We start from the raw sequence: 72,089 nt of genomic DNA on the forward strand, positions 1-72,089 counted from the left end.
TTAATTGAAACAGGCTTATTACATTGTAGTAATACATTTATTTGGCTTTTGAATCTTGCATTCCATGGCTATGTACCCGCCTACCATGTCTATCCCATTAGGGCTATAAAAAGTCCATCTTGCAAACTAGCTATTGATTGGTCATTAGTTACAAAAACTAATGTCTATCTGAGGGTGCCAGTTGAATCTTGAATGTATTTATCAACCATGGATTATCTGTTCATTAAAGTGACTGAGGGTTCAGCAGGAACCCCACATGAAGAGCTTGACCGTTCTCAATCTCGTTACCGTATGTTAATGTGTAAATAGACTTTTGGTAGAACTGGATTCTATGATTCTCGCATATAATCAGGGACGGTAATTAGAAAGAGGGGTCGCTGTATACCTCATTAATGGGAGAGTCCCAATCTCTTTCCCCTCAATATATCTGCAGAGAGCGAGAGAGGGAAAGAGACAACCAAGGGGATTTGTTCTTATTAAAATGATTTCAGAGCAGCAATTAACCACACCGGTGACACTAAAACCAACCCTAACCAATCAAATGGCCAATATTCCAGGCCACTACACAAAGGGGAGTAATTAAGTTGGCCAGCAAATAATTATTGAGTGTTTTAGGTAATTATGGTCATAGCCTCCAGAATCATTAAAGGCCCAATCTGTATAATTTTCAACCATTTACATTTAAGGTAAATGTGCATATAATTAAAAGCCAAGTTTACATCGAGATTGAGTGTATTTGCCATTATAACTCTGTTTCATCTGTGTTTAATGAAACAAGACATTACTACAAATCTTAGAGAACATCCATTCATTTTCTGTACTGCTTATCTTCATTACGGTTACTGGTGAGATGGAGCAGATCCCAGCTAATTCGAGCAAGGCAGGTTACCCCATGGACTGTTTGCCAGGCAATCGCATGGCACATATTGTCGCTGTCAGGTGGAAAGCCAGTACAGTAAACCCTCCTCCATCGCTGGGGTTCGGTTATAGACCCCCTCACGATAAATATTCCCTACCCAGGTTTTTATAGCATTTACAGCACTTCAAACTTTTACGAAGGAAGGTAGACACCTGTGTTTACGCTGAAATTGTTAAAATCAAACAAATTTGTCTCGTAAAGGGGAACCACGTCACTTGTGACATGAAAATATTTAGCTTTGAGTAACCCCTTTTTTTTGGTGTTTTTTTTTTTAAATGAGCAGTTGTAATGCTTTGGTTCAGAAGGAACTGTGTATCACAAAACACTATGCAGTGTTTGGTAACTCATGCATGCAATATTTGCGTGAAGCATATTTTATTTTATTTTTTTTGTATTTCCTGAAAAGTCGTGATTCTGGAGACGCGAGAATTCTGCTTGAGAGCGACAATAACCATTCACATTCACACCTCAGGAAAATTTTGAGTCTTCAATGACCCTAACATACATGTTTTTGGAATTTGGGAGGAAGAGAAAACCCATGCAAGCAAACTTGCAAAGGTTGAAGTCTTGAATCGAAGCCCCAACATCAGAACTATGAGGTCGACATGCAAATCACTCCTCCACCATGCTGAGAATATTCCAGAATCTAAATCAACCATGCTACAACACGAATATTTAATCAGGTAAAATTGAGGTATTGGAGTGTAATCACTTTATAGTTGAGGTACTATATATACACAATGAAGCTTGTTTTTAGCACATCAAAATATGCAGCATTTTAAAAACGAGAACTAATTAATGTGCTCCTACTCAGAAAAAAACGATACATGATTGATTATTTCTGCAACGTACTTAATTTATGTAAAATTGCCATGGGGAAGCCGAGCAGATTTGCAGACTGGCACTTAGACTTGGGTGGCGGAGCCTTCCTGATGTTGGATAATCACCGCTGTCTGTGAGTTCTTGTGCTCATTATCATTATCACTCACATAATGTACTTCTGAAGGCCAATCATTCGGCATCGTGTTGTTTAAAGACGTGTGCGCATTTGACGTTTAGTTAAATGATTTTTTTTCTTTTGGTATACAGTATATGTTTGGCATGGTTTGTTTGAGGAAGAGTTAATTTCATCATATGCATCCTGTTATGCAACAATCAAACACCGAGATTATGGTTCATGAAGAGGTCTTGTTCCTGTTGCGAATGAACTATGGTTTGATTCCCGTCATCTGAAATGTGAATACTACACGGGCCAAAGACACCGAACCGACTCAATTCCTAAAATAACGGCAAAAAAAACATAGGTGAATCAATTAAACCTTTTAAGTTTGGTACAGTCATCTGAAGTTGATTCTAATTGTTCTCCATCTGTTTTTGCCTGATCCTTTTAAAATTACAATTAAAAGCTCTTTTGACATATTTCAATAATACACTCCAAACACAGATAAAACATGCATACGTCAGAGAGCATTATCATTTTAGAAGCGTGAGTGGTCACAAATAGCATCCATTCCAATTGTAACTTTTATTGGGAAACTTTTGGTCTGATTTTAAAGGATCATTGGATCAGGTTAGTATAAATGGAATGATTTGCAAGCAGTGCAGGTTCAGTTCTCACTCAGTATTATGGTCTTTCTCTACATGCGCCCTTTGATTGACTGGTGACCAATCCAGGGTGTATTTTTTCCCCCCTGCTGAAGTCTAGAAGTCTGGTTTAGAAAATGAAAGGATGAACTGTATCTGCTTATACATGTTCCAGTTATATTTAAGATGAACATGCATTTTCTTGTCAACTTTAATATTATTTGAATGCACACATTCCACTGACATAAGCTGAATGATAGGAACCAATATTTTGTGACATTTTTCCTTTCTGCTTGACTACGGTCTCGTCAATTAAAAAAAAAACAATTGTATGGTATAGTTCCTCATATTGTACTCATTGTCATTGATGGGTCACGTGTAATATTTGCCATACTATTACAAAGTTGTGGAAATTTGTTTTTGTTAGTGGAAAAATATATATTATATAAGATAACAAGCGACAGCTTTATAGCACAGGATCAAACATTTATTTTCTTACTTGCCACAAAATGCAATCGGAACTGGGGGATAAACACCTCTATTCCATTATTATCTCTTGCTATATCTCTACCATCTCCCCTGTTGAAACTTTTACATCCAGCCTGTTTGTCTTTGCGTTCATGTCTTCCGTGGAACTGTCATCTATGTATTCAGATGGTAGCCAAATGCTCTCTCATAGCTGCAGTGTCTGAAATTGATGTAATGTGTCAAATTGCAGCCACTCCCGTCCACCCCATCACACTCGCTCTGTATTCAATATCCCTTTCATTCTTTTTCGAGGAGGTGAGCAATTTTAAACTCTGCAAAGTGATTTGATTCTGCAGGTGCAGTTATTAAATTTGTTTGCAAATCTCAACCTATTTCCCCACCCACCATCCATCCCCCCATCACAACCTCTTCCTTCCCAGCCCTTCTCCCCTCCTTGCTTTTTAGCCCTCTGCTACAGTCTTGAATGTTATCAAAATTCAAGCTGGCAAATAGAGAGACAAAATGAGAGGGAGTATAAACCCAAGGAGAGAAAGAGAGAGAACATTAGATTATTTCTTTGAAAAATAGCCCACTGAAATATTCTAAGACACGGGGACCTCTTCAATAATACTTTTTATTACAGCATTTTTTTCCCCCCGGGTCCTTCATCTTAGACTGAGCGACAGTGGATGGGAGACAGAGAGCAGAGGGAGGAGGTGACTTGTGGAGGTAAGGCCTGATAACACAAATGAAGATGGCTGGTTGAGTCCAGCGCATCGCTTACATCTAATAGGTTCACTGCAAAATAAATATTTATACTGCTGATGGAGTCAAAATCAGGGAAGTGTAGGTTTCCAGCAAGAACATTAACAGTCTGTCACATGCGCCACACACACTGTCGTAGGACTGAATACAGATTTGTCTGTGCGTTGGTTGAACGGGGACCCAGTGCCATAACTACCTCGAAGTGCACTATTGTGATTGTGTCTGTGCTGGTGTGCATGTTTGTTTTTTTTGTTTTTTTTTTAAAGAAAAGCTGATTGATTGTTAACAGACATTGCATTAAATGATAATAATGAAGCATATAAAGAGTTTGCGCAAGTGGGAGTGTGGGAACAGAGGGTGGGAGCAACTATGATCCTATAAAGCCTTTGACGCCCTTGAAGTATAAGAAAAGAAGCCATGAGAAGAAAAAGTGTACCTGGAATATCAAATTATTGCATAAAGTGTCAGCGTATTACAATATGTTCTGCTGGCTTACTTTGTTTTATGTAGGACTAACTTAGTATACTTAGTAATTCTTAGTAAACTTAGTTATACTTAGTAATTCTTCCAAGGAGTTTTTTACTATTAACATTTTGTCTGCTTATGAACAAGATTTTATTATTATTATTATTATTATTATTATCATTATTAAACCTGTCCTGTTCCGCTGCATGGCCATGCAGGATGGTGGATCTGTATGCCTTTATTGCTGGAAAAGTTTTACTGTCCAACGGGGGAGTTTTAAATACTTGTTCTGCTTATTTGCAAATGTTTTAATTACAACCCCAATTCCAATGAAGTTGGGACGTTGTGTTAAACATAAATAAAAACAGAATACAATGATTTGCAAATCATGTTCAACCTATATTTAATTGAATACACTACAAAGACAAGCTATTTAATGTATAAACTGATAAACTTTATTGTTTTTAGCAAATAATCATAAACTTAGAATTTTATGGCTGCAACACGTTCCCAAGAACCTGGGACAGGTGGCAAAAAAGACTAAGAAAGTTGAGGAATGCTCATCAAACACCAGTTTGGAACATCCCACAGGTGAACAATCTCATTTTGAACAGGTGGTCGCCGGGTATAAAAGGAGCTTCCATGAATTGCTCAGTCATTCATAAGGAAAGATGGGGCAAGGTTAAACTCTTTGTGAACAAGTGTGTGAGAAAATAGTTGAACAGTGTAAGGACAATCTTCCTCAACGTACAATTGCAAGGAATTTAGGGATTTCATCATCTATGGTCCATGATATCATCAAAATGTTCAGAGAATCTTGAGAAATCTCTGCATGTAAGCGGCAAGGCCGAAAACCATCATTGAATGCCCGTGACCTTCGATCCCTCAGGCGGCTCTGCATCAAAAACTGACATCACTGTGTAAAGGATATCACCAAATGGGCTCAGGAACACTTCAGAAAACCAATGTCAGTAAATACAGATCGGCGCTACATCCATAAGCGCAACTTGAAACTCTACTATGCATAGCACAAGCCATTCATCAACAACACCCAGAAACTTCTCTGGGCCCGAGCTCATCTAAGATGGACTGATGCAAAGTGGAAAAGTGTTCTTTGGTCCGACGAGTCCACATTTCAAATTGTTTTTGGAAATTGTGGACGTCGTGCCCACCGGGCCAAAGAGGAAAAGAACCATCCAGACTGTTATGGACGCAAAGTTCAAAAGCCAGCATCTGTGATGGTATGGGGCTGTGTTTGTGCCAATGGCATGGGTAACTTACACATCTGTGATGGCACCATTAATGCTGAAAGGTACATACAGGTTTTGGAGAGACATATGCTGCCATCCAAGCAACGTCTATTTCATTGACGCCCCTGCTTATTTCAGCAAGACAATGCCAAACCACATTCTGCACGTGTTACAACAGCGTGGCTTTGTAGTAAAAGAGTGCGGGTACTAGACTGGCCTGCCTGCAGTCCAGACCTGTCTCCCATTGAAAATGTGTGCCGCATTATGAAACGTAAAGTATGACAACGGAGACCCCGGGCTGTTGAACAGCTGAAGCTGTACATCAAGCAAGAATGGCAAAGAATTCCACCAACAAAGCTTCAACAATTAGTGTCCTCAGTTCATTTATTAAATGTTGTTAAAAGAAAAGGTGATCTAACACAATAGTAAACATGACCCTGTCCCAGCTTTTTTTGGAACATGCTTCAGCCATAAAATTCTAAGTTAATGATTATTTGCTAAAAACAATAAAGTTTATCAGTTCGAACATTAAATATCTTGTCTTTGTAGTGTATTCAATTAAATGTAAGTTAAACATTATTGGCAAATCATTGTATTCTGTTTTATTTATGTTTAACACAACGTCCCAACTTCATTGGAATTGGGGTTGTATTCTGATGTTTATTGAAATTGCAGCTGGACAGAAAAGCGTTGTAGGGGACAGACAGGGCTAGAGTGAGCAAGGGGAACAGTGGTGCGAACCCCAGCAGAACAATAATGAGACTGTCTTCATATTTGAGCACAAGGAACACGTAACATTACAAAAGTCAAATTGTGTTCTTATTTTTGGATGGAGGGGGCGCGGGACACACACACCGGTGAGGACCTGCAACAACTAATGAATAGGACAAGATGAGAGAGGACAGAAAAGGGAAGTACAGGAATGGATGTAGGAAATGAGCAAGGCAATGCTACTGACCAGTGGATTCTCTTTTAATGTCTATAAACACCTGTAAGAACATGTGAGTTGATATGTTAGGACAGCCTGTGTTGTTATTAGTGGTCCCAGCACAAGCAATTAAAGCCTATAGCGTGTCTATCGAACCTATTAGTGATAGAACACCATATATATCACATGCATGTTAGCCAACTGGTGTACGGAGTTGCTGAGCCGGCACATTGAGGAAGGGTGGGCATGCCCCCGTCCAGCAGGGGACCCAACCACGGGGACGCCACCGACCCCCCCAACACCCAGGGAGGTCCCCAGCCCAACCGAAGCGCCCCGATCAGTCCCAAAGGGAAGGGCACGGGCACCGGACCACTGCCCCCGACACCCAATCCCTCCCACCCAGCGCACCCCACCGCCGCCATGGACCCCAATATCCCCGGAGAGCATGGGGACCCCAGCCACCAACAGGGCCCAATGCAGGAGCAAGCCGCCACCCGGTCTTAGCCAAGCAAAAGCGAGCCCACGTTAAGCTCCCGTCATGAGCAAGGCGAGGGTGCCAAGAAAGGGGAGAGGAAGGTGGGGCCCAAAGGCATTTGAAGTGCTCATTCCATGTTTTTTTTGTTGTGTGAAAATTTCACAAAGATGGTGGCCCCTTGTCACATAGCTATTAATATTGACATGGTCGACAACATACTTTGAAAACACAAAACATTTTTGGGGAATTAAGCGGACAACATTATTTGTAGTTCTGGCAACAGTTGTTTTTTTCATGTTAAAACAATGTGTTTTGTTTTTGTTTTTGCTTAGCTTAGCTTGTAGCCATGAATAATTTACTGGAGCTCATTTCTTCAAGATTAAGAGTTTCATTGTTGAAAAGAAAATTATTTTGTCCATCCAGTTCTAGTTCCTTAGTCACTGTAACGTTAACTGACATAATGCTTAATTTTGATTGAGGTTTTGGGGCTTCAATACAGAGAGATGCATAATATTTTCAATAAGGTAACCAGAATACTGTATTAGAAATGCCTAACTAAAAGAATCAAATAGGGGGGTCTGGTTTGGTGCTGCTACAAAAAAGGACAAACTCCGACTGCAACGGACAATCAAAACTGCTAAAAGGATTGTCGGTACCCCCCTACCCACCCTTGAGGACTTGCACGCTGCCAGAACTAAGACAAGAGCATGCAAAATCCTCCGCATCCCGGTCACCAGCTCTTCCAGCTCCTTCCCTCAGGTAGGCGCTACCGATCAATGCAAACTAGAACTAGCAGACATTGCAACAGCTTCTTCCCTCTTGCAATCAACTTCTTAAACACCTAACCTACAATTCCATTACAACATGCTGGCAATTTTTTGACTTGAGTTCGTTGTCACATTTCTGTGGGGCAAATTATATATTACTTGTGCACTCACTGTAGTTGTCTCGCCATGCTGCACTATTTGCATATCTGTTGTTGACCAATACTGGCCACTCATGCCAGAGAAGCATCTGCTCCATTTGCACACTGATTGAGGAGTATCTGCAACATTTGCACAACCAACATTGTCTCAGATTATCGCACTACTCGTCACTTTAAACCGCATACACGCCCTTTACACAATGGTCATTGGACCGGACTATTGCAATATTAGTCATTCGAACTGCTCTAAGTGCTAGAGGACTCTGCATCTTTTTGCACAATTGTCAAAAAAAAAATGTACCAGCATTACCAGATAACTAGCAACCCTTTACTGCTCAGTGACTGTTTTTTTTTTTTTTTTTTTTGTCAATGTCTTTATGTCTCAAAAGTGTTCTCTGTCAATTGACTGTCTGTTGTCATACTAGAGCGGCTCCAACTACCGGGGACAAATTCCTTGTGTTTTTTTGGACATACTTGGCAAATAAAGATGATTCTGATTCTGATTCTGATAGATAATCTTTAAGCATATGTAGCATCATTTATATTTGATGAAAATTTACCGTACATAATTTATCTGGAGGTGACTGCACACGAACTGATGTGATACTTCGCTCCAGCAGAACAGCATAAAGCAATTTTCTGTTCTTGGTATTTTGTTTGTAAACAAATAAAAATAAAGTTGAAAGGAAGCCTCATCCACAGGTAAGTCAGGCACCAGTCCTGCTGACATACCAACTGGGATAAGAATGAAATTGACAAATATGGGGGCGGAGGAGGAGGTGAGATATATGAAAGAGGTCTGCTAAACCACTTTTCTCACCTCAAATCAAAAGCGGAGTGGTTTTTCTATCTTGCTGTTAGAGGTAAGATATTACCCGGCTTTGCACTTTGACAGGTTAATGCACTTGGCAATGAACACACGCACACAAACACAGAATAAAACAGGTGTGTAAAAAGCCAAACAAATACACACCAGCAGCACAACAACACATTAAACACTCATGCGAAAGAAGAAAACATATAAAATAAGGTTTTAAGAGTTAAAGAAAACATATAAAATAAGATTTTAAGAGTTAAAAGGTCACATTAGAGACAGTGTGTAATTTTTCAAGTATTGTACAAACTATTGGATAGAACGTGATCTTGGAAAGGGGTTGGTTTCACAAAGCAGCTTGAGAGCTGCACAGTATGAGAACCTCACTGCATGTGCAGTTTAATGCTAAATTACACCCTTACAAACTTGACCCTCCCCCCAGTTTTAAAATGATCTAGCTGACAAATAAAATGACAGACGGACAAAGAGAAAGCCCAACACTTGGCAGAGGCAATATAACAATTGTTCCTACCCTCTCATACCTTTGAACATTCCCTAAATTAGCATTAACAGGAGTGCCGGGTGGCATGTCAGAGATATACTGTATATTGGACTTGCATGATGCAGGTTTCATGTGCTCAAAATAATCGCAAGGAAGACAATCTCTGCAATTTCATGACAACACTTTCTCGGAACTGCTGACTTTTGAGAAACAGTAGCAATAGAATAGACCAGGGGTACGCAAATGCAAATCTTGGGGGGCCACAAATATTTTTTTCCTTCAATGAATTCAATTGAAGTTGGACTCAATGAATTCAATTGAAGTCGGACAGGCCACGTCCGATAACACTGTGCAGCATATATGGGTTAAATAAAAATTTTATTAATTTAGGAGAAAAGAATACTTCTGGTTTAGCGTAATTTTAAATTTAATTGTTAAAATCAAACTAATCTGTCCCGAAAGGGGCACCACGTCACTTTTTATCTGTATAAAATTTAGGGAAAGTGACGAGAAACCTTTTTATCACTCTCATAATCTGAAGGTTGCTACACTTTATGAAATTTTGAGTTCTATATGACAGAGGTTTACTTAAACTCAGAACACCCACAAAATTCAACCAAGAGTGGAATTTTATTGTATATTTAATGACATCTACAAGGGATCTAGGGGGAAACACACAATGGGGTCTAACTAAAGAAAGAAAATAACACTAATAATGATAAAAATAAGGAAAATAGGCACACGAAAAGGGAAATAGAAGATCGTGTGTTGGACTAAAGTTGGAAACGTGAGCATTTACTGCGTCCAGTGCGGACGAGAGAGAGCGAGAGGACAAAGTTGAGATTTTGTCTAAACTAGTAATTCCCCTGAAATTATTTGTCACTAATATTGTACAGTCTTGCAAACGCTTGCCGTGTCTACTCATGACCGTACAGGAGCTGGCCTCTGGGGGTGGTCTCTCTCTGGACGCGTCTCAGGAAGCACGGAGGCAGACTTGGTTGAAGAATCGAAAAAAAATTTGAAAAATAAAATAAAACAAAAGAGCCGGGAGAAGAAAAAATGTTGTTCGTCACGCCTTGTTGGGAGAGTACGACCGTCTGTCTTCCTGCCTTTTTTTGTGGCTCGCTGGCAATTTCAGAGCGATCACGCTCGGCTGGAAGCGTACCTGGTACCTTAGTAGCTGCTGCTCTGATCGCCTAGCAGTGGCCCATGGATAGGCTGGGAAACCAAGTCTGTTCTCATCAGCAAAAACACGAGAGTCAGGGTTAAGTACCCCAGAGGCGTGTCGAAGAGGGATGGAGACGACCACACTCATCAGCTTGAATCTTGTCTACAAATTTGATAAAATGGGTTTAAAATCATATATTAATATAAAATAACCTAAACTTGGTACTCTCTTTACTCAGAGGTCAAGCCTATCGGACTGACTGTTTATACTTGAGTTTTGCCAAATCAACTGTTTATGGTTCAAATCACATGAACTTGGAGTCAAGACAAACAACCCTCAAAATCTCGCAATTGCACTTGTAAACTTGACACACTGATACAGACATCAAAGCATACATTTGGAAAATTTCTGCAGAGTTCGTGAAATATCAAAACAGACATTTATCCTTTGTTAAACATCAAATGAGAGTCCCCCGGGTCGACTTTGCAGTTCCTCTCAACGCCAGCGAGTGTCGCCTTGTCCCAGCAATTGTTCCTATTCACAGACAGGTGGTCCGGTGGAAACATCTGTGTGCCTTTGATACTTGGGAGTTTAGACTTCGAGGGTAGATGTTAGTTAGTTTAGGGTCCAAGAGGCGTCTTGTTGGGGGAGTCTCACAGCAGGTCGGCTTCGAAGGATGCAGTTTATCCAGGTGGGGGGAAGGTTCTGGGTCAGAGTCACTACAACTGTAATATTCAAAACAAAATGTTTTGTTTTTTTTACTCAAACCAACAACAACAAACGATGGATTGTGGACTGACACTTTGTGCATGTGTGTTTTCTTAAGAAAGTAAAGAATAAGCAAATCCAGATTGATACGTGAACCTAAACATAGGATAAATCCATCCATCCATCCATTTTCTGTATCACTTATCCTCACAAGGGTCGCAGGCGTGCTAGAGCCTATCCCAGCTATCTTTGGGCGAGAGGCGGCGTACACCCAGAACTGGTCGCCAACCAAACGCAGGGCACATATATGCAAACAACCATTCACACTCACATTCACACCCATGGGCAATTTAGAGTCTTCAATCAACCTACCATGCATGTTTGGGATTTGGGAGGAAACCGGAGTGCCCGGAGAAAACCCATGCAGACACGAGGAGACGACACACACATTTTCGTCCACACAGACGAGGCCGGGATTTGAAATCCTCAGAACTGTGAGGCAGATGTGCTAACCAGTCGTCCACCGTGCCGCTCACAGGATAAATAATAACAATAATCAAATGGTACACTTACAAATTATATCTAAGATGAACAGTTAAATTAGAAAAATTTCACAGTTATTATGGAACCTCCTCTATTGCCCTTATTCTGAAAAGACAAAGCTATGGGCTGAAATATGTGCCAGGAGGAACTGAATTTGAATCATTTATATTAGAATTTGAATGGCTAAACTTGAATAATTGCATAAAAAAAATTACATTTGAAAAACATCATTTTAATTTGTATTGCTTAATTTGAAACATTGCATTTAAAAACTGAATCTGAATAGTATAATTTGAAATTTCATTTATTAGTTTGGAACTGAAGTCCAATAAACTCTCAAGAAAGTCAAATCTTCTAACCAGCTACAGTATTTTTTGAGTGGCCCAGTCAAAGTCCGGACTTGAATCCGATTGAAATGCTGTGGCATGACCTTACAAAGGCTGTTTGTGCTCGAAAACCTTCCAGTATTGCTGAATTTAAACAATTCTTCAAGGAAAACCGTGCCAAAATATCTCCCAGAGATGTGAAAGACTCATTGTCATTTAAAGAAAATGCTTGATTTCAGTTGTTGCTGCTCAGGGTGGCCGAACCAGTTATTAGGTCCAGGGGGCAATTACTTTTTCATGCATCCAGGGCAAGGTAACTTTGAATATTTTTTTTTCCCTTAATAAATAAAATCACTATTTCAAAACTGAATTTTATGCTTACTTGGGTCATCTATGTCTGATATTTACATTTTCTTGATGATGTTAAACATTAATGTGGGTAAACTGAAGAAAGGAAAAACAAAATTTGAGAAGAGGCCAAATACTTTATCAGTTGTCGCCGACGTGCCATATTTAATGTCATCTTTGTCAACTGTGAGTCTCTGAAGCCCTTTGAGACTCCTTTGTGATTAAGGGCTATACAAATAAGCTTGACTTCTAGTTTTAAAAAGTATGTATATATATATATATTTTTTTTTTAAAACAAGCAGTCAAGAAACATGAGCAGGAAAAAGAAAAGAGGGCCAAGTTGACATGTGAATGTTAGAATGAAAGAAGACAAAGTGGAACGAGGGTTAAAAATAGGAGGGCAGCCGCCAAGCTGGAAAGTGATAAGGAGTTGCTAGGCAGTGCGGTCAGGTGTGGCTCAAAGGTAAAATTGGTCGTACACATTTGATCGACCAGAGATGAGAGACTGACGTACGTTTGAGTAGTAGATTGTCTTTCCCTTCCCTTGTTTTTAGAAGTGAGCTGAGGTGCCCTCCGCCTTCTATATATGCCAAATTGAATCGATACGTAATTAACACTTGCGCTCTGTTCTGGCAAGTTTTATTTCCTCCTTTCTCTGCTGCTGTGAGTCTTTGTTTGCCTTGAAAACAGCAATAGGAGCCAATACAATTGGGATGCACAACAATTCAAATACACAACAGGACTGACAGAAGTCTGTGAAACAGGATTTGGCACACGCTCACACTTTACTTCTGCACTCACTTGTCCTCATGGGGTTTGTGAACTTGATCAGCTGGCCTATCAATCCCCACATTCCTGGAAAAAAAAGTTCAATTTGAATGCTTACATTAGTCACCCATCTCTCCAGTCTTCCCTGTGACACACACACGCACAAACATGCACTCATTCCTGGCAGACAGTGTGACATTTGCCACCTGTTGATGTAAGTGTTGTCTTTCAAAGGACAAAGGCACTACTGGAATGCAGATAAAGTGCATGATTGAGGAAAGAAGGTCTGGTACAGAGGTATGTAAAGAGGAGAAAGAAGTGATAGAAAGAAAGGCAACAGAACACCGACAGAATGAGATAGACGACAAAATAATAAACACAGGAGGGGAGACAACAAGCCTCAGGCTTTGTCGGGGATTGATGTGTACGTGAGAGGCTTAGGCGCAGAGCCCTATCATCAATCCTTTTGGCTAATCAGAGTATGGCTGAATTATTGATAATGAACCTCATCAATAATTGCATGGTGCTTTTTGGGCAACGGACCATTGCGAGGGAGGAAATGGAAGATTGTGTTTCTCACAAGCATCCCAATTTCATCACACACTTGTTTATGAATTCAAATAGAGGGAGCATGTTTATAACAAAACAGGACAAAAAGAAGCAGAGAATATAAATATTCATGATTTGTGTGTAATGTCATTACCTGGAAGGACATCTCACGTTATTACTAGGTTAAAGACCTTTTGTGTCCCAGCGAGAAGTTATCACCATGAGAGGAATGGTCAAAAGCCTTTTATGCCTAATTGTTGGTACTTTTTAAATAGTTGTTTGCTAAATTGTTTAATACCACTAGAAATCCGAATTGTCAAAGAATTACAAAGGTAATTTTTCATTGGTTTAAAGACAAATATTTAACAAAATAATGATGTTGCAAAAATAAAATACTTTCATCGAAAGACAAGATAAACGTCAGTTGTCCCTTGCCATATCGTGGTTCACTTTTCAGGGTCTCACCCTGTATCAGAGGTTTTTTAAATTGCACAAATAAACATGTAACATGCACATTCATACACTAGCTGCACAACTACAACTGACGTCCAGGTACTCAACATGCAGATTGGCCAACGGGTTAGTCAGTTTATAGCCAGCCAACTCTACACCCTCATTCACTCCCACGTCACTCAACATGCCAGGCATGCAACATGCCTTTTAAAGCAACACGCATTCAAAGTCACAGATACTGCAATGTATAACATGAGGATGGCGACACCAAATGGACAATAATAATACCTGGACCTCACATGCATATACAGGTATTGTATTGGTATTATGCAAAATAAATTTTCATGCGATTACTCAAATAATCTATGGGTTTATCGGTAGAATAATCTGTAGCCTCAACCCTAATTGAAAGTGTTTATAAGAGTATGGAGGAGGTTAATAAGAGTGTGGTGTGGGTTTGGCAGCTATACTACCACTGAAAAGTGGAATTTGGATAGATCCTCGAAACATATAAAGGTTGCGTCAAATGTTCTTTCCAATGGAATGAAATTAAATGGCAGTGTCAATAAATAATTCAACATTTTATAATGAGAATAATAGTTTCACCGAGAAAAAGTGTCATTTTTCTGAGTCTACTTTCTTCAGTTAAGCCCCACACTGCTGTACCTCATTTTGTATTAATCTTCCCACTTCTTTTCCTGGTTCTAGAATTGTTTGACTCTCCATTTTAAGTGCTCCCTATTAGAAAAATGGCCAGCCCCGCAGGGTGGAATCTAACAAGGACTCATGAATTTAACCACATTTCTTCAGCCTTGGGCTCCATTTTACTGGCATTCTATTTGTGCAAAGGGCCATCTTAAAAGTAGCCTTCGTTCTGTATAAAATACCACCGTACTGAATGGTCTATGTGCCGTGTATGTGCCATTTGCAGTCGGTGCACTTTTAGATCTCAAGGACTCCTACTTTTTTCCCAACGCAAAACTTTACAAAACTCAGAATAAAAAAAAAAATATGGCAGCGCACAAGAGGGAAGAGAGAAAACATCTAACTTTTCAGTGATCTCATGAGCACAATAGCTAGCAAACACTTCTGTAATGGCAATGCAGTCGTCAGCGGATGCTTTTTTCTTCTACTTAATGAAAACACAGCTGATACATTGAGACTTGTTAAGATAAGGAATCATTACTAGAGATGGTAGGTTGCTGAATCTCCTGGGTTATAGGAATCTACATACTGATATAAGAAATCGGGAGTTTGAGATCTCTATTAACTCAGATCCTATGAGTCCTCTGGCTGGCTGCTACAAATTGCACAAGTCAGTTTGGACTGGAAGCACTCCAGGCTCAGAGGATTTGGTTGACTGACTTCACCAGTGACAAACGTCTTGAAGGTGAGTAGAGTGTCAGATCGAGTGATGAGGCTGAAACTTGAAACTGATTACATTTCTGTGGAGGTATGAAAGCATCTAGGAGAGTTTTTGACGAGGCTGTTCAACATAATACTAGCGGGTGAGAAGATGCCTGAGGAATGGAGGAAAAGTGTGCCGGTGCCCATTTTTAAGAACAAGGGTGATGTGCAGAGCTGTAGGAACTATAGAGGAATAAAGTTTATGAGTCACACAATGAAGTTATGTGAAAGAGTAGTGGAGGCTAGACTCAGGACAGAAGTGAGTATTTGTGAACAATAGTATGGTTTCATGCCAAGAAAGAGTACCACAGATGCATTATTTGCCTTGAGGCTGTTGGTGGAGAAGTACAGATAAGGTCTGAAGGAGCTACATTGTGTCTTTGTGGATTGAGAGAATGCCTATGACAGAGTACCCAGAGAGGAACTGTGGTACTGTATACGGAAGTCTGGAGTGGCAGAGAAGTATGTCAGAATAGTACATTTATGAGCGCAGGAGAACAGTGGTGAGGTATGCTGTAGGTGTGACAGACGAATTTAAGGTGGAGGTGGGACTGCATCATGGATCAGCCCTGAGCCCTTTCGTGTTTGCTGTGGTGATGGATGGACAGACAGATGAGGATAGACTGGAATCCGCGTGGACCATGATGCTCATTGATGCTCAGATGACATTGTGATTTGCAGTGAAAGCAGGGAGCAGGTGGATGAACAGTTAGAAAGGTGGAGCCATGCACTGGAAAGGAATGAAGATTAGCCGAAGTAAGACAGAATATATGTGCATGAATGAGATGGGTGGAGGGGGAAGAGTGAGGCTTCAAGGAAAAAAGATAGCGAGGATGGAGGACATTTAATACTTGGGGTCAACAGTTCAGAGCAATGGTGAGTGTGGTAAGAAAGTGAAGAAACGAGTCTGTGGATTTATCTTACCCAACATTATAAAAAATAGACACAAACGGAATGAAGACGCTGGTTTCTTTTTCTCATGAGGAGGGCGTATGGGAGATTGTTCAGATCACAGCCTCTCAACACGCTCTAAACAATCCCCCCCCCCCCCCTCGCTCCTGTATTTATTTGAAATAGGAGGGATTTACAAATCATAATGTTCTAAGCAATAAGACACAACACAAAATATTTGATAATAAGAGGGTTTTTCCCAGACATAGTATTCTAAGTAATAAGACACAACACATAATATTGAACCAACACCTGTCACGACCCGACCACATCCGATCACGTCCTTGGTCCAGGCGCCCTTCCATCGGATGATGCTGAGTCTTCTTTTTGAAGGCGAGACATCTAAAATTGTCCATTATACTAATGCAAGCTAAGCAAATAAATGATAACTTCTACAATTTATCTAACATTTCCCTCCTGTTTATCATGTATTTGCACAAATTCTCATATCATTTTACAGTCACTTCATTTCGATTTTTAACTGTAGAATCATTTTTATGAAACAAATACATTTACACTCAGAGTAAACTTGTCATATATGAATGTTGTAGTTTAAACATCGTAATCATCTGTATCAGGAAACAAATCAGTTAAAGCAAAATCATCATTATCATCATAATCATCATTATCATCATACAGTAATGGATACATCAGCTCCATACGATTTCTCCATGGGGGTTATGGCTGTGGTGATTAATTTACTGATTAATGCCCGAATGCATGGGATACAACAACATCCACATAATGTCAGAATGGCTGCAAAAACAGCAATTGATATCAATATTGGTGAAATTAGGGTTTTATATTTACCAAAAACGTCCATCCAGCTGTCCCACAAAGAGGTGTCCACCCCAGAGTGGTTCTTGATCTTGTGATTGAGGGTCCGTAGACCATCGATGGCTCTGGTCAAGCTGCCATCCGAAGCAGTATTGTTTGGAATGTATGTACATTGTTCTCCAAACATACCGCAAACACTTCCCTCTCTTGCGAGGAGCATGTCGACAGCTATGCGGTTCTGGAACGTCATTAAAGAGGTAGCCTTGAGCTGCTCATGCACAGCTTCCAACCCACTCTGAGTCCAATTTCCTAATCTCTGTACATTGAAGTGGATGTAGTTAATCCTATCAACATTTTTATTAATCGTACACCACCAGCATATGAAAGACTCAAATCCTCCTGCAACTTGGTCAGCCAATTTGTATTGATTCGGCACCCCACGAGGAACACCTATGGCGTCGATGTATGTTGGATTATTTTGCCCCTGCCAGGACAAATCCCTTTTTTGTATATGTTCTAGATTGGACAAAAACATTGGTGCCCTTTCCATTAAATCTTGAACAGGCATAGGGTATACTGACACATGCAATATCAAAGTGATAATAGCGCATAATCTAGATATATCTTTAGGTAATCTATCAAACAGTCTATCATCTCAGCACCACCACCAGATGTCGCTCCGTGACACTGGCACAAAATTTGGTCCGACTTTTAAGATTACTTTACACTGTGTGTCGTTCAGTGGTCCTAATTTTTTCCCTTTATTAATCATGTTTATACAAGTGAAATTATTTGGTGCTACTAAAGTAGAAAACATCGGTTTGTGTTTATCTGCTTCTGTTACGGGATATATAGGATCCCATGATTTACACCTCTTAGTTGGTACAGTAGCGTTCATGAATGGAATAATACAATCTTGTGATAATTGTGCCGGAACTATGCGCAACAAAGGCCTGGGACCCATGCAAACTACACAATCTTTTCTCGTTACATTTGCTGCTTGTTCCATCAATAGTAACCAATTGTTATTTTGTCCTGAAACTCCTGTGACAACAAGGAACCAATCATCAGTAGTTATGTTGTTAACCATTAAAATTTGTCCACCTTTATTTGAAGTTTTTAATGGCATTTTTGGTTTAACATGGTTCCTATAACACAATGCTACTTGGAAGTGGGGATCTTTTCCGCCAGTATATGCCCACAAGCTCACTATCAAACACATTGGGTGATTTGATTCGTATTTCAATATTAAACTATGGACCGTTTTGCTTAGGTTAAATTTCTTTCTATGTTCTTTTGCTGTTCTTTTTGACCAACTGGACCAATCATAACCTGTTTCACTAATAAGGTGTTCCCATTCAAAGCCTATAGTTGCATACCAGTCATATCTAAATCCCCAATTCTGCCCATTCTCTTGAGCATCATTGGTGAGAGCCACATATGGAATTATGATTAAAGCAGCTTGATTTTGGGGGGCACAAAATATTAAACCTTTTTGCCGCGTTTGGAGGCCATGCCCACAATTTTGATCATCAGCTGTACTCCTTTTGACACGAGTTAATGATTCAAAATTTTTTATTATTGGGTTTGTCATATTGGTCCAGTTGGTAGGTGATTTTCTATCAAAAAAAATGGGTTGTATCATTTAGGGTGGGACGTCCCATGTACCACAAAAACAAAACCAACATCATAGTAGCCAAAGTTGCTACGTAACAACTTAGCGAATCTCATAACCAACGTGGGTGTGCCTTTCTGCTGAGTTCTCACTAAAAGGGTTGGTGTCTTTTTTCTTCACTGACCAGCAAGCGTTTTCAGAATCTACACATCTGCTCCCGCTCCGTTATCAGACTTTTGCTCACCTTCCCAATTTGAGTACTCAGCTGAAATGACTCTTTTACAGTGTGTTAAATGAACCCACGTGTTTCTTTCTGCTATTTTTTTTTTAGGGCTGTAAAGTGTCAATCTATCTGTGCCACCATCCCTCCGGTTGAGACATGTGACACAGCATTGCTCAATATAGCAGCCCATTTTGAATAGGTTTTTTTTTCCTTTTTTTTTTTTTTTTTTGTTTTTTCCTCTGTGCTAATGTAAATTTCATTTTGTAGTTTTGCACTTTGTTTTTCACAATAATTACGGTCTTGTTGTGGAATACTCATATTGGCTATCAGTATAGATTGTACCATCTTTATTTATCATTAGTTTGCATGCCTCGGTTAATGCTACTAATTCAGCAGCTTGTTCAGCCAATTCCTGTCAATCATGCTGCGTGCCTTCATCAAGTAAGGGTATTAGTGTGGCTGGATTTAAGGTTGTGCATCGCTCAACAGTCAAATGTGGTTGTGACAGCAAGATGGCCCTGCAAGATAAATGTCTTGCAGGTGGTAAAAACGCCATATTGGTTTGCAATAGGAGAGCAGACACTGTATGTGGGATCTTAAGGGTAAATGGATGAAATAACACAATTGTGGAACTGCTCTGTATTGCCGTCAAGGCTGCCACAACTGCTCTGACACAATGTGGTAATGCACACGTTACGTTGTCCAATTTAGTTGAAAAATAAGCTATTGGTCTTAGCTTATCACCGTATTGTTGTGTAAGTACGGAGGTCATGCAATAGCTTCTACAATCTACCATTTGAATGAATGTTTTATCATTAAATTTGGAAGGCCTAGCGCAGTAGTCAACACCAAATGTTGTTTAATGTCACAGAAGGCCTTTTCTGCCTCTGTACTCCATTAAACAGGTGATATCATTTTAAGGTTGTCTTCATACATTCATTTTGACAATGGTGAAACAATTTCTGCATAGTTTGTCCTGTAAGTTGAAATCCACCTCCTCATTCTCTTTGATGTTTACACAAGAGGATTTGTTGAGTTGGGAAGCAGGCTGGCTTAGTCATGCGGTAGTTTGTCCGTATTCTCTTTTATTTTTTATTTTTTTATTTTTTAGGGCAGTCACGTGCAATGTGGCCTTTGTTTCCACAGCACCAACAGATGGTATTATCATAATAATTTCGATTTCTACCATATCTTACTCTCCCACGGTCTCTGCCGCGTCCTCTAAAATGATCTCTCTCTCTGCCTTGATAGTATATTTCTGCTTCTTCGTCGAGGAAGACATCTATCTTCTGTTTTTGTTTTTTGTCTAACACTCTTTCTGCGTGGAGGGCATGATTAACATATTCCTCCAGAGGGCCAGTTGCTAGGTTTATCCAATGTTTATCTACCCATCTGTTAATGTGTTCTTTCGAATTCGCATGTAAAGCATTTTTTAACTGTTGTTGATAAGGTGTGATGCCGGCTACGGCCTTTTTCACATCCTCATTAGTCCAGGTCCTATAGACCAAAATAGTTTATTTCTGGTCCTCTTGTATATTTGGATTTGCCACCTCAATCATTAAATATAAATCCATGTCTCCCTCGTCTAAGGTTATATTTGTTATTTTGGGAATGGGAGAAAATGTTTCTACCATAGTTTTAGACCAATTCATTTGTACCCCTCCTGATCGTAAAATTCGTTGTGTTTGTGCCTCTTGAGTTGGAGGAAGTTCATGAGGTGGCAAAACCGGGTACAAGGGTGCTGATGCTTTTGTTTCCTCATTTTTTTTACAACTTTCTTCAATTATCTTTTTCTCGCTAATTCTTATTATTGGTCCTGTCTCGTCATCCTCCTGTCTTTGAAACAACATATTTTTATATCTACCTTCCTGCTCTTTTTGTTCATTTGTTAAGTGTTTCTTATTCTAATGCAGCCCTATGGGGGGCACAAGTCAGTGCAAACTGTAGGCCGGTCCCAAGCCCGGATAAATGCAGAGGGTTGCGTCAGGAAGGGCATCCGGCTTAAAACCTTGCCAAACAAATATGAGCGTTCATCCAAAGAATTCCATACCGGATCGGTCGTGGCCCGGGTTAACAACGTCCGCCACCGGCGCCGTCAACCTGCAGGGCGCTGTTGGAAATTCAGCTACTGTGGGTCGAAGTCGAAGTCGAAGTCAAAGAAGAAGAAGAAGAAGAGGTGGAAAGCGGGTTCTTCGGCAGAAAGAGAAGAGGAAAATACAGAGCCTAGAACTGAATGTGGGGACTTTGAATGTTGGGACTATGACAGGAAAATCTCGGGAGTTGGTTGACATGATGATTAGGAGAAAGGTTGATATATTGTGTGTCCAGGAGACCAGGTGGAAAGGCAGTAAGGCTAGAAGTTTAGGGGGAGGGTTTAAATTATTTTACCATGGTGTAGATGGGAAGAGAAATGGAGTCGGGGTTATTTTAAAAGAAGAGTTGGCTAAGAATGTCTTGGAGGTGAAAAGAGTATCAGATCGAGTGATGAGGCTGAAATTTGAAATTGAGGGTGTTATGTGTAATGTGATTAGTGGCTATGCCCCACAGGTAGGATGTGACCTAGAGGTGAAAGAGAAATTCTGGAAGGAGCTAGATGATGTAGTTCTGAGCATCCCAGACAGAGAGAGAGTGGTAATTGGTGCAGATTGTAATGGACATGTTGGTGAAGGTAATAAGGGTGATGAAGAAGTGATGGGTAAGTACGGTATCCAGGAAAGGAACTTGGAGGGACAGATGGTGGTAGACTTTGCAACAAGGATGCAAATGGCTGTAGTGAACACTTTTTTCCAGAAGAGGCACGAACATAGGGTGACCTACAAGAGTGGAGGTAGAAGCACACAGGTAGATTACATCTTGTGCAGACGATGTAATCTGAAGGAGGTTACCAACTGTAAGGTAGTGGTAGGGGAGAGTGTGGCTAGACAGCATAGGATGGTGGTGTGTAAGATGACTCTGGTGGTGGGGAGGAAAATTAGGAAGACAAAGGCAGAGAAGAGAACCATGTGGTGGAAGCTGAGACAGGACGAGTGTTGTGCAGCTTTTCGGGAAGAGGTAATACAGGCTCTCGGTGGACGGGAAGAGCTTCCAGAAGACTGGACCACTGCAGCCAAGGTGATCAGAGAAGCAGGCAGGAGAGTACTTGGTGTATCTTCTGGCAGGAAAGGAGAGAAGGAGACTTGGTGGTGGAACCTCACAGTACAGGAAATCATACAAGGAAAACGGTTAGCTAAGAAGAAGTGGGACACTGAGAGGACCGAGGAGAGGCGAAAGGAATACATTGAGATGTGACACAGGGCAAAGGTAGAGGTGGCAAAGGCAAAACAAGAGGCATATGATGACATGTATGGCAGGTTGGACACTAAAGAAGGAGAAAAGGATCTATACAGGCTGGCCAGACAGAGGGATAGAGATGGGAAGGATGTGCAGCAGGTTAGGGTGATTAAGGATAGAGATGGAAATATGTTGACTGGTGCCAGCAGTGTGCTAGGTAGATGGAAAGAATACTTCGAGGAGTTGATGAATGAGGAAAATGATAGAGAAGGGAGAGTAGAAGAGGCAAGTGTGGTGGACCAGGAAGTGGCAATGATTAGTAAGGGTGAAGTTAGAAAGGCATTAAAGAGAATGAAAAATGGAAAGGCAGTTGGTCCTGATGACATTCCTGTGGAGGTATGGAAGCATCTAGGAGAGGTGGCTGTGGAGTTTTTGACCAGCTTGTTCAATAGAATTCTAGTGCGTGAGAAGATGCCTGAGGAATGGAGGAAAAGTGTACTGGTGCCCATTTTTAAGAACAAAGGTGATGTGCAAAGCTGTGGCAACTATAGAGGAATAAAGTTGATGAGCCACACAATGAAGTTATGGGAAAGAGTAGTGGAGGCTAGACTCAGGACAGAAGTGAGTATTTGCGAGCAACAGTATGGTTTCATGCCTAGAAAGAGTACCACAGATGCATTATTTGCCTTGAGGATGTTGATGGAAAAGCACAGAGAAGGTCAGAAGGAGCTACATTGTGTCTTTGTAGATCTAGAGAAAGCCTATGACAGAGTACCCAGAGAGGAACTGTGGTACTGCATGCGGAAGTCTGGAGTGGCAGAGAAGTATGTTAGAATAATACAGGACATGTACGAGGGCAGCAGAACAGCGGTGAGGTGTGCTGTCGGTGTGACAGAAGAATTTAAGGTGGACGTGGGACTGCATCAGGGATCAGCCCTGAGCCCCTTCCTTTTTGCAGTGGTGATGGATAGGCTGACAGATGAGGTTAGACTGGAATCCCCGTGGACCATGATGTTTGCAGATGACATTGTGATCTGCAGTGAAAGCAGGGAGCAGCTGGAGGAACAGTTAGAAAGATGGAGGCATGCACTGGAAAGAAGAGGAATGAAGATTAGCCGAAGTAAAACAGAATATATGTGCATGAATGAGAGGGGTGGTGGGGGAAGAATGAGGCTACAGGGAGAAGAGATGGCAAGGGTAGAGGACTTTAAATACTTGGGGTCAACCGTCCAGAGCAATGGTGAGTGTGGTCAGGAAGTGAAGAAACGGGTCCAAGCAGGTTGGAACGGGTGGAGGAAGGTGTCAGGTGTGTTATGTGACAGAAGAGTCTCTGCTAGGATGAAGGGCAAAGTTTATAAAACAGTGGTGAGGCCAGCCATGATGTATGGATTAGAGACAGTGGCACTGAAGAGAAAACAGGAAGCAGAGCTGGAGGTGGCAGAAATGAAGATGTTGAGGTTCGCTCTCGGAGTGACCAGGTTGGATAAAATTAGAAATGAGCTCATCAGAGGGACAGCCAAGGTTCGATGTTTTGGAGACAAAGTTAGAGAGAGCAGACTTCAATGGTTTGGACACGTCCAGAGGAGAGAGAGTGAGTATATTGGTAGAAGGATGATGAGGATGGAGCTGCCAGGCAAGAGAGCTAGAGGAAGACCAAAGAGAAGGTTGATGGATGTCGTGAGGGAAGACATGATGGCAGTTGGTGTTCGAGAGGAGGATGCAGGAGATAGGCTCTCATGGAAAAGGATGACGCGCTGTGGCGACCCCTAACGGGACAAGCCGAAAGGAAAAGAAGAAGAAGTTAAGTGTTTCTTATTCTCCCTTCCTTTTTCTCTTTTAGACGCCATGTTTAACCAGAAGAGTAAGTCGTCAAATCCATCTTTTTGTATTTGTGATATATCATTTTTGTGTCGACACTTTATTTCCTTTTGAAGTTGAACTATTTTTTGCGAATTTAGCTGGCCAGCAAAACCGTATTTGGTTATCCACGTGTTTAAATGTTCTATTTTGGAATGGTTTTGTAGTTGAACATATTTCCAATCTTTACACGTTAGGTCTATTTTTTGATCCGGTTTACTGTTATTTATTCCCATTTTTGTGAATTTTGGAAGTCAGTTTATTTGCACCTAGAGTGACCTAAATACTGACTTTATTAAAAAATGACAGGGTGACAATAAATGTCTGAGTTCTGGTAATTCTCAAGCTTCTACCCCAATTGGGGCGGAGAATTCTTGCCTTTGCTTCCAAAACCAGTTGTCACACACAATCCAGTCTTATACATTCATACTTTTACACATACACACAATATTAATAACGTTTTTATAAACACACGAAAACACAGAAACACAGAAACACAGAAATACGGAATTTAAGTACGTACAGGACCCCGCCGTCCTCACGGAATTTGTCGGACTCCGCCGTCCATCTTGACCACTTGCCAGTGACTAGTATTACACAAGGTTTATTCTGCCGCAGACTTCTTCGTCGCGCAATTCACTCACTCTTTAATCCTTTTTTCCCAACATTTTTTTAAAAATTTAACTCACCACTCGTCTTCAATCCTGTGGATTGTCGTCAACCTTCAGATCCCAGTTGAGGAGAACGAAGACCAGTCCCGGAAAGGGTCTTACTTGCCGTGGCCATGGTCTCTTAACTGGAAGTCGGCTCCACAACTGGAATCCTCGGGTGTGTTGACATCCGGCTCGAAGGACCAATTTAATGTTGGATTTATCTTACCCAACATTATAAAAAATAGACACAAACGGAATGAAGACGCTGGTTTCTTTTTCTCATGAGGAGGGCGTATGGGAGATTGTTCAGATCACAGCCTCTCAACACGCTCTAAACAATCCCCCCCCCTCGCTCCTGTATTTATTTGAAATAGGAGGGATTTACAAATCATAATGTTCTAAGCAATAAGACACAACACAAAATATTTGATAATAAGAGGGTTTTTCCCAGACATGGTATTCTAAGTAATAAGACACAACACATAATATTGAACCAACACCTGTCACGACCCGACCACATCCGATCACGTCCTTGGTCCAGGCGCCCTTCCATCGGATGATGCTGAGTCTTCTTTTTGAAGGCGAGACATCTAAAATTGTCCATTATACTAATGCAAGCTAAGCAAATAAATGATAACTTCTACAATTTATCTAACAGAGTCCAAGCAGGTTGCAACGGGTGGAGGAAGGTGTTAGTTGTGTTATGTGACAGAAGAGTCAATGTTAAGATGAAGGACAAAGTTTATAAGACAGTGGTATATACATCCATCCATTTTCTGTACTGCTTATCCTCACTAGGGTCGCGGGCGTGCTGGAGCCTATCCCAGCTATCATCGGGCGAGAGGCGGAGTACACCCTGAACTGGTCGCCAGCCAATCGCAGGGCACATAGAAACAAAGAACCATTCTCACTCACATTCACACTTACGGGCAATCGAGAGTCTTCAATTAACCTACCATGCATGTTTTTGGGATGTGAGAGGAAACCGCAGTGCCCGGAGAAAACCCATGCAGGCACAGGGACAACATGCAAACTCCACACAGGCAGGACTAGGATTTGAACCTTGGTCCTCAGAACTGTGATTTATACAGTGGGTACGGAAGGAATTCAGACTCCCTTTTTCACTCTTTGTTATATTGCAGCCATTTGCTAAAAATTATTTTAATTAAAATTTTTTCCTCATTAATGTACACCCGGCGGCACGGTGACCGACTGGTTAGAGCGTCAGCCTCACAGTTCTGAGGACCCGGGTTCAATCCTCGGCCCCGCCTGTGTGGAGTTCTACCCGTGCCTGCGTGGGTTTTCTCCGGGCACTCCGGTTTCCTCCCACATCCCAAAAACATGCATTAATTGGAAACTCTAAATTGCCCGTAGGCATGACTGTGAGTGCGAATGGTTGTTTGTTTCTATGTGCCCTGCGATTGGCTGGCAACCAGTTTAGGGTGTACCCCGCCTCCTGCCCGATGACAGCTTGGATAGGCTCCAGCACGCCCGCAACCCTAGTGAGGAGAAGCGGCTCAGAAAATGGATGGATAGATAATGTACATACAGCACCCCATATTGCCAGAAAAAAATTGAATTGTTGAAATGTTTGCAGATTTATTAAAAAAGAAAAACTGAAATATCACACAGCCATACGTATTCAGACCCTTTGCTCAGTATTTAGTAGAAGCACCCTTTTGAGCTAATACAGCCATGAGTCTTTTTGGGAACGGGAAGTTTTTCACACCTGGATTTGGGATTCCTTTGCTATTCCTCCTTGCAGAACCTTTCCAGTTCTGTCAGGTCGATGGTGAATGTTGGTGGACAGCCATTTTCAGGTCTCTCCAGAGATGCTCAGTTGGGTTTAAGTCAGGGCTCTGGCTGGGTCATTCAAAAACAGTCACAGAGTTGTTCTGAAGCCACTCCTTGGTTATTTTAGCTGTGTACTTAGGACCATTGTCTTGTTGAAAGGTAAACCTTCGGCCCAGTCTGTGATCCTGAGCACTCTGAAGAAGTTATTCGTCCAGGATATCCCTGTACTTGGCCTCATTCATCTTTCCTTCGATTGCAACCAGTCAACCTTTCCCTGCAGCTGAAAAACACCCCCACATTATGATGCTGCCACCACCATGCTTCATTGTTGGGACTGTATTGGACAAGTGATGAGCAATGCATGGATTTCTCCACACATACCGCTTAGAATTATGGCCAAAAAGTTCCATCTTTGTCTCATCCGACCAGAGAATTTTATTTCTCACCATCTTGGAGTCCTTCAGGTGTTTTTTAGAAAACTCCATGCGGGCTTTCATGTGTCTTGCACTGAGGAGAGGCTTCTGTCGGGCCACTCTGCCATAAAGTCCCGACTGGTGGAGGGCTGCAGTGATGGTTGACTTTGTGGAGCTCAGCCACAGTGATCTTTGGGTTCTTCATTACCTCTCTCATCAAGGCTCTTCTCCCCCGATTGCTCAGTTTGGCCGGACGGCCAGCTCGAGGAAGGTTTCTGATCGTCCCAAACGTCTTCCATTTCAGGATTATGGAGACCACTGTGCTCTTAGGAACCTTAAGTGCAGCAGAAAAATTTTTGTAACCTTGGCCAGATCTGTGCCTTGCCACAATTCTGTCTCCGAGCTCTTCAGGCAGTTCCTTTGACCTCATGATTCTCATTTGCTCTGACATGCACTGCGAGCTGTAAGGTCTTATATAGACAGGTGTGTGGCTTTCCTAATCAAGTCCAATCAGTATAATCAAACACAGCTGGACTCCAATTAAGTTATAGAACCATCTCAAGGATGATCAGAAGAAATGGACAGCACGCAAGTTAAATATATGAGTGTCACAGCAAAGGGTCTGAATACTTATGGCTGTGTAATATTTCACTTTTTCTTTTATAATAAATCTCTAAAAGTTTTTTTTTCTGTCAATATGGGGTGCTGTATGTACATTAATGTGGAAAAAAATAACTTCTATGATTTTAGCAAATGGTTGCAATATAACAAAGAGTGAAAAATTTTATGGGGTCTGAATACTTTCCGTACCCACTGTATATCACAGTGGAAAAAAGTCTGCAGTTGATTGACAGTTGTAGTATTTTACTTTTAGTATTTACTTTTCCTGTCTGAGTTTTTGACTTCAGTTTAATTTTATGATCTCCAGCCAAATCCTCCATATCCTGGTCTTCTCTATGTTTCTTGTGTGATGTGTGTGCGTGCATGCGTGCGTGTGTGTTTTTTTATGTGTGTGTGTGTGTGTGTGTGTGTGTCCAGATACAAATGGAAAATAATCCAAATTAATCAGTGTCATTACAGAGTCTTAAATCTGCAGAGTTGCTAATTCCAGTGGTTTTATCACACTGTACACGTTTGACAAAGATTTATTAAAGAAAGAAAGCCTTGTATCCCCTCTATATGTTGGGAATATTAGAAGTTTTGCTTAACAACGTTTGTTTCATAGCCTATAACAGTGTACAATCAGCATGGTCATGATGCATAATTATTTAAAAGATTATGCTGTTATTGTGTGTATTGCTGCAATCCATGATAAATTACCCCAATCTCAATGTCCCTTCTGGAAGACTGACTTTGAGTTTGTTGGTTCAGGAGAAGTGGCACTAATACATATAAATCATACAAAACTTTTTTTTTGTTTTGTTTTGTTGTAACAACAGTTCTTCAATAAATATCACACAGCTCGTAAGCCCGTTTATTACCCATCATTTTAATTTGCCTGCCCACGTGCCCTTGCCATTGGCCAAGTAGTTCGGATTGCCGCCTCCTACAGTCAGAATCCAGGGGCAATTCACAGACCAGCAGCTCCATCCAAACATCCATTTTCTTTACCGCTTATCCTCACTAGGGTCGCGGGCTGATGGAGCCTATCCCATCTATCTTCGGGCGGGAGGCGAGGTACACCCAGAACCGGTCGCCAGCTAATTGCAGGGCACATAGAAACAAACAACCATGCATGTTTTTGGGAGGAAACCTGAGTGCCCGGAGAAAACCCTTGCAGGCACGGGGAGAACATGCAAACTCCATACAGGCAGGCAACTGTGAGGCAAATGTGCTAGACCAGCGGATAAATATTGGGGGGAAAAAAAGACTACAGTGGGTACGGAAAGTTTTCAGACCCCCTTAAAATTTTCACTCTTTGTTATATTGCAGCCATTTGTTAAAATCATTTAAGTTCATTTTTCCACATTAATGTACACACAGCACCCCATATTGACAGAAAAAAAACATAATTGTTGAAATTTTTGCTGATTTATTAAAAAAGAAAAACTGAAATATCACACAGCCATAAGTATTCAGACCTTTTGCTGTGACACTATATTTAATCGGGTGTTGTCCAGTTCTTCTGATCATCGTTGAAATGGTTCTACACCTTCATTGGAGTCCAGCTGTGTTTGATTATACTTATTGTACTTGATTAGGAAAGCCACACACCTGTCTGTATAAGACCTTACAGCTCACAGGGCATGTCAGAGCAAATGAGAATCATGAGGTCAAAGGAACTGCCTGAAGAGCTCAGAGACAGAATTGTGGCAAGGCACAGATCTGGCCAAGGTTACAAAAACATTTCTGCTGCACTTAAGGTTCCTAAGAGCACAGTGGCCTCCTTAATTCTGAAATGGAAGACGTTTGGGACGATCAGAACCCTTCCTAGGGCCAAACTGAGCAATTGGGGGAGAAGAGCCTTGGTGAGAGAGGCAAAGAAGAACCCAAAAATCACTGTGGTTGACCTCCAGAGATGCAGTGGTTGACCTCCAGAGATGCAGTCGGGAGATGGCCAAAAGTTCTAGAAAGTCAACCATCACTGCAGCCCTCCATCAGTCGGGGCTTTATGGCAGAGTGGCCCGACAGAAGCCTCTCCTCAGTGCAAGACACAGGAATGCCCGCACGGAGTTTGCTTGAAGGACTCCAAGATGGTGAGAAATAAGATTCTCTGGTCTGATGAGACCAAGATAGAACTTGTTGGCCTTAATTCTAAGTGGCATGTGTGGAGAAAACCAGGCACTGCTCATCACATGTCCAACACAGTCCCAACAGTGAAACATGGTGGTGGCAGCCTCATGCCGTGGGTGTGTTTTTCAGCTGTGGGGACAGGGAGACTGGTTGCAAACAATAAAAAAAGATGAATGTGGCCAAGTACAGGGATATCCTGGACGAAAACCTTCTGCAGAGTGCTCAGAACCTCAGACTGGGCCGAAGGTTCACCTTCAAAAAAGACAATGACCGTAAGCACACAGCTAAAATAACCAAGGAGTGGCTTCAGAACAACTCCTTGACTGTTTTAGAATGAGAGCCCTGACTTAAACCCAATTGAGCATCTCTGGAAAGACCTGAAAATGGCTGCCCAACAACTTTCACCATCCAACCTGACAGAACTGGAAAGGATCTGCAAGGAGGAATAGCAGAGGAATCCCAAATCCAGGTGTGAAAAACTTGTTGCATCATTCCCAAAAACACTCGTGGCTGTATTAGCTCAAAAAGGTGCTTCTACTAAATACTGAGCAAAGGGTCTGAATACTTATGGATGTGTGATATTTCAGTTTTTCGTTTTTAATAAATCTGCAAAAATTTCAACAATTCTGTTTTTTTCTGTCAATATGGGGTGCTGTGTGTACATTAATGTGGAAAAAAAGAACTTAGATGATTTTAGCAAATGGCTGCAATATAAAAAAAGATTTAAAAATGTAAGGGGATCTGAATACTTTCCGTACCCACTGTATGTTGATAGCGATGGCTCATTCACCCTCAACTGATCACTGCCATTGCACTCCTCGATCTGGAGTCGTCGTAAGACAGCCAAGGTGCATTCTCCATAGTGGAAGGCTGCATTCCTCCGCTGGTGCTGGAATTCAACGCCCCACCATGCTTCTATCGCTTGTATTAAAGAGGATAAAATGCACATGTCCAACTTGAATGAGTCAGTGGGCAAATGTTTTGTGCCACAAACCGGAAGTTCGTCAGAAAATTAAAGAACAGACAAATAAAGCTATTTTACTTATGATTGACTGTATACTATTTATCTTACAATAAATATAAATATATTTGGAAATATTACATGACAATATTTATTTTTCATGATTACATTTTTGTCTTATTCAAAGTGACACAACTGACCCTGTGGGGCGACACCCTAGCGCCTTCTATTGACCACCCCCCACTGTTGACAGGCCAGGCTGCTCATTCTACGTTTCTTACAAATGGGGCATAATTTAAAACGGATTAGAGGGAAACAAGCTGGCATGGTGGACGACTGGTTAGCACATCTGCCTCACAGTTCTGGGGACCGGAGTTCAAATCCCGGCCCCGCGTGTGTGGAGTTTGCATGTTCTCTCCATGCCTGTGTGGGTTTTCTCGGGGAACTCCGGTTTCCTCCCACATCCCAAAAACATGCATGGTAGGTTGATTAACGACTCTAAACTGCCCATATGTGTGAATGTGTGTGCGAATGTTTGTTTGTCACTATGTGCCCTGCGATTGGCTGGCGACCGGTTCAGGGTGTACCCCGCCTCCCGCCCGAAGATAGCTGGGATAGGCTCCAGCTGCCCGCGACCCTAGTTTGGATAAGCGGTAAAGAAAAGGGATGGATGGATAGAGGGAAACTACACAATGGAATAACATTTATTGAAGAAGCAACGTTTATTGAAGAAGCATCGTTACAAGAGCGAAATAACACAAAATATAATTTCCAAACATTTTCTTTTGTTTGCGCAATCATTTTTCTTGAGGTTTGGAATAATACACACGCATCCTATAAGTGGGTTTGCATTAAGCATTATCCACCTCACACAGATGTGTTTACACAACATACTCATAATAGAATGTTTGAAGCAAATTCCAAGCATAGTAATACAGAGCGTAATGTGTAGAAAATTAGTAAAACTATGCAGGATTTAGGCGCCGTGCACCTTGTGTCCATAGTCAGCAATCTGAAGGTCATCATGACATCATAATGCCTTCAATATTTGGGAAAGGTGGTTGCAGCATGGAGATCTCGTGCTCATTAAGTAATGGCGTGATGAGGCTACTTTCATCTGTGTTGGTAAAAATGTACAACTCTTGAAAATGCTTTGTGTTTATGTCAAGGCTTTGAAATTATTCCTTAAGTGGCTTGGAACTAAACCTAGCAAGCATTTATTGTAATTTACTCTCATAACCATGACACTTTGTACAAATACCCAGTCATCTACTGTATAAAGTGCCTGGGAATGATACTTGGGTCAGGGTAAAAGCATCTTAAAAGAAAAAAAAACAAAAAACTTTGTCTTATTGATTTTTAATTGTTTAAAAGTCTAAAAGTATCTGACAGTTTATTTACTCACCACTAAGTCTCCGAAGTAATTTTCTGGTATTAAATGAACTCCGGTATTATGGCAAAAATAAAAGTATTTTCAAACAGAGAGTCCTTAGAATTTTGATTATGTATTTATTTTATTTAGGTTACTGCAGCGGCACGGTGCCCGACTGTTTGCCTCACAGTTCTGAGGAGCCGGGTTCAAATCCGGCCTTGCCTGTGTGGAGTTTGCATGTTCTCCCCGTACCTGCATGGGTTTTCTCCGGGTACACCGGTTTCCTCCCACATCCCAAAAACCTGTATGGTAGGTTAATTGAAAAGTCTAAATTGCCCATAGGTGTGAATGTGAGCGTGAATGTTTGTTTCTTTACAGTATATGCGCCCTTCGATTGGCTGGCGAACAATTCATTGTGCGCACCGCCTCTCGCCCAGAGTCAGCTGGGATAGGCTCCAGTATACCCGCAAATCTCGTGAGGATAAGTGGTATAGAAAATGGATGGATGGATGGATAGTTTACTTCAGTGATGTTCAATAGCGTGTCAGTTAATGAGCAAAGTTTGTTGGCAGATGTCAGACTGGCCATCACATTAAACATATGCTTTAAAAAAAACCTTATGCTTTCTTTTCAAACAACTGTTTCAAAAACAACAAGTTGAATAATCGGATTATCTGGGGTGTTTGCGGAACAGAAGTTTCACGAGTGATGCTGGGGTCCCCTGCAATATGTTGCAAATGTCATGAGTGACTGCATTTTAAGGCTTTGCGTGACTTTAGGAATATTTTTTTCCCCTGAAAATGTGCATCTTTTCTTAAAAAAAAAGAAAAAATAATAATAATTCTCAGAACCTACTGCAACATCTAAGGTATTGGGATATGAGGAAATAAAGACAATAGAACGGGAAACAAAAATGGTGATGAAAAAAAAAAGGTGGAAGTAACAGTGAGAGAAATATAGAGCAATGCACATGGCCAGAGGGAGTGTGTAACCGGGAAACCCAATCTGTGACTTGATGGTGCTCCTAAGCACAGAGGCTAAATCAATTTGACTGCTGCTGCCTGTGCATTGAATGGGAGCCGAGGCTGATGGAGTGAGAGGGGGAAGAAGGTGGGGAAGAAAAGGGTGACCGGATAAGGATGGAGCAGGGGAGTACTAAAAAAAGAAAGAAACGGCATGAAGGGAGTCACAAGATGGAGATGACGAGGTCGGGGAGGGGACACCCACCAAAGAGAAAGCTGAGTTAAGAGTGGTAGAAATGAACTCAGCATTGAGATTTACTGTCGCACATTCAAATGGAAATCTGTGGAGCATCGAGGCAGTTCAGAAAATGTATGTCTCTATAATACACTGATACATTGATTAAAGAGATAATATTTCGATTGGTGGAGCTTGGTCACATGACGTGCAATCAGGAAGTGTTCGCCAGAAGGCCACCTGCAATGTGTGCCTACAGCATTGTTGGCGTTGGTTGTAAATTAAAATTTCTAACTTGTGTATTAGAGTTGTAAAATGTTGAGTTTGAATTCAACCTCATAAATATTTCAAAGTTTTGACTAACTTTTTCACAGTTTAGACGAGCTAGCTAAAGTGCTATGTTAGCCAAGTGTGGTAATGCCAATGTAACAGACCTTACGCAAGTTACACATATTAATTGTATGTCATGTTTATGTCCAGTTTTACAAAAATCTCCAATGAGTACAAATGTATCTTGAAAACAAACACACTAAAAGTTCCACTTTACTTCTGTGTCCGAAGATTAAGTTAACCATTATTGTTCGCTATCTGTTGAAATTGCACCCAATGTGTGATGGGAACGGAATAACTACTATGTTGCATAAGGGTTCCAGTTAAACTCCATGATAATCTGAATTGACGTTAATACAGATGTCAAGTGACATTTACTCTTACGTTTGGAGTTGGATTCTTATCAAACTTGTAAACATGAATGAACATCTTGTCCTTCAGTGTCCATTGCTAAAAGAGTCAACAACAACAATAAAAAGCACCTCTGAGCCAAGGTGGGTAGAAACACGCTACTCTCCATGACATTTACTTAAGTAACATTTTGGATAAATTGTACTTGTCAGAGTAGTTTAAATGCATCATACTTCTACTTTTACTTGCGTATTTATGTTAAGAAGTGTTACTTTTACTCAATGATGATTACACGATGATCTACACGCCGCTAGCTACTTTTATTAATCAGTTATTGCATGCGTGATCTATTTTTAGACTTTGACTTCCACTTCCGCGTCGGGCACTGTTTGGACCAATCCAATGTTACCACTAGTGTCTTTTGACTCCAGTTCACCAATGAAACGGCACAGGGCAAGACACGTGACTACACACCAAGCCTTCGCAGGCCAATCAAAGGGACTCATATTGGGGGGAATCGGCCATGCGACCTGTGTTTACATTATAGACTCCAGAAAAAACAACAACAGCTTTGTCATGCAGTGTAGTCTTGTGCTTAGGCCAAACTTGGCTATTTCATCCAACTTGTAACTTGAGAAAACATATTGCGGTAAATTACAGATGTTTTGTTGTTGTTCTGCCTGAAACATTCATCTTTTGGGGTACGTTCTGTAATCTCTCGCTCACACACACACACGCATGCATGCAAGCACACACTTTATCAATAAGTCTGGTCGACAAACAGCTTCTTATTCAGTCATTTCAGTTATTAAAGCTAATTATGTAAGGCCCTATGCACGTGTTGTTGGTTTTCAGGACTTAAAATTTGTGGCAGGTATGTGTGGACTCCCATTGAACATGAGTTTGAATGTGATTGTTTACTCCTGAATACAGCCGCATCTCATTTATAAGAGGGAGTTTATCCTTGTGCAACCAGATTTATTTCTTTTATTTTATTTACTTATTTATTTACTTTTTTTTTAACCAGGTAAATGACCAGTTGACACAGAACATGTCCTGGTTGAGAAAGCAGAACGTTAAACAAGTCCAAGTCAATCACATCCGAAATTATTTCAGTTGTTTATTTTCACCGCCCCTCTCCAAAAGATCCAAAAATCGATCAATCAATTCAATCAATCAATCGATCAATCAATCAATCAATCAATCAATCAATCAATGTATTCAGTTGTGCAAATTCTAGGTCACATTAATTGACAAATAAAGATGATTCTGATTAAGAGGCACATAAGACCCCAAAAAAAATACAGTTAAGTCTGATTTCAGTCAAAATGTGTAGAGATGCAGATGAAAGTTGATATCTTCAGTGACGAAGAGAAAGTCTGTATGCAGTATTTTAACCAAGGAATGCGGGAAGAGGAAATCCTCTCTGAAAACATCAAATGTGAAGCTGGAAAGTTGCTGCTGAATATGACAGCACAACTCCGCTGTACTTTAAACTTCTCAGCAGCACCAACTTTCAGTTCTCACTCACATATCTTCTCACTCCCTTATTTTTTGCTTGGTTTGTATGGTTGGGTTTTCTTGTACCTTACCTTTCCTGTCACTCCTTTACCTCCTTCTTACTAAGAAAACGGATTTTAAGTAGAATGATTATCCGCTACTTACAGACGAGAAATATATACAGAGCATGATATTAGCTTGGATGAAGTATGAATGGTTACAACTGCTATCCTTCATAATGCCTGAGACTTCCCTATGGAAAAAAAGCCCATCCATCCATTCTCATTGGGGTCAAAGGTCAGAAATGTGAAGCAGCAATGCCCCCAACAAAAATTCTGCATGTAAAGTATAGATATATATTATGGTTTGCTACCATTGGTTTCATTGTTCTACAAAGTACCAAGACAATTTAAGCAAAGCTTCATCAATATTAATCGTATCCACACTGTGCAGCCAAGTTACAGAAACGAAACCTTTAACATAATTCTACCCTCTTATACTGTTTTCAAGGCCATCCATCCATCCATTTTCTGAGCCGCTTCTCCTCACTAGGGTCGCGGGCGTGCCGGAGCCCATCCCAGCTGTCATCGGGCAGGAGGCGGGGTACACCCTGAACTGGTTGCCAGCCAATCGCAGGTTTTTCAAGGCCGTTACATCCAAAAAGAATGGCCTTAATTTTTTTGTCGCCACTGACAGCCACGGCCAAGATCCTGTTATTCATAGTGGAGTGGGTGACTTGTGCAAAATAATTAAATGACAGGGCACAGACACGTGTAAACCTACTGAAATTACCATAAAAAATTGATTTTCATCTAATGTCAGTCATGTAACAGCAGACAACGTAGCAAGCATCTTTGTTTATCGTATCTCCAAAAATGACCAACAGATTATTCCCAGAAAAATACTTTATTAGTTCTGTATTGAATGTCTCTTAATTTCATCTTTAAGTATAGTGTTAGGCGGCACAGTATTAGCACATCCACCTCACAGTTCCGAGGTCAAGGGTTCAGATCTGGAATCCCGCCTTCATGTTCTCCCTGTGCCTGTGTGGGTTTTCTCCGGGTACTCCCATATTAAAAAAAAATAACATGTGTGATAGAATAATTGAAAACTTTAAATTGTCCCTAGGTGTGAATGGTTGTTTGTCTATATGTGTCTTGCGATTGGCTGGTGACCAGTTCAGGGTGTCCTCCGCCTTTCGCCCAAAGTCAGCTGGGATAGGCTCCAGCACACACGCAACCCTAGTGAGCATAAGCGGTAAGAAAAATGGATGAAGTATAGTGTTAGCATCTGACACCAGCATGTACTACGTATTGCATATCCATGAAGATGATGTTTCTTGCACATCAGAGGTGAGGTTTAAAGAAAAGAGATACATAAGAGGACTGGACTGCAATATGTTTCAGCATCAGCGTTTGAAGCACCATACTCTGTCTAATCTACTGCCAAGTAGATGTTTTATCCTCCTGCAAGGTTACCATACTTCTCTCATTTTATGCAGCCAACACACAATAATATCTCACTAAGATATGCATTTTGTGGTTATTCATTGTTATTATCATTATACAGTATAGGTTTACCCGTGGAGATAAACCTCTGCCATGAAACCATGTCTCATCTATCTAGGTCCCAGTTTAAAATTGCATTCTTACCATTCTTGAGTCCAATTTAAAGCAATTCTCACCCTTAATGCTGTTCCCTACTTTGTGATAATATCGCTAGCTGTGCCTGTTGGGATAGTGTTGCAGCCTAATTAGAGTCTTGCACAGACTTCAATCTAACATATGGCTATTGACCAGCAGAGCAAAATGCATTAGTTATTGTGTAGCAGGACATCTCATTAATATCCTACCCCTTTAAGCACAGAGCAATTAAGGAGATTAAGACCGAGGAGTGATCACTACAACTAATTACTCTGCTGTCCCACCCTGCCTCCAAGGCCATGTTTACCGTGTCTCTCGTCATTCATTTAGTATTTCCTGTTTCATATTGTGGATCCGTGCCTCCAATAATTTCTTAGTACCGTATTTCCCTAAAGTAATTTGTAAGCAGTACATCAATTAAGAAGGTTCGAATTGGGTTTTAGATTTATTTATTTATTTGGGGGGTGGGGGGTGTATTTTGTGCAATGTTCATATCCATGTCCTGTATGGGTTCTTTTGTATGGGTGGTATTTTGATTGTAGACTTGAATTGTCCTTATGTATGTGAGTGTGGATTGTTAACTCTGGGTTTTGACTCACAATATTTTTACCCTAAATCAGCTAGAATTCGCCTCTGTGCTTCGAATCAGTTTCCCTGTAATCCTGAACATGAAGAGAGGTTTTGAAAATGGGTGGATGAATTAGATTGAATTCACTTCCGACCTTCCTACTTCCTACCCATCTTCAATCTAGGAAGAAAACATCACTGTAAATATAAGAAAAAATGAAAATAGGATGTTATCTACTATGACCCATGGAGGATGCTAAGTTATGTTGTGGAGCTGCTTTGGTGCGTCTGACAGAGAGTGTCTCGAGTCTGCGCTGGGAATTCTTAAGACTATTAAGTCATTCTAGAGTGAAATGCTCTGCGCAGTGTCAGAAAACTTGGTCTCAGTTGCAGCCCGCAGGTCATGGGTTATCCAACAGGATAAAGACTCAAATCACACACTATCTATCCATCCATCCATTTTCTGAGCCACTTCTCCTCACTTGGGTCACGGGCGTGCTGGAGCCCATCCCAGCTATCATCGGGCAGGAGGCGGGGTACACCCTGAACTGGTTGCCAGCCAATCGCAGGGCACATAGAAACAAACAACCATTCGCACTCACATTCACACCTGCGGGCAATTTAAAGCAAAATGGCTAAGAACAAGAAGTGGCATTCGATGAGCCCTGAGACACAATTTAAAAAAAAATATTGTCTGTGGATGAAGCTGAAACAAACTTATTTCAGTGACTATTGGTCTTCTTTGTTTGGTGCAAGGGTACAACCAACAATTTTGTCCATGTCTATACTTTTTGGCCAGCATTTTTAGCAGGGCTACTACAACACTTTTCTTCATGCAAAAGTAAATGTCAGTTTTCTGATATTGAGTGTTGGTGTGGGGTATGTAATAAATTATGTTTCTTGACTGAAGTGTCATGTCAAAATGTCTTTTCAGTGGACCAACAAAATGGGACTTGTATCCATTGATCACCACCAACCTCATTTTTCTCAATTAGCTATGACAGCCTTTGCTTTATGTCCACTTTTATTAGCTGGTTTTGCAACCTCATATATGAATGTGGGTTTGAAATGGGGAGAGAACAACAATGCATTGTTGATGCCCACTTTCACCTCTCAGATTCCACGCAGTCACTGAAAAACACACAAGAGCGGTCTACACCAAAAGCACAGTTCAGTTGTCCACAATTCCTTTTTTGTTGGAAACTGCCACAAAACATTAACACAGTACCACTTTATGCTACCCCACTGTTTGGGCAGCAACCAGTGATATGGTATCTAAAGGCTGGAAGTAGAGATACCACAGCCTGTTGATTAGTCAGTAGAAAATTGTCAAAATAGCGGGAACAGAATGGGAACAACACAAAGGGCTCTATTTTCATGATTGGCATAAATCGAACGTGACACGCTGCGTAACTGCACAGAGGTGGGTTAGACTCGGTGTTTGTAATTTTGTGTATCAGCGCACCCCAGCGCATCTAAAAGACCGCTTGTCCGTCTGTGCCTTAATCAAATTCACCAAAATTGCATTAGACCAGCAGTCTACTTACTGCACTGGACTTTGGATATTGACAAACACAATTGGCTGGTAACCTTGCGCTAGCAAGAAAATCAATCCCTGCCGCAGATGCGTAGTCTATGAAAATAGTACCCAAAATATTTCATTTGTCACTGGTGAAAGCCTGCCCTAAACCAAATGTTCCCTTAAACTACATATAAATTCAAACATCCATCCATCCATCCATTTTCTGAGCCGCTTCTCCTCACTCGGGTCGCGGGCGTGCTGGAGCCTATCCCAGCTGTCATCGGGCAGGAGGCGGGGTACACCCTGAACTGGTTGCCAGCCAATCGCAGGGCACATATATACAAACAACCATCCGCACTCACATTCATACCTACGGGCAATTTAGAGTCTCCAATTAATGCATGTTTTTGGGATGTGGGAGGAAACCGGAGTGCCCGGAGAAAACCCACGCAGGCACGGGGAGAACATGCAAACTCCACACAGGCGGGGCCGGGGATTGAACCCGGGTCCTCAGAACTGTGAGGCTGACACTCTAACCAGTCGGCCACCGTGCCGCCTAAATTCAAACATTCATATGAAAATATCCTGAGTAATAATATGATAATAATTACTCTAAACACCTGTTCCTGACCCAGACAGATTATGAGTTCCTTTACCTAGAATTGAATCCTAGACTCAAATGTTGTTTACATCTAAAAGTACCTAGGATGTTTTTTATTTATTAAAGACAAATACATTTCATAGATTTTGATCACTATGTTTCGAGCGTGCAGTGTTGGTGTTACAGAATATTTATAGAGGGAATGAAAAACAGAGAAAAAGATAGTTAACACCATCTTCCAGCTCACTCACAGTTCACTAACATAACACTGTCACATTTTTCACACCTTGAGAAATATGCTTTCCTTGCTGCTTCGAAAGGTGCGACACTGAGGTATTAGTGGCTTTTTTTTTTCTCTTTAAATGCAAAATCTTTGAGAATATTTTATTTTATTACTTGTCATTTCAAAGATTTCATGCAAAGTGTTTTTGAATACATGTAGTTTAAACTCTATGGAATCACCAGATCTAAATGTGTCAGTCTACCTCACCTTACGCTTACAGTGCTGGATAAATATTTATTCTGACAACGTCAAAGTAAAGCCGAACTACAATATTTTCTGTAAATCATGGTTGAGAAGAGAGAGGAATGTGTACTCACAATCTATGAGGTTTTATTTCCTTTCTAACATCATCCTGATTGCCTCAAACAATGTTGTTTCACCTTCTCATCATTTGTTTTCCACCCATTTCATGTCCTTCAACTAGGTGTTCTCTTTCTTGTCAAGGGGGGGCAGTGTTCCGTTTGCTATGTTGGGCCACCTCCTTGATTTGCTGCTGAGATGTTACCATGGAAACAACAAGACTCTACTTCACCTCAAATAGAAGTTTCCTAGACCCTGTGTGTGTAGCAGTTGTGAGCATGTGTGGGTGCAGGTCTATGTCAAAATGTTTATGCTACATTTCAATTTTACTGACACTGAACAGTGTACATTGAGTCCAGAGATGAGTTGCCCCCAACTCAAACTTGTACATACACTCTACAGTCAAGAGTTAGTCATGCCTGGACACAGAGTGACACTTGAAAATGGATGGAAAAGGAGACGTGGGGTTGTGGTGGTGGTGCATTTATCTACAATTATACTAAATGGCAACTAAATGGCAAGGCAGAAGGTTGTTTTTTTCTGGGCTTATCATGGAAAGTTAGGTTTTCCTCGCCCAAAATCAGCTGGCATAGGCTCCAGCTCACCTGTGACCCTAATGAGGACAAGTGGTATTGAAAATAAATAAATGGATGGATATTTCTTCAAACCAATGTTGATGATTAGCTACAGTCTGCAGTGCCAGGATCTTTGTGAGCAATGTGGCTATTCTGTCCATCAGTGTTGTGACTGTGCAGATATCTGTTCAGATCACTATTCCTTTTCCAGTGCAATGGAGCGTGGGATTAATCGCAGACCTCAGATCAGCTGGTATGACTCATGCTGTGCTCTGGGCTTTCTCCGCTCTTTGCCAAGCAATAACTTGAAGTAGGCAATTATTATGAAGGGTAGAGAGAAAGAAACATGATACAAAACCACAGTCAATGTGCCTCAACATTATGTAGACAAAAGTGGTGGTCTATCAAGCCATTAAATGTACATGTGATGAATGTGGTATTAAATATGGACTTGGTCCTACCCTTTGCTACTATAATAGCTGCCATGGTTATAGCTGTCATATACTACCCTGCAGTTCCATTATAGTAGCCTGGAGAGCTCTTTGCGTCCTCTCTCTCTCCCCCCTCCCCTCTCTGTTTTCAGCACCTGTCTCCAATCAGCCTCATCACCACCGGTATTTAAGGCTGCCTGTTCCAGGAAATACTTGCCAAAGTATTGCAGCCTCTCCTAGCGGTACCACGGCCCACCGTATTCAAGTAAGCCACTTAACTCCTCGTTCCCTTGTTAACTCTTGTGTCTCCTCGTTCCCAGTGCTCACCTGTGTTCCTGACCCACGTCATTCCTGCCACCAAGCCAGCCGCCTGTTCTGTCTACTGCCTGCCACCTGTCCACGCCGCCGCCTGTCTCCAGCAGAAAGGTATTATGACGTCGGAAACCGCGAGCTGCTGGCCATAATATGGGCCCTGGAAGAATGGAGGCACTGGCTGGAGGAGACTAAACAACCATTTCTCATTTTGACCAACCACAAAAACCTTGCTTACCTCCATACCGCTGAACGTCTGAACCCCCGACAAGCACGCTGGGCACTATTCCTCACCAGATTCTATTTCAGTCTCTCCTTCCGTCCCGGTTCCCGTAACACCAAGGCAAATGCGCTCTCCCGTATTCACTCACCACCCTCCAGCACAGCAGAACCTGAATCCATCCTTCCGGCCTCCTGTTTCGTTGGAGGGGCGACGTGGGAGATCGAGCAGGTGGTCAAGGAGGCCCAAAAGACCCAACCTGATCCCAAGACCGGGCCTCCAGACTGCCTGTCGTCCCGGATTCAGCACGTTCGGAAGTCTTGAAGTGGGCCCACAACTCTAAATTAACTTGTCACCCTGGCAACACCCGTACTGCCCAGTTCATTCAACAGCACTTCTGGTGGCCCAGCCTCATCAAAGACACCCTAGAGTTCGTTCAAGCCTGCTCCGTCTGAGCCCGAAGGAAGTCTTCTCACTGACCTCCAGCTGACCTGCTGCGCCCCTTGCCAATTCCCAGCCGCCCTTGGAGTCACATCGCTGTGGACTTCGTTACCGGCCTGCCCACCTCTGAAAGTAACACAGTTATTCTCACAATCATCGATCATTTTTCCAAGTGTGTCCATTATGTGCCCCTCCCCAAACTCCCGTCCGCCCTGGAAACTGCTAACCTCCTTGTCTTACATGACTTCAAACTCCATGGTATCCCCATCGAAGGACGTCTGGGCAGTTTGGAAGGACGTCCGGGCAGCGCTGAACCAGTCCGCGGCAAGCAACTCGCGGACTGTCATCGCTCCCCGACGCCCGAATACAAGGTGGGTCAATCCGTCTGGCTCTCTTGCCACGAACTTCTCCTTACAACAGAGTCGCGTAAACTCGCTCCATGCTTCATTGGTCCTTTTCCCATCACCAAAATCTTAATCCCACTTCCGTCCAGTTAAAGCTGCCACAGTCCCTAAAGATTCATCCCACATTCCACGTCTCATTGCTCAAGCCTGTCTCCACCTGCGCCCTAAGCCCTCCGGCCGAACCCCCTCACACCCCCGGATTGTTGACGACCATCTGGCCTTCACGGTGTCGCGCATCCTTGATGTGAGGCCTCGGGGGAGGGGGTTCCAGTACCTGGTCGACTGAGAAGGGTACGGGCCAGAGGAGCGGTCTTGGATTTCCCGGAAGCTAATACTCGATCATACCCTTTTGGACGACTTCTACGCAGCTCACCCGGGGAAGACTGGCAGGACACCAGGAGGCGTCCGTTGAGAGGGGGGTACTGTCATATACTGCCTTGCAGTTCTATTGTAGTAGCCTGGAGGGCTCTTTGCATCCTCTCTCTGTCCCCCCTCCCCTCAGCACCTGTCTCCAATCAGCCTCATCACCACCGGTATTTAAGCCGGCCTGTTCCAGGAAATCCTCGCCAAAGTATTGCAGCCTCTCCTAGCGGTACCACGGCCCACCGTATTCAAGTAAGCCACTTAACTCCTCGTTCCCTTGTTAACTCTTGTGTCTCCTCGTTCTCAGTGCTCCCCTGTGTTCCTGACCCACGTCATTCCTGTCACCAAGCCAGCCGCCTGTTCTGTCCATTGCCTGCCACCTGTCCACGCCGCCGCCTGCCAACACATCCAGGACCACCTCCATAACCTTTGCTGAATAAACTGTTCATCATTTTACATCTGCCTCCACCTGCTCTTAGATCAGCATTACTTTGTTAAACAAAATGAAGAAGCCTCCGGACTAAATCAGTAGACTACGGCATACATTTAAACTGATATACAGTATATATATGCACTACTGTTCATTCATACCGCAATTATGTATATACTGTTAACGAATGTATATTCATTCATTGAGCATGTATAGTTGGGGCTGGCAGGATCTCATTCTGTAAGGACTTGGATTTTGGAATCAGAGGTCATGGGTTAAAATCTCACTACGGACAGAAATGGCAACTAGTTGTTGGAGAGAAGCTAGTGTGCTTGCTGGCCACTGTCAGGTTGCTTTTTAGAAAGACATTGTCCCCACCACCCCATCTCAAGTGGAGCAGCAGTCTTTGGGCACCTCTTTCACTCTCCCTCTCTACCTGCATGTGTGTGATGTGGTTCTATTTTATGTGTAGTGTGCAACTCGTAGGAAAAGTACAAAAATGGTGGCTTACCCCTCCTCGCCATTCTCCATATGCCACCATGCCTTCTATAAAGGTAAAAGAGATGTTCATTCATCCATTTCATTAGTCATATTTTAGTTCACATTTTTTTCCATGTTAAACTATAGTTATTCTCTGTAAAATATTTTTTTTTGGGAGGTCTGCAACATATTTCCTTTGAGAAATATTGCTTTGGTTTTCACCAAATTTGTTTTTTGGTATTTTGGAATGGATTAAACATGAAAACCAAGGTTCCACTGCACTGGCTTTGGCACAAAGGTCAAGCTATTTTTTTGAAGTTCACGTCTGGGGAAAAAAAGGAACCCTGATCACGTCATACATTTGTGTGGCTACTTGATACTGGCCAGAAGTTGTAGGGCTACATCCTAAATTGAAAAGCAAGCAAGCAAGCAAGCAAACAAACAAACAAAAAAACATGTTTCATAAGGATTATCTGAGAATTTTTACCCACTACTCTATATCAAATAAAAAACACACTGGTTTGACAGAAAAACAGTGACATTTGCTGGTTGTGGTGGTGCAGTCTGGGGTAGCAAGTGAGAATTGTAGGGTTGTTTGTAAATTTGAACACACACTGTATGACTAAAAAAAATAAAACGAGAATAAAATTGTATCCACATTCTAATAAACTAAAGCTCGTACGGTCTCTTCTCTGTGATTCTTTTGAAATGATATACCTTTTGTATGAAAGAATATAATCATGCTCATAGTAGCTCAGAGTCGTAAACAGAATCATTTGGAGAATGGCAGATTATGCGTAATGGGGTCAGTGCTTCAGTCTTTCGTGACAACATATTTATCCTCTCTTGTTTGTCCTTGATGTGGGACAGTATTGCAAGACATCAGACGTTCAATTCACTGAATTCCTTATAAATTTTAAGTCTGTATAGCATTGTGTAGACTTTCCAAACATAAGCATATCTGTCTGATTGTTTGAAAAACCATGCTATGCAAGGCCAACCACTCCAGTTGGCAGATGTAATTGGTCATTACCCCAATTGGCCCCAATGCAAGTAGATTATAAATCAGAAAAGGGACACTATAGCCTTGTGCCTGCACTTTTTCATCCATGCTGGTTTGACACACACTTCATGCACAGATTTTCCTCTTTGTTGTTTGTTTTGTAAATCTATATACAGTACCATCAATATTCAAACTTAAAATTGTTTACAACATTAATGAAATTTCGTCAGTACACCCATCTTGGCCCAGATCTTTCTGCCAAGTTGGCAAACATGCCAGCCAGCCTTGCACGAAAATCAAGATACACTACCATTTGCGGCGCATGTTGCGCAGTTTACGAAATAGAGCCCATAGTATATATGGGGAAAGGGCAATGAATTGCAATGAAGCATCCATCCATCCATCCATTGATTTTCTGAGCCGCTTCTCCTCACTAGGGTCGTGGTCGTGCTGGAGCCTATCCCAGCTGTCATCGGGCAGGAGGCGGGGTACACCCCGAACTAGTTGCCAGCCAATCGCAGGGCAAATAGAAACAAACAACCATTCGCACTCACAGTCATGCCTACGGGCAATTTAGAGTCTCCAATTAATGCATGTTTTTGGAATGTGGGAGGAAACCGGAGTGCCCGGAGAAAACCCACGCAGGCACGGGGAGAACATGCAAACTCCACACAGGCGGGGCTGGGGATTGAACCCGGGTCCTCAGAACTGTGAGGCTGATGCTCTAACCAGTCGCCACCGTGCCGCCTGCAATGAAGCAGGGTTCCACGTAAAGAGTTTTTTTCCAAAAGGTGATAAATGCCAAATGTAAAAAAAAATAAATACTGCAAATGAAAATTGATCTTGTCAAACCATTCTGATATGTCCAGACAGTATTATATTTTGCTGACCATGTTCAAAGTGGGGTGAGCCAACCAATGGCTTTAGCAAGATGAAATTAACATTTGTTGTATTTGCAGGTATATCTAAATCTGATTTTCTCAGAAAAATCTAGATGGATTTATAGTGTTTTGGAAAAGAGCTCTTCATGTACAGCTGGATGAAAGCGTAACCAAACCCAAGCAAGTTCAAGTAACGACCGACATTTCTAAACTTTCTGGGAGCTAATGCAAGCTATTATTTCATAAAAGTAGTAAAAATATCCAACTGTCGGACTTCTTTGATAAAATATTAAATATTATTCACTAATGTGCTATTTTCACTTGCAAATGATAATATTGGCCAAGCCAATAATTACGTGTACTCCTATTGCAATGATGTCAAAGTAAAAATCATCAGAAAGGAGACTCTAAAAGTATGTTTCCCATCAAACAATAAAACATATATTCTTCATTTTCCTTGACTGCTTCACAATTATAATAATAATTTGGGAAACGTTTGCACTACTTTAATTGGCAGTTATTTTTTATCCTCAAGCTGCCTGTGAAATGACAGTGGAGTGGCATTTCGCCAGACTGTTCTCGATCAGCTGCTCTTGGTAGGGGTAGAACATTTCACTGGCCGCATCTCATATTACGGCTTCTTATCACCATTGGGTTCTGCCACTGTTTTCATGAAACTTATCCTGGCAAAAGCCAAGAAGCTCCCCTGTCTAATCCCCAACTAAAATAATAATTATTTTATTAACTTTAGCCAAGAGAGTATTACCAAAATTGCCTATTAGGTGAAATTTACAGGGTTTATTTCATTAAGTGAACCTGTAGCTGTTTCAACATTTGCATATTAAAAAAGAGCAAAATATTATCGTCTTAAAATATTATTACCTCATTCCACAATTCATTTGAAAAGGAGCAGGAGCGTACCACTGTTGATCCCTGTAGCTCTCTCCATGCTGCTTGTCAAAACTTTGTGGGTTTGTTTTCCATGCAGGAATACTTGATTATAAATTGTGCCTTGGCAATGTCGGTATTATTTTCCATGAGATCCTTTTATACCAAGACAGTGTCAATCGTGTGTAGCAGCTGTTGAGTGTAGATTTTGCACTCTGGGAGTCTCACTGCATTCACTTCTCTACTTTACAACATGCCGTACGTCGTTATTGTGCATGAGCAACAGAAACAAAACTAAGTATTCACGAACAAAACTAAGTATTTAACATTAAATGCTGTCTGGAATTAATTGGAACTGAATGTTGAATCTTCCTACAAATCTCACTTGTAGTCCCGTTCCCTCAGTCATATTAGTTAAGTAATGCCTTTACGGTCTTTAGATTACGTTAATTTCATTTATTAATTTGCGTGTCTTTACTATCAGTAATCTCAAATTATGTTGCCGAAGGAAAATGAGACAGCGTCATGAGTGGAGAAAAGCCAGTAGGTACAGATGGAACCCCATGGATGGGTCATATGAAACAACCAGGCTAACAGATGGTGATGAAGAGGAGGTGGCTTACATGGAAGGGATCTCTAAGGGTATGAAGAACCAAATGGAGAAGGAGGCAGGAGGTGTGTTGTGCAATTGCAGATCTGAGAGAAGAAAATGGGGGGGATACATTTTAAAAAGGCTGAGGTGTTAGAAGGTCAGAATTTAACGGACGGAAATATTGATGTTAGAATTATGAATGAATGTTGTGTTGACAAATAGGAAAGCACATCTAATCTAACCCCACCTGCATTTTAACACCAGATAAACAACAATTTGCAGACAAAACCATGGTCATCTGCTTACATCCAAGTTGGCATGTTGCTCGGAGGTTGCTGCCTTTATAACCTGAAAGTAAACATGCTCAAGATGGTGGCGTGCATAGTGACTTTTCAGACTCCTCCCCCCTGCTGAACATTAACCCCATCCTCAAAATGACCCAGAAGAGGATGTACAATAGCTATAGGATGGTGATCTAGTTATTGAATCACTTCTTTGCTCATCCATCACAGTTGACCCAGTGCTCACAAAAAAAGCACAAAAACAGATTGTAGTGCACAATAAGGACAGCACAAATAATCATTGGGCCTCCCAACCACTGCCAGAATGAAGAATTGTGTGGGGGAAAAAAACAAAAAGAGTCATATATTGTATTTCCTGGACACATCTATCTATCTATCTATCTATCTATCATATCTATCAAACAATATTACATTACTGGTAATATGTCTGTCAGTGACAATATTATTTTTGTGAAGACATGCTTTTTATGTAAATCTTACATTAAATCTTATTAGATCGTACCTAATGCAATTTCTGGTGAGTGCACACTATTTCCTCACACAGTGGCAAGGGTTTTTATTTACTCAACTGCAGATTAGAAATGGTGTCTATCTGTGCAAACACACATTTTTAAGATAATATTAAACATTCTCTATTCTATCCATCCTTTTTCAGATATGGTCGCAGGTGAGATGCATCCCATCCCGGATGACTTCAGGTGAGATGCCAATCAATTGCAGGGCACATATTTCAAACAACTATTCACACTCATGTTCACGCCAACAGGCAATTTAGAGTCTTCAATGGCCCTAACATACTGGACATGTTTTTGGACTATGGGAGGAAGCTGGTGTACCCAAAGAAAACCCTCACAAGCACAGGAAAACCATGCAAACTCCTGTTCTCTGTGTGTCAGATGAGCTAATCACTAATTCATCGTGCCGCAAACATTGGCAAATAATTTCTCTGTTGTAACAGTGCTCCTTGCCAATACATTTTATACCTTTGGAAAGGCTGTTTATTCCATTTTTATATGATGCCCAATTTGTAAGGAACATGCATGTTTCAGATGAGCAGTACAAGTGAGTATGTGCATTTTGCCTATGTAGAATGTGCCAGATCGTCACTGTTCATGCCAACTAGTATATTCAGCTGTTGCAGTGGACTCTTGTTGTGAGCTTCTAGTACCAAGCACAGGTCACTCCACCGCCCACCAAATTAATTTGCTCCAGCCTCAGACTGTTACCCTTGTAAAACCTTTATTCACTCTAAAGCCAATATTTAAAGTTACATTTTAACATTTCTAACTGTTGTTCAAGTATAAAGAGAAGTTAACAACCCTAATGAAAACAAAAAGAAAAAGTAAAACTGTTCACCTTTTGAACATGACTGGAAGACATTTGCTGACAGATGCTGCCACCAAGTTCTTCTTTACAGGTATTGCTGGAATTATGTGTTGCATGTCTGTTGACAGGCAGCACAAGAGCACATTACCTTTTGAAATATAAAGTACACTTGTGAAGTTAATCATTCAATTGTTCACTGAGCTAAGGTTTTATAAGATTTGCTGAAGTCTTAAGTGGTATCACGCATCTGCTCATCCCTAATATACATACACTGTATAAAACATATTGGTAAAAAAAAAAAACGTTGTAACAGCAGAAATATTATTCAACCAAACAATTTAGCAAGCTGAAAAAACCTTGAAGAAATTTATTGCTAGCTTCTCATTTGTGTGAAAGTTGATAAGATAGGGATTCCAGCAATGAACTCCAAGAAAGAGGAGAATTTTGGACTGCTCCACAGTGATCTAAATGCTAAATGATTTCTTTGTCTTGCCTTTGCAATTCCAGTACTATTAATTAGTTGTTTATTCTGCAATTTTAAATTCAGTTTAATAGATCATTAGTTTTGTGAACCTCAATTTAAACCTCAATTTAAATGTTACGTTACACTATTCAACATTTTCCCATTTGTGGTATTTACCAATTCAATAAACCTTCTTTTCAATATATAATCCAAAGAACATTGACAGGATGCTCCAAATCCTAACGCATACTTGGGAGTTCTGCCTAAAATGCTCCACCTCTTTGAAACACCGACATTGAAACACATTTGGCGCTACAAATATGTGATGCGGTCGTGTTGATTATTTTAATATGCTCAGAAATGGAGGAGAGTACATCTGGACCTTACCTTTACATACTGTAATATGAAAGGCCAATAAAAATCATTCTACTTTTGAGGAGCAAAAACAATACTAATTTTTGCTCTACTTTCCACCATCTGCTGTTTTCATTAATACTTCAAGAAGGGACAGACCTCTCACACCATTCCTCTTTGCTTTACTTCAAAGGATTGGACATCCGGTCATAGTCCTTGTTTTAGAAAAAAAACAATACTGTAGATGGTCATCATGACTTTGCTTTTGGGTGCTTCTTCTTCTGATTTACTTTGTTTCCCCTTCCTTTTTACACTGATATCCTCAGCTGGTCAGTCAAACACTTATATTATTTGCTCTTTGTTCATTGCAAGCTCTAAAGACGATTAAAGACGGCCCAGCTACGGAGAACAGTTTGTTCATCATTATTTATTTACTACTACTCCATTAATAAATATATTGATGAAAAAAGTATCCCAACCCTTAATCTGCCAGAATTTTTTGGGTGAATTAAACATGTATTGTTCAAGAGGATATTCATTAATTTCATTGTTAGGACGCCTGGTAGTACATCACAGATTAATATTAGTATGCATATGAAAATGGGTTTATTTATGGTCCTTGATTATTATTGGATGGAGAAATATATGAGAAAAACAACTGGAACACTGTTTTCCCTTGCTGGTGTGAAAAGAGAGCTAAACTAAAAAAAAAGTAAACATTGGGAAATGAGTGTTCAAGATGGCAGTATCATTATTAAGTCGAAGATAATGTGTGAGAATGAGGGACTTAGTCACCGCAAAATTAATGTATGCCTCTGTTTTTATGAACATGCCATTAAAGAGTAAATATATGACAGCACTAATGTGCAATTGGAGCTCCCATTGCACATGATGGATGGAATTAAAGTAATTGCCTCTGTCTGTTTAAATCAATTATAGAACGCAACAGTACGGAGGCGTGACAGATTGCGATGCCAATCCTCACATTATTCTCTCCCGTCCGTCTTTTTACAACTGAGTGTGTGTGTGTGTGTCTGTGTGTGTGCGTGTGTTTTGCTTTCATTCCCCACATCTTCCTGAAATCCATGAGCCAATGATGTTTTCCTTGGAAATATATTCCCAGTTCATTCCACTTCAATTCTGACTTTTCCTCCGTAGACTTTATCCGGGGGATTCCTGGCACATTTCTGTGTACATTGGTATGTGTGGGTGTGTTCCTTCTTTTGTTTAGTTCAGTTACTCTCAAATTTGGTGTGTCCATAGATCAAGACCCATGCAAGCACTGTGGCAAAGAACACTTTACATTTGGAATCATGTACACTTCAAGGTTCAGTCCCTTGCTTGTTTACCAGCATGATAAATGAAAATAATATTTCATATCATTTTACAAAAGGGCCTTTTGATCTGATGAAATTCCTCATAGTGCAGCATGGCCATTTGTAAAACAATAGCTTTTTTCCCCCTATTTTTGATCACTGGTGTTCAAAGGAAATTTGTTTGTTCTCTTTGAGTTACTTTTCTCCCACTGAAACTGTACAGTGCATAACACAAACCCTTGCTGCAGTTCACTTTACCTGCATCCGGCTTAAATTCAGTTCAGACATTTAAAAAAGTCAATGCCTCCTGGGTTCAGACAGAAATATGCATCCCTCTGTTGAGAGAGAGAGTGAGAGAGAGAGAGAGAGAGAGAGAGAGAGAGAAAGAGAGCAAAGTCCAAGATATGGAGGATTTAGTTGAAGGTCATAAAGTTAAGCTGGAGTCACAAAACTCAGACAGAAAAAGTAAATACCAAAATGGCTGTCAATCAACTGCAGTCTTCTCACTGATTAGAGATCTCTGTGATTGGCTGGCAACCAGTTCAGGGTGTACCCTGCCTCTAGCCCAGAGTCAGGTGGGATGCCTAAGATGCATGTTTTTGGACTATGGTAGGGAAGTAGAGTATCCAAATACAACCCAAGCAGCATGAAGAAAACAAACTGTCATGAACGGACCAGAGGATCGGACCCAAAAACGCACGACTCCAAAACAAATGGACAGTTTCCAAAAAGAGAGGTTTAATAGACGGGCATAGATCGGTACACAGGCAGGCAATCCAAGAAAGGCAACAGTATCCAAAAACATGAGGCAAAGAGGCAAGGTCAATAATCGGAACAGGGTCAAGTCTTACTGTGAGTCTGTGACGTGGAAACAAGGAATGCTGGAACGCGACGACAAGGTACAACAAACTGGCAACGAGAGGGAATGAGACACGAGGTTAAATACAAGGGATAATTAGGTTGAACGAGGCACAGGTGGTGAAGATGCTCACAGGAGCAGGTGTGTGAGGACAAAATCCGGAACACACACACATGACAGTACCCCCCCCCCCCCCCCTTAACGGCCGGCCCCAGACGGCCCTGGAGCCGCTGGATGCGCAACGTGGAAGTCCCGAATGAGCGAATCATCCATGATAAACGCAGACGGTACCCATGAACGTTCCTCAGGCCCATAGCCCTCCCAGTCCACCAGATATTGAAACCCCCTCCCCCTCCAAAGGAACGGATCCCAGACGTTCCCCACACAACCTAATGAGCACACGACAAACATGGAACACAGGAAAACATGGAACAAAACTAAACACAACCCAAACCAAAACAAAGACCATGACACATACAAACCCTACTTGAGTGGAGATTCAAACCCAGAACCTCAGCTGTGAGGAAGCAGTGCTATCCAATTCACCACTGTACCGCAGCTATTAATTGATTTGACTGTTGTAGCGTATACGGGTTAAATAAAAATGTAGTTAATTTAGGAGAAAAGAATAAGGTGGAAGCGCCGCCTGCGTTACTTCCGGTTTAGCGTGATTTTAAATTACAGCGTTATAAATTAAGATAATTTATCGAGCAAAAGGTGACACCATGTCGCTTTTTATGTGGATAAAATTTAGGAAAAGCGACGAGAAACCTTGTTATCAGTCTCGTAATCTGGAGGTTGCTACACTTTATGAAAATTTATGAAAGTTCGAGACGGCCAGAAGTTTCTTTCCTCGAACCCAAACACACACAACAATGCAGGTAGTGAATTTTATGGAAAATGTAATGATCTAACATGGGGAATCTACAGGGAAAGAACACAGAGAAACACAAAACAAATAAAGTAAAGACGAACATTGGCAAAGGAAACTGACTGATGTGAGATTGGTAGAATGAGCGTGTGATGAATGCATATAGCTGGGGATTCCTGCTCTCGTTAATTTAAACCCAAATATGCACTAATCTTTACTTTTAGTAGACCACAATGTTGGATTTACGTGTCTTGAACACGTGTGAGGCAGGCGGGTCAAGCTTCCGAGTGTTCGGCCGGCCCGGTCCGCACCGGGAACAGGTGGACTTGGCGGAAAGGGAGAAGAAAAAGGTTCTAAGGCAGGACGGCCAGAGCCTGGGTGTCTCGGCTCGCAAGATGTTCAGAACGGGCCCGTTGCCCGCTTGTCCCCCTCGGGGTGAGCTCAGGCCCCCAAAAAGGGTTGCTCGGAGCGCTCTCAGGATGCTCTGCAGTCGGGGATGGTCCAATGTGTCCTCGTCATCTTTCCATGACGTGTATGCTACACTGTATATTAATATCTGCTGTCTATTAACTCTATTGCTTTACTTGCAGTGACATGGAGATACATCCAAAATCCAGGCATACAATTACTGTACATGCCAGTAGAGCAGCGTGACATCTGGAAGTGCAATGCTTTTAAAAAGGCAGGTAATATTGAGATTACTCTACTGGCCAGTGTCGGCCATCATTTTCCCTATTTAATAGTCTATGTTGCTCTCAGCTTCAAGGCAGACAAGGTTTATTTCATCTTGATCTGTAGTCATACAGGTATTTGCAGGTCTCTCATATCTGATTTTCTCCCACATACTGTTTGATCATATGATTCAGGTCTGAGCATGTCCCAGAAGCAAAAATATGGAAATTGGGTCACACATTGGGTGGTAACAATGTCGTTAACGGGAGTCTAAGTACTTTATTGCAAGTGTGCTGGCATTCATCAATCCATTTTCTCTACTGTTTATCATGTTAAGGGTCGCTTGGAGCTGGAGTATATTTTGACAAAAGGCAGATTACACCCTAGACTGGTTGTCAGTTAGTAAGATGGTACATATAGAGACAGACCATTCGTACTCACATTCATATCGTCACTGAGATGAGAACTGAAGTCAAGCGAGGGAGAAGACGCAAAGGTTCCAACGCAGATCCGAAACCCTCATCTCCTTAGCATACTTGCTAACCATTACTCAGACATGCTAACCACTGCTCTATTGAGCTTCCCATTAATATTAATATTTTAAAGGTTATAAAAAGCCTTTTTTAGTCATAATGAGCATGTTATTTCCATTACATGGCACTCATAGTTTTTGAGCCTTTTGTTCCTCGGAGGCCAGCAGAGTTTAGTGGCAGCGATCTGTCGGACCTTTGATTTGTTGTGTGATGGTAACATGGCCGCTATTGTGGCCTTTCACTGCTCCTCGTCGCCTGTGCCTGCGTATGGGAGGGCTTGTGTGTCACTCCTTTCACTCATCTGGAAGCAGCTTAGTCCACTGAGCTGCTCCACTGGCTGCGATCCCAACCAAACCAAAGCCTTGTTCTCCAAGGCACCAATCAAAATTGCCCCATCTTTTCACTCTTCCCTCTCCAGCCAGCTTTGAAACTCTGTATATGCTTTCATTTTTCCCGTTCATTTTGCACTTCTGTCATTTCACTCTAGTCCATTTCAAAAGTTACTTGAAAACATCGCCCTCCCCATCACGTCAGCCTTTTCTCCTTTTTGAAACCTGTTTATATAAGGTTAATCTGCCTTTGACAAAAGGCTGGCCCTCTGCTTCTTTGGATGTCTCAGAGAAATGGTTTGAAAAATGTGTGGAAAGGATTAAGGTAAGACCCGAAGCCAGCACTAGCTCTTTCTATTTCTATATACTCAACTCTTGAGCCCACAAACTCAGAGAAAAACTGATGCAGACAGGCAGACCCTATTCCACTGAGCAATACTCGCTCAGTGAGGCTAAGGACTCAGACAACTTTTCTTCATACCCATCTCCAATATGACCCTGAATTGTGTCATTAAGAATCCTACATTAATCAAGAGTTAAAGAATGCAAGAAAAATAATAGTTTCACGTAATCAGTGGCATTTGGGTCAGTTCCCCACTGCTGTGGGTGATATGTTCATCTTTTCAATATATACATATATAATATTTTAATACGTAGTAGTGATTGGTTTGCAAAATACATACGTTTGGTTATACTTGTTTCATAATCCCTATGGTGAATAGGGATTATTCCAAATAGCCTAAATCTATTTGACTTCCACTTGCAGGCAGCTCCACAACCCAGGGGTGCAGCGCTGTCAGACCCTAGTTTGTTATTCCTATTGCCTAGTGTGTTTTTCATTGGCGTATTGGACAGTTGTGATTGAAACTCCAGACAGTAGGAGGCAATACTGTCGTTTTCCTGGTATGTATCATACCTGTATGGTATTGTAGGATTTGTGGGTGGCATCTGTGTCACGCCCAAGGATCAAATCCAGTGTCAGTAGCGTCAGTCTTGTATTCACTCAAGGGTTAAGGGAAATGTTGGGAAATTCATCTTACATCTGTTTTATGTTTGTTTGTGGTGGAAATCAGAATTATATATAAAAAAAAAACACAAGCAAGGATGAAAGAAACATGGATGAAGAGAACATGCAAACCCCACACAGAAAGGTTCCAAAGTCAAGTCTAAGAGCTGGAATCAAACTGTAAGAGGATTCCATGCTAACCACTCTTCTACCTTGCTGACCAACAACTCACTGAGTTTGACTGGGTTTGTCTACATATTAAGAACTCCATCAGAACTATTAACACTCAATATTTTGCCATGCCACTGAATATAGGTCAAAATGGGATTGCCATTATGTCATTGCAATCTGCTTTTGTTCACGTTCTATCCAGTTTTCCAATCTGGAATCAGCACCAAGCAGTCAAAAGAATGTCTCTCTCCTCTTGTTTTCACACCATGTGTGTTACACAGAAATGGCGAGTTTCGCAAACATATAATTGAAAACAGACCTGGCACCAGAAGACATGAGGCCAAATCTCCTTTCAAGCCAAAACAAGCCACAGTAACATGCGAAAACTCAGAGCAGGGGCTGATTTTGGGATTCCAGCTGTGATCGGCTCCCCACTAGTCCCACAGTGTGCAGGGATTCTCAGGGATAAGCAGGGCAGGAGAGGGACTTTGGGCTTTGGTGAATTGCAGGCAAAGCTTTAGTGTTTTTTTCCCTGCCATATCCAAGACAGACCTTGAATGTGACAGATTCCGGATTTGTGTTCGGGCTGAACTAATTGAGTCCCCTAAAAACCTTGCTGCCCTGACTTCAGCTCTGAGCTGGCACACCAACACACACAGACCGACATATGCAGACATCAACACAAATATGCGTGGTCCCTTTTGTCTCTTTTTCTGCCAGACCTAATCCTGCTTTACCAGTTGCAGTATAAGAGAATGTGCATGAGAATCCCTCCCTTCCATTCTGTTCCAATTCACTTTTCAATTTCAAGGTGCTTTGCTGGCAACAATCTGCTAGAGCAATGCCAGCCAATTAACAAGAAAAAAATGCTTTCAAAGCAGAAAATGGGAACATAATATTATATTATGGTCAACAAATGCATGTAGAAATAAATATATTAAACATTGAAAATGCTCATCCATACACCATCCATTTTCTGAGCCGCTTTTCCTCACTAGGGTCGCGGGGGTGCTGGAGCCCATCGCAGCCATCATCAGGCAGGAGGCGGGGTACACCCTGAACTGGTTGCCAGCCAATCGTAGGGCACATACAAACAAACAACCAGTCGCACTCACATTCACACCTACGGGCAATTTAGAGTCGTCAATTAACCTACCACGTATGTTTTAAGGATGTAGGAGGAAACCGGATTGCCCGGAGAAAGTCCATGCAGGCACGGGGAGAACATGCAAACTCCACACAGGATTGAACCCCAGTCCTCAGAACTGTGAGGCAGACGCTCTAACCAGTCGTCCACTGTGCCGCCTGAAAATGCCCATATTTTCTCTATTTTGTACTCCACTAAATTACATAAAAAGCATGAACAAGTTGATACAGCAATGAACGAGTGATCATAGTAAAAATAATTTTCTTGGGAAATTATGGTACCTCTTTGACTGCCCAAAAGTAATGCTCTTTATCCAACATGACAGTACAGAGGTGCGAATAAAGTGAATGTAATATACTGAAGAGATTAATTTGCTGGCACAAAGTAAAGAATTGAAAGTCAATCCTTTGCAGAATGTCTGATGTTCTTTGAATGGAGCTCCAGAGTTAATTTTCAATTCTCTTTGAAAAAGAGTAAAATAAATTGCGAGAACATAGCACTGCTGCGATAACACTCTCTACGGGTGAGTGCGCAAGGGTCAGTGCATGTAGCTGAATTAATTATATGGATGACAAAGGAAAGCGAAAACGTAGCATTGCCTTTATTTTATTCTTATCTTGTTTTGTTTAAGATTTATTTTTCCAGATATCTAACTGCTCTCAGTACCTGAGATAACCATAAATGAATATACAGGTAGATACAATGTATCCCACCGGGCAACTGTGTGTGTGTGTGTGTGTGTGTGTGTGTGTGTGTGTGTGTGCGTGTGCGCGCGTGTGTGTCAATTTGATGTTCATCATTCTTACTTCAATTGTTATCTGAGACAATTATAATGGCATTTTCTGTTCCGCTTTTCCTCACTAGGGTCGCGGGCATGCTGGTGCCTATCCCAGCTGACTCTGGGCGAGAGGCAGGGTACACCCTGAACTGGTCGCGAGCCAATCGCAGAACACATATCAGCAAACAATCATACGCACTCACAGTCACACCTACGGGCAATTTAGAGTTTTCAATTAACCTATTATGCATGTTTTTGGGATGTGGGAGGAAACCGGAGTTCCTGGAGAAAACCCACGGAGGAACAGGGAGAACATGGAAACCCCACATAGGCGAGGCCTTATTTGAACCCGAGACCTCAAAGCTTTGAGGCAGATGTGCTAACCAGTCAGCCGACTTCAACCCAATTCAAAATTTTGCTACCATACCACAAAATATATCTTTTCTGACTAAAGCCTCCTAGGGGCACAGAACCACAAACCCCCCCCCCCCACACACACACACACACACAGACAGAAACACACATGCATGCCAGCCGACAATATCTACATACCTCCCTATCTACCTACCTAGCCCTCACACCCTCTCATTGTGAAATGTCCTTTTCCATGCAAAATAGTCTTCACTTCCTTCCCTTTTAACCTCAGAATCGTAGTCAATAATACTTTAAGATAGTTGGACAGACAGGGTAATTATGGATTATTTTTCCATTGGTAAACTGGCAATATGAAGACATTTCCTCACCCTTTGACACATACTGTACCATGTTTTGATGCGATAATAGACATTGAATTATGATAATAATTTTCTGGGGAAATTGTCCCCAACTCTCTGCCTGGCAGATTACTGTAATAAGGTTTTTGAAATTGCTGTTTTTTTCTCCACTTCGCTATTGACACACAAACACACACAAAACTGGGATATGCAGAGGATAACTAGACTGAAACAGAAAAATAATTACACAAAAAATGCAAATATGGTGGTCTTTTTTTCATATCAAACCATGTTCTGGTGTTTACACCCCTTAATTACAGTGATTCATTAACTACAACAGCTACGTAATGGCTGATATTTGCAAACCTTCAAAGGCAAAAGACAGGGAGAGAAAATTAATGGTTGTCCTTTCACAGAGAAATATGGTTAGGTATTTTCATGCTGCAAATGTTTTGCTCAAGATGCAACGTGACACAGATAAGACGCTGGTAAACTTCAATTGTTTAGATTTTTAAAAAGAAACAAAAACTTTCCAACATCAATGATAGAATTTAAAATAATATGTTTTTTCCTAGGGCCCTTCTTTTTAACTTTAAAACAAATAATTAAACTACTGTAATATTCGCAAATCCAAAACAATAAAACACTCGTAACTTAAATGATGCACCCCATTTTGAAGTCAGTCGCTTACAGTAAGTGTAAAAAGAAGTCAACCACAAATGCAATGTAAAACATAAATCAATATAAGTACTTTGTTTGGAAGAAATCCTTCCTCATTAAAGAATGGCATTAACAAGTTTAAAATGACTGAATTTGATATAAATATTGTGCCTATGGCTATTAACTGCTTTGTTGACAACAGTCAAATGCTGCTTTTCCAGTGCACACTACTGTCCCAGCTCTACCTGATCGGGGTTGTCTGTCTTCCACTTCAAAAGAGAACAGAGGGAAACTGACAGAAATAACACTGCAACTTGGTATGAGACATGCTAACAAAAAATGTCATGTGTTTTATTCGAGAGGAAACTGAGGACACCCAAAAAATTAACTGCTGCATGTCAATCAAGTGGCGTAATTAAAAAAAACGAGGAAGCTAACCATAGCATATGTTTACTGTATTTTGTCACTGCGTGTATCGTCATATGTTACATTGTTGAGCTGTTGACAAATACGCTTGACCAATGAGCAATTAGTGGTGCTTTATGTCACTTATGGTATTGATGCGGCACACTTGCAATGCCAGCTGACCAGGTCCTACAACTACTACCTGGTGATCAATAGTGAAAAAAGTAAGTTTGAGTCTAGGACAATTGCATTTCTACTCCAATCAGTGTGCATGTGTGTCTGAGAGAAAGAGAGAGAAAGAGAGAGCGAGAGAGAGAGAGGGCAGGAGAGAGAGAGAGAGAGAGAGAGAGAGAGATGACGCGAGAGGCAGAGATATACCTGTCTCTTGGGTTTTTCTGGTTAGCAAGTCTGGGGCTGCTGGCCAAGTGATTGCCATGGAGTTTTGACATCATTTTAGTAATGAAAATAGATGAATCTGTGAAGTCAATATGGGCAGATATGCTAGGGGTGTTGTAGGAAAAAAATGAACAGCACTTATTGATAAAACCTCCACTTCCTTCCTGCTGAGTCACACACACGCACACAGACACTCGACCCACACAGGTACAGAGATCAGATAGGCGTGAATTGGCTTGTATAGTACCAAAAATATAACTGAAAAAAGTAGTGAACAAATCATTTATTTACATGATAAAAAAAATCGGATTCATTTGTACATCTGGTTTTAATAGTGGATCTGAAATGCTGTATTATTTAATGAGACTACAGTTTCCCATTTTCAGAACCACAAATGAAGATGTTAAATGACAACATGCTGAAGCATGTGTGCAGGTCTGAGTTGGGTGCCCTCATTTTTCTTTGTTTTAGCATGTGATGCACAACGAGTGAGATTTCAGACTCATAAAAGTTGTAGAAGTTGGTAATGGTCAGAACATGAAGTACCGTAACAGGGCAGGCAAAGCAGGCATTCCCAAATATCCTGATCAGGTGTAGGTTCCTCTCAATTTTACATTTTTTTTTTTACAGCTAAGTTACATTACATATTATTGTTGAAAGGCCACAGACAGGCTTATGAACACACGCACATGCAAAAAACTAAATTAAACTAAACAAAATAAAACATTGACAAAAGGGCACGTTGGGCATCAAGGAGAAAACGGGGTTCAGGCAACCAGGACCAGGCAACACCCCTTTCCCCCTCTGCATGTCCCTGGTTCTCAATGTTGAAAGTCTGATCTGAGGGTGGAGATTATTTCCACAGTTTAGAGCAGCTGCCCCTGAATTTTTTAGAGTACATTTGTATTCAGACCTACATGGTAAAATGTGCCTAGACTGCAAGCAGGGAAAATTATAAGTGCACTGCCAATAAAGTCAGAGAAGGATAGCCAAGGGATGGCTGGCAAACAGGCTTGTGGGCACCAGTGAACTGGCAATTTAGGTGTGGGTTTACACAGTAACAACCCAGTAACAACAGTGCCTTTCTTTTCTCTTTGAGCTTTTGATTACTTTCACTATCTTTACGTATGGAGGATAGTGCTGTCAAAATTATCCTCATCCACACAGATCTGCAAAACAACAACTAATAGCACTGTACTGCTTTGGTAACTAATGTACAGTAAGTCCGCTGGATACAGGAGAGATGCAATAAATGTACACTTAGTGTATTACTTAACAGAAAAGGCAATGTACTCTTTTTTACAGAAAAAAAATCACATGGATAAAAAACTAAATCTGTAGATAAATGTGGGTATCAGACAAGCAGAAGATTTATAAGATAAGTGGGCTGATTATGAGCCTGATTCTTCCCATCAGATGTAAGTCAGCAAAAGCCCGATTATTATCATCTATAAAGATGATCCTATCCTGTGGTCTGGTGTGCGTTAAGTAATTTGTCCTTCTGATCTGCTCGGAAAATGGTCAATCGTGAATGTTAAATGTTCAATAATTCCGATCAAAAATCCTTACGTCTGGTCAACACTGAGGTCGGATGAGTCACGGACTCTGTGATGTGAAATGGAACTACTGGATAGCCATTTAAGGTCAGATGACAAAGATGTTATGGGGTCAGTTAAAATTCATATTTGCATTGTTTATATGTTATGTAATACATGCACGTCACTTCCAGGAAGTTTTCAACCATAGTTTAGCTAAAACGTAGGTTTTCATATTGAGTCGTCCCCGAACATACCCGAAGCTCAAGACACCGGGGTGTGGTTACTCTATCCACTGCAAGGGCTACCAGAAGTGACGTTGCAATTGCCAAACACAACGCGCTACACACTATACGCAATGTCGAGCAACGTGTTGGACTGTGTGGAGGAGGAGGATGGCGACGTTCAGGAGCACCCAACTGAACTTGGCATCGTCAAAATGTATACGTTTGAGCCGATCAGACAGTGACGACGACGAGCAGACAAGTAGCAGGTGTACAACAGAAAAAGAGAGTGGCCACTGGCTCGATGTGACGGCATGTCAAAAGCATGTCTTTGTATACAGTTATGGCTTGAAATAATGGCACCCCAGGGGTGCCAATATTTTGGAGCACGACTATACATAGTATATATTCATATATGTTTCAGTGACAAGCGGTACAAGCTTTTACATAGTATGTAGTATTCCTATATATTGCGTTCCACTCGCTCGAGTTGCGTTATAACATGCCACACAGAAAGTCTGTTGGCTTGTCATATAGGCAAAAGTACAGACGACAGTACTGAAAACTACTGTGTGGGTCTTTTTTTCCTACTCCCCAGTGTATAATAACCATAGTAGAGTCGGAGGTATGTACAAGGAAATGCTCCCCTCTTGTCTGCGCCGCTTCGCTGCTGCACCGTGGCAGCTGCGAGATTTAGTTCTCTTGCTGGCGGTTGAGGTCCTGATGGCCATAGGAAAAATAATTGGCAAAAAATAAATAAAGAAAAAAATACAAAATATTTGTCCTCTGACCTTTAAGACGTGAATTGAAGCTTGTGCTGTTACGTTTAAAAATGGTGCCCCTTAAATCTTTCAGAAGACCTTGCTACCCCAAGTTAAGCCTAGCCTTGCTTCATATACTTTGTCTTCTACTACTTGTTCTTCTTTATCGTCAGTCTTGATACGCTGTGAAACCTTGCTGCCTCTCACAGGTCACTCTAGGTACTATGCCTGACTTCTGGTTTGGGGGACAAGAGTCTTGATTGTAGGTGGAAATATCGTTAGGTGTGGTGGTCTGTCGGTCATCTTGAGGCAGTTACATGAATTAAAAGCAGTAAGAAAACATATGGCAATTTTAATTGTCATATTTGAGATTTTGCACATTTAAAAATCTGTTAAAGTGGTTAAAAATCTGTGTGTACCAGGCTTAAGGTGACAATGTGCTCTGCCTAATATACTGTATTATGGTTGATACTGCATACTGTGGTTGAACCATTTTCTAGCGCCTTAGGATAGATTGTGCAATTCCGATTTAGTGCCTACTAGATTGTGCAATTCCGATTTAGTGCCTACATCGATTTTTTGGGGACTGTCTATTTACACACATATTTCCCACATAATGGACCCTCATCTGATATTTACGGAACACCCACATGCACATGCACGTGTGTCAACACCAAGCAGTCTCAACATGGAAGTAAATGACACATATTTTTAATTTGCCTACACTGACTCTTCCCATCACAGGTTTCATTTTACGTGACTGTACTGACTGCAGGCGGCACGGTGGGCGACTGGTTAGAGCGTCAGCCTCACAGTTCTGAGGTGCGGGGTTCAATCCCCGTCCCCGCCTGTGTGGAGTTTGCATGTTCTCCCCGTGCCTGCGTGGGTTTTCTCCGGGCACTCGGATTTCCTCCCACATCCCAAAAACATGCATTAATTGGAGACTCTAAATTGCCCGTAGGCATGACTGTGAGTACGAATGGTTGTTTGTTTCTATGTGCCCTGCGATTGGCTGGCAACCAGTTCAGGGTGTACCCCGCCTCCTGCCTGATGACAGCTGGGATAGACTCCAGCATGCCCGCGACCCTAGTGAGGAGAAAAGGCTCAGAAAATGGATGGATGGATGAATGTACTGACTGCAGTGCCATCAATAATCCTTTTCCTTATTTAATGGTCTGTGCAACACTAATATACCATATTTGGTGTAGTTTTGATTTATCATGGATTATTTTGTCTGCACTAAATTATTTGGTTGTTTGGGAAGATGTGTGTTTCTGTAAGTCATCAGTCACTGTATTTCAATGATGTCATGATCGCTTTGACAGGGTATACCATACTGTATGTAAATCCAGCTTTATAGTCCACTAAACTAATGAGTCTTCTTTATGCCACAGTAATAATAATAAATTACAATAATAGTCATTGTATGCACACAGTATGCAAGGACCAACCAAAGAGATTAAGCAAATTATGTTGTTTATAAGTTGTGTATGAAAGGGAGACTTTCAATCAATCAACGGCATAAAAATACCCCAAGAGTGAAATTCAGTGCATCACTATTTGGACATCTGTTGCTGATCCAACTCTCGTTGTCTGGATTCTAGAAAACAATCAAACGAACAAACATTATCTTACAGGGAACTTGCTGATGACGTTTGTCACTTCATATTTTAATAACAGTATAGCAAACACTTAAATTATCGAGACAGGAGTGTGTTTGCATGCGTGTGTGCATGCATTCGTGTGGACTAGCATATACTTCATTTCAACCTTCTAGACCTTGTTCTCCCCCCCCCCCCCACCCCCATCCAGACACCATCTCAAGCAGGCTGTAGAAAAGCAATCTCTCTGTTAAGTGATTTGTGAGAAGTGTCACATTCTCACCTGGTTGTAATTGCCCGCTGTTGTCGCTCAACTGTAGTGATGGGTGCTTTTGAAGCGAGACAGAACAGAGCAGGCAGGAGGGGACTAGGGAGACCAGCATGTGAGAAGATGTATGCAATATATGAAAAACCTTTGACTTTATGTTCTGCAGGTTTGCACATGTTCAATGTAAAACTTTTTTTTTTCAGATATCTTTCAGCATCTCAGGGTCAACTCTATAACAGTACACAAAAGGATTAGTGAACATATTCATGTGTTTGTGGACACTGACAAAGTTTTTCTCCAGCAGATGCTAGCTTCTAGCGATAATTACTGATAAAAACTTACAATACATAGCAAAATGTCTTCTGAGAGAAGATGGCAAGTCTATATTGTAAATAATGTAATAACTGTAGACTTGCAAGTTATATTGTCACAAAAGTCTGATAGAAGTGACCTTGGTTATATCTCTTTTATATGTTATCTGGGCTTCATTTTCTTCACTGTTACCAGTGATTTGTACCTCTGTATATCTTATTTATCAAGGTGTCTCTTAATTTTATTTTTTTCAGTGATACGGCAACCTATTTCAGAGTATTCTAGAAATCTGTTGTCTTTCTTCATCAAGGACAGGCTTGTGCGATCCTCTACTTTACTTTTCTTTGGTGTTCTATCCTTTTGAGCTTACCAGTGCGTTCTAGTTTTTTCATTATCAATGCTGTCTCACTTATAGATTTTATTTTTTTGCCTAATGATGGACTTCTTCACTTGTCTTGAGATCTCTTTGAACTTTAATTTGGTGTTCCAATTAAACAGCTACCAAATGCCAACTCAATACATGATATCAACTCCAGACTTTTATCTCCTTCATTTGTCTTCAAGTAACAAGGTAATGGACTGGACCTAGCTAATTAACCTCTTGTAAGGCATTTATCCAAGTACTTGCATGCTCCTAAAAATGGAGGTACTTCACATAAAATGACTCCAAAATAGTGAATGCTATATTTTTGTAAAACTTTACACTTCAAACAGTCTTCAGCCTACCCTTCAATAACCTATCCCAGCTGACTTCAGGTGTGAGGATGGTTACACTCTGGACTGATTTCATTATGTGTGGAATACAATTGTGAGTAGGTGACGTGAGAGGTCAGAGGTGAACAGTACTCGAATGCCTCTACAAATGCAAGAAAATAACAGCCTTTAAACCCTGTTGCCAACTTCTTAAGCCCCTAAAAACAAGGCTAGAAATTGAAAAATGACTGTCACCTTAATTTACATAACATTTTTCATGTCTAAAAATGATTTCCAGATTTAAGAATCTCCAGATTTAGTCTTCTTTTAACCCGGATGAGTTAAGTGCACTGCAAAATTTCTAGACTGCAATAAAGCAAGGCACATAGAGCACATTTCCTTTACAAGGTAACGCAATGTGCTTTACATGATTAAAAGCACTTTAAAAGATCAAGACAAAAAAAGTAAAATGCATCTTAAAACATTTGAAAACAAAGACAAAACATATCTATGTATGTGTATAAGGATAAGAAAAATACAGTGCAAGAAAGATAATTTAAAAGTAGAAATTCTATAAAATATTCAATCATAAGCACACACACACACACACACACACACACACACAAAAATTAGTGTTTTTAACCTAGATTAAAAAACATCGACACTTGGTACTGACTTGACTTCAATTTATTCCATTTGTGAGCAGCATAGCAGCTAAAAGCTGCTTCTCCATATTTGATTTGGACTCTGTGCTCCATTATTTGACCTCAGTCTATAGATTTCCGAATATTTGTGTTTATATTCCACTAGCATTTGTAAACTCAGGACCTAAACCATTTAATGATTAATAGACCAGTAGCTTAAAGTTAAAGACTATTCAAATGCTGACCGGGAGCCAGTGTAGAGACAGAATTGGAGTGATATGTTCTGACCTGCGGCACAGTGACCGACTAGTTAGAGCATCTGCCTCACAGTTCTGAGGACCGGGGTTCAATCCCTGGCCCCGACTGTTTGGAGTTTGCATGTTCTCCCCGTGCCTGTGTGGGTTTTCTCCGGGCACTCCCGTTTCCTCCCACATCCCCAAAACATGCATGGTAGGTTAATTGAAGTCTCTAAATTGCCCCTAGGTGTGAATGTGAGTGTGAATGGTTGTTTGTTTATGTGTGCCCTGCGATTGGCTGGCAACCAGTTCAGGGTGAACCCCGCCTCCTGCCCGATGGTAGCTGGGCTAGGCTCCAGCACTCCCGCAACCCTTGTGAGGAGAAGCGGCTCAGAAAATGGATGGATGGATGGATGTTCTGACCTCTTTGTTCTGGTCAGAACCCGAGTTGCAGCGTTCTAAATGAGTTGCAGCTGTTTAACGCTCTTTTGGGGGAGTACAGTCGGAAGACTATTACAATAGTCAAGCCTACTTGAGATAAAAACATTTATGACCTTCTCCTGGTCTGTTTGGTTAATGCAAGCCTCTGGATGTTCTTTAGCTGGTAGATGGCTGTTTTAGTAATTGAGTTGATATGACTACTGAAACTCAGTTCGGAATCTATCAGCAGGTTTCGGACTTGGTCTTTGGTTTTTAAACAGCAAACTTCTTTTCCTTACTGCCCAAAACAATTACCTTGGTTTTGTTGTGGTTTAACTGGAGGGAGTTTTGATTCATCCAGTTATTTGATTTAGAAAGTGACACAACACCTCAATTGAACTGTGGTGATCTGGAGACACTGCTAGATATAACTGTGTGTCATCTGCATAAGCATCATAGTCAGCATTGGTTACGAAAAAAAACTCCTTTCCTCCAGGTAGGACCTGAACCAATTAAGGAGGGGCGGGGTGGGGGAGAATTCAAGTGGTGCCTCATCTAATTTCTCATTCGTTCCTGCGATTGTTTGGATGACGACTCCTTCTGCTCGTCGTATAGACTAATCTAATTTCTCCGATTGTCTAGGTAAAGGCGGCACGGTGGCCGACTGGTTAGAGCGTCAGCCTCACAGTTATGAGGAGCGGGGTTCAATCCCCGGCCCTGCCTGTGTGGAGTTTGCATGTTCTCCCCGTGCCTGCGTGGGTTTTCTCCGGGCACTCCGGTTTCCTCCCACATCCCAAAATTGATTGGAGACTCTAAATTACCCGTCGGCATGACTGTGAGTGCGAATGGTTGTTTGTTTCTATGTGCCCTGCGATTGGCTGGCAACCAGTTCAGGGTGCACCCCGCCTCCTGCCCGATGACAGCTGGGATAGGCTCCAGCACGCCCGTGACCCTAGTGAGGAGAAGCGGCTCAGAAAATGGATGGATGGATGTCTAGGTACAGATGCAGACTCCTGTGCCTTTTGTCCTTCAGCCACGTCAACAAGGCCAATGTTTTCCTTTCGTGCCACTGAACGACATATGCAGTAAAAAATGTTGGCAGTCAGTAACTTAACCCCTTGTTTATTGACACAGAAACTGTATGCCCTGTAAAGATGGCTCGAATCCCCCAAAATACAGAAATTGTCACTGAAGCTCACAGATAGAGCTGTACACACTTATTTATACCATTTATTTAATTGCTTAAGCCTGCTGCAACGTTCAGCCCCATATCGTGCTGTTATGAGACATCCACTTATGAAAACCTCTGCATCCAGACATTGCACTTTTGTTAGGAGATCAATGAAATCTTGTTTCAGTACCTCTGATTGCGGCTTGACAACATACAGGGCCGCTGTGTGTATAATGACAGATTCCACAGTTGGGCGCTCATTAGTGAGCGCCATGATTTATTTAGATAGCAGATATATTTGGTAAAACACAATACATTGGTGTTCTTCTTTGTGATCTTTCATATCCTTGATAGCTCCATCACCAACTACTAACATTTGGGGTGCCAATTTATTTCTTGTATGATTTAGTTTAATCCCTTTCAGTGGTGGTGGGGGGGTGAGTATTCTTTGCCAGGGTCTTGCAAAAGGGGCTCAAATCTGTTTGCTAGTCTGATGTCAATGTTTTGCGTTGACTTGCGTCTTCTTTTTTTGCCCTTCAGTGTAGCAACCGTCCATGGCTGCTCTTTTAGGATTGACAAATAGACACAGGGCAATTGTGATAAAGAGGAAAGGGGTGATTAGACCAGGTGAAACCATTCAGAGTCAAACTAAGGAAGAAAAAAACAAAATCCTTTGCCCAGCTGTAACTGTGGCACACATTTGCTGAATTGTAAACCGTAAATATCAAGTTGGATTATTTGAAAATCACAACTGAATTGCAACTTCTTCTTAACTAAACTGTAATTTCCACCTTGCAAGTATACCTTTGTATGGTATGCCTTTTGTAGACTTTCTACTGTAGAGTGTAGTGTACCCATGCCACTATAATTCTGTCTCACTTTGTTGGGTTACTGGTGGCTGTGTAATGCTTCATGATTGATGGGTGGAGCACAATTGCTGTTTATTTGTTGACAAGAAATTGTCCACCTTTTTATTACAGTGAACCAAATTAAATGGGAAGAAAATACAAGGTTCTTATTTACAAAAAGCATGAGAACAATTAAAAACTGAGCCCCAGACATGACATGGTAGACAATGAAAAGTGCACAAAAAAGGATAAATTATGGCCAAAAAATAGGTACAATGTGCGCAAAATTTTATGGGTTTAATATCATTTTTCTGAACAACTTGAACATCTGGGTAAGCAATCGGAGCACAATTGCACTGGAAGCCTGCTATGTGCAGCATCCTTAATGCAATGTATTGCATTAAATCTGTATTATGTAATTGGTAATAATGATTCTTTGCAATGCGAGGCAATTTTGACATTTCTTTGTAACTCATCCCCAACCGCAACAAAAATGTAATCATACTATCCCTTTCCATTGTGTACCTTTAGCCCCAGCCTCTTCCTCGACTACGTTACTGTTTCTAGAGAAGCTGGTACCCAACCCAGTACGGGACCACAGCTACTTGGACACCACTAATTAATATTTCATGCACACATTATAACTACTTCCTGGTCACAAATTAGTATTTTTTGAGCATCCTATACCTACTTCATGGCCACAAATTACTGTTTCATGAGCATATTTATGACTTCGTGGCCACAAATTAATATTACGCACACACTTCATATTGTGGCCACAATTAAAAGAAATTGTTCCCATGTCATGTCTGGGGCTTCATTAAATCAATGTTTCTTGTTTACAATTTCTTTTTGCACATGACACTGTTCTGGTTACTGATTGAAGCCTGACCAGGATTTATAGATTTTGACCTCCGTAGCGCACAAACTGAGCTGAAGTGTTCCACTTCAGTGCAACAATGGCTTAAGTGTTCATACAAGTCATGACTAATAGAATTAAGAATATTCCAAATTTGCCGAGGGACTTGTAAGCATTGTGAATTTTATGATTGAATATCCAAATAAATAATTACAGTACATTCTTGTAAAATGGGAGAAACACTTATACTTAAGTGGTGTTCTATCATAGTTTTGTGAGTTGGTACAGGTGAAAAAGCTGGTCCTTGACGATAAATTGCATTCCATACAAGTGGGATTGTTTTTATTGGAGAACCCCAAATGAGCGGCTTATGGAACAACCGGCATATTGAGCAGTTATTTTTGTTTCATGGAACTTCTAATTATCTATTCATGAAATATGAACAGAGCAAAAGAGGTGAAGCTAATTGGGACTCCCATTTCTTTTTGTGTCCTTTGGGTTATTGCATGACTGTATTAGTTCCTGTTGTCGTATTCTGTTGCAGTGGGTCTGCACAGTCTTTTGAAAGTGTATGAATCTTTTTTTCTTTGCCTAAAAATGTCTTAGAAACATTTGGAAACATGCATCTCTTGCATAACTTTAACCCCACAGCCTTTAGTAATTAGGATAATGATCAGGCACCAGTCTATGCCCAATTTAACTTCCATCTAGAGATAGTTGGGATCAAACAGCTCAGTGATTTCTCTCCTTTGTACCCATGCATATTCTACTTTCACCCAGGCAGCTTCCTTCATTACTTTACAAAAGGATGGTCATTTGGACTAAAACAGGCAACTTTAGCCTCATCTCTTGCTAGTATGAAATAGTTATATCACGGTGTTTTGATGAGGATGGAATTGACAAGTTCGCGGTGCCAATGATTCCTGTCTTACCCTAGTCATTAGACGTTTATGCAAAACAATTTAAGAGTGACATGGACAATGCAATCCTCAGTCTCTACATTTATGAAACACTTTGATTTCTAAAAAGGGCCTTGATGTCTTAGACTCATACTGTATTCACACCGATGTATAGTTTGGATCAGGAAATGGGTTTGTTTAACCATTCCCAGAAGAGGTGGGAATAAGACTCACGTGAAAGTTGCAAGTACATCTCAAGTCTTAACTTTCAGCTTGTTGTGGCTTCACAAGTCACACAAAAATCAAGCAGGGTCGAGTCCCCACTTAGTTGTATGGCATTGTAGTCAATTCATTTCTTGGTTTAAGCAAATCATAAGTTAAATCATACAATCTTGCTCATTCACAATATAAATTGATGTGATAATAGCCAGTTGTTTTTCACTAATCATGCGAAGTTGCTGAATATTGGCAGGAACTGGAACACGCTGTCGTTTACGCCGAGCCAGAGCATCCCAAACATGCTCAATGGGTGACAGTCACTGGAATATGCTGGCCATGCCAGAACTGGGATGTTTTCAGCTTCCAGGAATTGTGTACAGATCCTTGCAACATAGGGCCGTGCATTATCATGCTGCAACATGAGGTGATGGTCGTGGATGAATGGCACAACAATGGGCCTCGGGATCTCGATATCTCTGTGCATTCAAAATGCCATCAATAAAATGCAGCTATGTTCGTTGCCCATAACATACGCCTGCCCATACCATAACCCCACCGCCACCATGGGCCACTCGATCCACAACGTTGACATCAGCAAACTGCTCACCCACACGACGCCACACACGCTGTCTGCCATCTGCCCTGAACAGTGAAAACCGGGATTCATCCATGAAGACAACACCGCTCCAACGTGCCAGACGCCATTGAATGTGAGCATTCGCCTACTCAAGTCGGTTGCGACGACGAACTGCAGTCAGGTCGAGACCCTGATGAGGACAACGAGCATGCAGATGAGCTTCCCTGAGACGGTTTCTGACAGTTTATGCAGAAATGATTTGGTTATGCAAACCGATTGTTGCAGCAGCTGTCCGGGTGGCTGGTCTCAGACGATCTTGGAAGTGAACATGCTGGGTGTGGAGGTCCTGGGCTGGTGTGGTTACGTGTCTTCTGCGGTTGTGAGGCCAGTTGGATGTCCTGCCAAATTGTCTGAAACGCCTTTGGAGATGGCTTATGGTAGAGAAATGAACCTTCAATTCACGGGCAACAGCTCTGGTGTACATTCCTGCAGTTAGCATGCTAATTGCACGCTCCCTCAAAACTTGCGACGTCTGTGGCATTGGGCTGTGATAAAACTGCACATTTCAGACTTTTATTATGCCCAGCCTATGGGACACCTGTGCAATCATCATGCATCATAGTCAGCATCTTGATATGCCACACCTGTGAGGTGGGATGGATTAGCTCGACAAAGGAGAAATGCTCACTAACAGAGATTTAGACAAATTTGTGAAAAATATTTGCGGGAAATGGCCTTTTGTGTATGTAGAAAATGTTTTAGATATTGGACTCCAGCTCACAAAAAAATGGGAGCAAAAACAAAAGTGCATTTATATTTTTGTTCAGTGTATATCATTTAGAAGAGTACGTTGTTTTTTTCCCCAACGTTTACATGAGTGTTTACAGCAACAAATGTACGTAAAATAATGACTGTAATGATTAAATATTGAAATATACTGTGTATCCGAGTAAACATGTAATCTTCAGATTTGAAAATTCCCTTGTTATTCCCAAATATATTAGTGTGTGTGTGTGAATGTGTGAATGAGCGGCATCAACTTTGTGGATTTTGTAGGTGGTCGGCTTTATGAAATTCAGTCTATTTAATTGCATTAGTTTACGGGCCACATCAAATATGGCGGACATGCTGGCATTGCGCAGCAGCGAGTCAACCCACTCAAGGCGCCGCCTATGTAAACATGTGCATGATACATTCACAATTGCACCTTTTCAACAGTACAG

The 72,089-nt window shown here is 41.3% G+C and overlaps 1 protein-coding gene across 1 annotated transcript; it reads left to right on the top strand.

The window, feature by feature from the left end:
* The first annotated feature begins 8,540 nt into the window (after positions 1–8,540).
* On the top strand, positions 8,541–44,639 carry LOC133482371 (uncharacterized). Its single transcript, XM_061782433.1, has 5 exons — positions 8,541–8,558; positions 41,940–42,125; positions 42,246–42,389; positions 42,531–42,628; positions 43,030–44,639. The coding sequence occupies exons 1-5, from the start codon at positions 8,541–8,543 to the stop codon at positions 43,448–43,450; spliced, it is 867 nt and encodes a 288-aa protein (XP_061638417.1). The 3' UTR covers positions 43,451–44,639.
* Positions 44,640–72,089: the final 27,450 nt, after the last annotated feature.

The sequence above is a fragment of the Phyllopteryx taeniolatus genome, chromosome 8 (assembly GCF_024500385.1).
Source record: "Phyllopteryx taeniolatus isolate TA_2022b chromosome 8, UOR_Ptae_1.2, whole genome shotgun sequence".
In the NCBI taxonomy this organism is placed as follows: domain Eukaryota; kingdom Metazoa; phylum Chordata; class Actinopteri; order Syngnathiformes; family Syngnathidae; genus Phyllopteryx; species Phyllopteryx taeniolatus.

Excerpts from the sequence above, each read along its gene's own strand:
- LOC133482371 (XM_061782433.1), top strand. Across the intron at positions 42,126-42,245 it reads TGTCGTCCCGGATTCAGCAC|AGTTCGTTCAAGCCTGCTCC; the intron begins GTTCGGAAGTCT and ends AAGACACCCTAG. Across the intron at positions 42,629-43,029 it reads CCCCGACGCCCGAATACAAG|CTCACCCGGGGAAGACTGGC; the intron begins GTGGGTCAATCC and ends ACTTCTACGCAG.